General features: G+C 47.4%; 1 protein-coding gene across 1 annotated transcript; it reads left to right on the forward strand.

Annotated features, from left to right (window-relative positions):
• Positions 1–18,745: 18,745 nt before the first annotated feature.
• On the forward strand, positions 18,746–34,138 carry RPL7 (ribosomal protein L7). The gene is made up of 7 exons (XM_075353172.1): positions 18,746–18,798; positions 21,713–21,815; positions 21,898–22,064; positions 22,769–22,906; positions 23,240–23,349; positions 24,353–24,562; positions 34,083–34,138. Exons 1-6 carry the CDS (start codon positions 18,785–18,787, stop codon positions 24,559–24,561), a joined length of 741 nt encoding a protein of 246 aa, XP_075209287.1. The 5' UTR covers positions 18,746–18,784; the 3' UTR covers position 24,562; positions 34,083–34,138.
• The last annotated feature ends 37,951 nt before the right edge of the window (positions 34,139–72,089 follow it).

Genomic DNA, 72,089 nt, shown 5'->3' on the forward strand with positions numbered 1-72,089 from the left:
ATATAAGAGCCCGGGCCGGGTGTATAAAAAACACTTTATAATACTCCCCTAACGGTCGCACGGTGGGCCTAATGGGCGTCTCCTTTGTCCCGTTCCCGGCGCCGCATTTTTTAACTCCTTCTGTAGCCGCGGTGCATGACGTGTCCGACGTCATACACACTCACTGGAATTCAGGTCCTGAGCAGGGCAGATCAAAGTATTGTGGTGCACCTGCACGGGACCGGCGAGTGTGTATGACAGACGCGTCATGCACACAGGCTTCAGAAACAGGACGAAGATGGCCGAAAGGGGAGGCGCCCATACCGGAGAACGGAGACGCCCATTAGGCCCACCGTGCGACCGTTAGGTAAGTATTATAAAGTGTTTTTTATGTTATACCCCCGGCCTGGGCTCTTATATACAGCATGTTAGAATGCTGCATATAAGAGCCCGGTGGTGGTGGCCACAGCTTATAGGGCAAAAAAGTGGTGACAGGTTCCCTTTAAGGGTTCACAAGACAATGAGGACCCTGCAGGATGGAGCCAGGCACTTTAGTGTTGGCTGATCTAATTGGCGTCTGTCCTATGGGGTGCACTTATATACTGCTGAGCTGACCGCCTGATCAAATAGTATGAGGGTCATCAATAGGCTGTAACTCGCACACTGTGCACTACACGCACCTGTGTAACTGGCGCCCCATGCATGTCTCCATGAATGGTAGGTTGTGAGTGGTTGCTTCATCAGTATTTTGCACCTGCGTTGTATTTTTTTACTTTGGTGCTCATGTTGCTTCTTCTACCAATTGTAGGTGTAGTGTGCGAGGAAATACCTCTCTGCTTCCTACTCCTGACTGATTACATTTATCCCACTATTTTTCTATATTTCAACTTTCTACATAAGATATTTGGTGTTTATTGTTAGGAATTCCGGACCCAGTCCAACCCTTTCTAGGTGAAGCCCAGAATACTTAGCAGACGTTTAGCTTTTACTTTAGGTGTAAAGTTCTCTTCTACAAAACCGAGTAGAAAGTCATGTACATTGCCACTATGCAGCACATATTCAGTAATATTATTTTAGAGAACCCATTACATGGAATCCAAAGCCCCAATCACCAAAACTCCACTGGGCTATCATCTCAACTAAAGATGCATTTACATAAGCCCTTTCGCCGATAGGCTATGGAATGACTAGCCAATAGGCAAACATGTAGCTGACCAGAAGTTGTTTTTGGACGCAGGTCATTTAATAGTGCAGTCATTTTTGCAGTTTTCTGGGCCATATCTCCAGACTGTAACTGCAGGGCATGACTAAAGCTGGGTTCACACACAACGACAGCGACGTCGCTGTTACGTCACCATTTCCTGTGACGTAACAGCGACCTTACATGATCGCTAGTTAGCTGTCAAACATGTAATTTTAAGCAGCGACGGAGGAGCGATCATAGCGACCTCAACGGTCGTAGGGACGTGTCACACGCGTCGCCGTGTGACGACTCAGACCTTGATAGAGGTGTGGTGTTTACCCCTAGACATGTTTTGCGTTGCCTCTTTTCACGCCCCTCTGTTCCAAATGGTGATCACTACAGCGGCGCCTGATTGGGTGACCGTGCCAAACAAAGGAAGACAGAAAGAACGACACACTAGCGACACCAGACAGAGACTCTACTACGTGGAACAAAGAATGGAACTTAAAGAATGAAATCACTGTAACGCCTTCGGCAAGTTACCCAATCGGAACGCTGTTGTAACTTACCAATCGGAGTCGTGGGGGCATTGTAAAATGCATCGCAAAAACACGCCCTTGTCCTGCCTTCAGTCCCATGTCACTGCCTTCAGCGTCGTCGCGACAGTCGCTGCTGCGGTGTCAAACACAAGGATGCATGTGGCGCAGTGGGATAGCAGTGATCAAAAAATGACCTGGAATATTCAAGAGCGAGCAGCGATCTCGCAGCAGGGGTCTGATCGTTGTTATGTGTCACACACAGCGACGTCGCTGTTGAGGTCGTTGCTACGTCACAGAAAATGGCGACTTAGCAGCGATGTCGTTGTCGCTGTGTGTGACACCACCTTTAGGTCTCTTATCCCATGTAAATGCAGCTATAGTTGTAATCAATAGAATGTATAATCAAGCCTCCATTAAAGGCCAGTACAGTCAGCTCCATGCTTGTCAATGTGATTTAGACCTTAGTGATACTGTAATATAGGGTCATATTAGGTTTCCATATATTAGTTACCATTAATGCATATTTTCAGTGGGGCTACATAAGAATCACAAAGGCTGCTGTCAGGGTCAGGCCACATGGCACAATAACCGCCCCCCCCCCAAAGTTTATTTGCATTTTCTGCATAAACATACATGCTTTGTCGTGTGCTGTTATCCTTAACCGGTGTTCCACATTGATTAAAGGGTTATTCGGGGCTTAATATAAGGATTATATCGTAAAAAAAAAAAAAAAGCACTTTTGCAATTTACAATTTAATAACTTTTTTCAGCTGTTTTTGAGATAGTAAGTTTTCTTTTGTTTACAGTTTATTGCCTAGGTGACCGACCACCATTACTGCCTAGCTTGCAAGCGCTGCACCAAAGCTGGCCAGGATTAAGAGCTCAAGTAATGCTGGTCAGCTTCGCAGCCGTGCTTACAAGCTCAATAGAAAAGACTTTGTAAGCACTGTGCATGTTTGGCCACCTCTACTAAACAGAAGCGGTGGTCGATCTTCTAGACAACAGCTTTTTATTAAACTTTAAATTGCAAAAGTGCCTGTTTTAACAATACAATACCCACCTATGGAGAACAGAATACCCTTTTAAATTGACCTTATTTAGTTTGGGTCTTGCAGTCAAAAGCTGCACACCGTTACCTTTTTTCTGCATCACATACACAGTCTGGCGTCACCCTGACTATTGTTATTTCCTTTTCTAATTGCCTGTAGTATTTTGAACATTATACCATTTGACGTAATAGTACTACTGGTACTTTTCCATTAATTGTAGTGTGCCGGTAACAAGTTTACAGCTGACGTCTGTGAGACGCACGTCACTTTTGTTGGCGTATTCTGTATGACATGCAGAGGACGATTAGCAGCGGTTGTGAAATACATGGTGGTGGCATGCTAGTACAGGCACTGTGGGATTTGTCTCTGTAAGGCTACAGCAGCTGGACTACAATAGGCTCACTGGAGAGGTCTCATCACATCGGAGACAGTGAAGAGCTAGATAATACCCAAAAATCAGTTTCTTTTCCTATTTGAATATAATGATACATTTCACTTCCAAATCCTATGAAGTTTGATATAAAATGTTACCAATAAAAAACTATTCTGACTACCATAATAATATGTAATGCATAGTGTACCTACACATGAAAGGCAATGGGATCTGCTGAAGATCTGATGCGCTTTGAGTATTCATGACAGCCGATGAAGAAACGAGAATATTGGATTTCAGCATGCCGGCTGCTTTGTTCTGCTGGGGGATAAGCTGCCGTCATAACTAGTGGCTGATCTACCTCTCCTCCTGCACATTGGCTGAGCGTAGAGGTTTATGGGGAAATTGGGACGATAGCGGTCAGACAAAGAAGTATTGTGCTGCCACCTATCCTATGTTGATGGCCAGCCTAAACAGCCAGTGCAGTAGACTAAAGGGTGCTTTACACGCTGTGACATCGCTAGCAATTGCTAGCGATGTCGCGAGCGTTAGCACCCGCCCCCGTCGTCGGTGCGATATGTGGTGATTGCTGCCGTAGCGAACATTATCGCTCCGGCAGCGTGACACGCACATACCTGCTGTGCGACGTCGCTGGAGACACCGAATAATCCCTCCTTCAAGGGGGAGGTGCGTTTGGCGTCATAGCGACGTCACTAAGCGGCCGCCCAATAGCAAAGGAGGGGCGGAGATGAGCGGGACGAACATCCCACCCACCTTTTTCCTTCCTCATTGCGGCCGGCCGCAGGTACAAGGTTGTTCCTTGTTCCTGCGGTGTCACACATAGCGATGTGTGCTGCCGCAGGAATGACAAACAACCTCGCTACTGACCAGACAACGATTTTTGGTAAGTGAACGACCTCTCACACACCAACGATTTTTGCCTCTTTTGCGATCGTTTAAGGTCGCTCATAGGTGTCACAGGTTGCGATGTCGCTAACTGCGCCGGATGTGCATCACAAACACCGTGACCCCGACGATATATCGTTAGCGATGTCGCAGCGTATAAATGGCCCTTTAGGCTTACCTGATGTCCAAAGTAATAACAGAATTATAAAAGTTCTTCATCTTCCCAAAACATTTGTAGCCCCCAAATGCCACTCTACAGGCTGCCAACTCGGTGTCAATCTCCTGTCTGAGTCACTCTCCTAACTTGCCATCCACTGGGGATATTTGGATCCTGCTCTCCTGTCTGTCAAACTACATACAGGCTGTGATGTCTGCCTGGGACCACAGACTCAGGATAGCTGTCACGGAGAGACTAGAGGCTATCCGCCTACTCAGCAGGATCCCAAGAGCACTGTACAGGGATCTGGAATTAAAACACGGTCCAGGAGATTGCTGCCTATGGAAGGCTAAAATCCAGGAAAGCGTAGTCGTCAGGCAGAATCCAAATCAGGAATTACAAGAAGAAACAAAATAGCAGGCAAGAGGGTGGTCAGAAAATAGACTAAGGTCAAACCGGAGATGGCAGCGAAGTACAAAACACAGAACAGGCAGAGGTCAAAACATGGGAAACAGAAGTTCAGGAGCAGGGTGTGAACCAGAGGCACAGCAGTAACAACAGAAGAGTATATCTGGTGGTGACTAGCAGACAGGAGGGGGAATAAGAAGGATGGGGTGCATTCCCATTGCCTGTAGCTGAAAGGTGGTAACTTCAGCTGGAAGACACACGCCACCACAGTCAGCCAGTGGTACTGCAGGTCCCAGCGAAACCCAGCTTAGTGGATGGGTGGAGCCTGTGCCCACCAGGGCAGCTGGTACTGACTCCTCCCCAATCACCAGCATTGCCCACGGCGGGAATACGACGGCGCCTGGTGACTGAAGCAGAAGTCGCAGGAGCGGACTCTGGCAGAGACATGACACAGGCATGACAAAGAATCAGGCCTTCGTTGTTAAGGCAGGTAAAGCTTCAGTGAATGGCAGGAGTGATACATGCTGGGAAGTAAAGAAATTCCAGCACCTGTAGTTCTGAAACAATCCTAAGGAAGAGGAAACACATACACTCAAAAAGAGTGATGGCCCGTTACAAAGTACGAGAATTGGGACAGTTCCTGGACATAGACTGGTTTGTGCATCAACAGCAGTTTTAGACTGTTGTGAAGGCAGAAAGATCACACTTTTATTTATGAAAAGCAAAGTACCCTTTAAATGAAAAAAGTAGGAAAATCTCTGTCATACATAAAATTACTGATGAATAAAAGCAGATAGATTACACATTGAGTTTACATTATGTACACACTTCACTTGCATTTTACACACATACACACAAATATACAGTACATAAGGCGTTAAAATAAAATATATTAACACAAAGACCCCCTAAAAAAGGATAAGCAGCTGTTGTTGCTGCACCGGAGTTGACCAGAAGTTGGATTGACTTGTTCATCTTCCCACCTTTACGTCCATGAAGTAATCATTACTACACGAGATCATGTTTTTCTGCAGGAGGAGCTGTAGTTTTTTAGATACAGTTTTGCCACACAAATATATAAGCATTATATCTCTACTAAATTTTATTATGGGTTAAAAGCAGGAAAAAAAAGCTAAATTTTTATTTATGCCATTTTCCAATCAGCATAAGTTAAAGGAGTAGTCTCAGGATCCTATCTTCAGGAGCTCACTGCTCCCCGGTTTCCCGCCTGATTTGGGATGGTGCCCTCCTGATGACTGACAGTTTGGTGAAGGCCCTGACCAAAATGATGCGCTCTCCGCTAGTGATCTGTCCAGCTTTGGAGCAACTCTTGTATAGTAAATAGTTTGCAAGTACGCGCTACTTGGACCTCTGATGTGGTCGGTAACCTTGGCAATAAGCTGTAAACTATTTAGATAAAAATTCCTATTTTTGGGAACTGAGAGTATTTTTAATAAGAAGTAAATTGTAGAGTTGCTCCATTTAATAAGATGAGACAACCCCTCTGTGGTTACTGTATTGTACAGTGGTTAAGACTACAGGGGTACCACATATGTCTAGGATATCTACGGTTTGTGTCATTTCTTTAAGCAGTACATTTAAAAATGTGAGGAGTGTAATTGTTTTTGCATCAATTTTTTTTTAGTAACTGTGGGGGGGGGAAATCAGCTTTATATACAGATTTTATATCTAATATATAAAGCTGAATGTGTGTATGTGTGTGTGTATATGTATGTATGTATGTATGTCCGGGATTGGCATCCGCACTGTCGCAGCTACAGCCACAAAATTTTGCACACTCACACGTCTGGACCCAGAGAGCGTCATAGGCTATGTTTCGAGGTGAAATTTTAACCCCGTGCTTTACAGTTATTCGCCAAAAAACCTGCCTCCATTAAAGCGAATGGAGCTGGGAGCCACAGTGCAGCCAGAACTTCAGAAGAATGCGCAGCCACGCCCTTATATGGAATGTTGGCGTGTCACAATGCAGCCAGGGAAAGAGACAGACACAGAAAGGGAAAGAGGCAGACACAGACAAAGACAGACACAGGGAAACAGACAGGGAAAGAGAGGGAAAGAGACAGACAGGGAAAGAGAGGGAAAGAGAGACAGGTTAAGAGACAGCCACAGACAAAGAGACAGACTGACAGGGAAAGAGACAGACAGGGAAAGCGAGGGAAAGAGACAGACAGGGTTAGAGACAAAGACCGGTAAAGAGACAGATAAAGAGACAGACACAGGGAAAGAGACAGACACAGGGAAAGAGACAGACACAGGGAAAGAGACAGACAGGGAAAGAGAGGGAAAGAGACAGATAGGGAAAATGACAGAGACAGACAAAGAGATAGAGAGAGAGAGACAGAGAGATATATACAGAGGGGGAGACACAGAGAATGGAAGAGAAACAGAGAGAGAGTCACTATCCCGGGCAGCGCCGGGTGCTATGTTGTGAGGCGAAATTTTAACCCCGCGTGTTCCAATTTACCAATCAATTTTGCCCCTATCTACATAATGGGGGAAAAGTAAAACGAAAAGTGTTGGGGGCAAATTGACATCTGCCAGATGTGAACAAGGGGGCCTTAAAAAATGAGGCGATGGCGCCAAAGAGTATATACCGTATAGTTGCTAAGGTGGGGCCCCGACATGGGATACTCACCACACTCGGGGATATGAACACACACACAAAATGCGCCACACACTACCACGTGCTTGAACACATATACCACCCTCAGCACACATCTCACCACACATACACCAACCTCACCACATAATCGCCCTAAAACACACACAAGTCTGGGATTATCCTTCAAAACTAAAAATCTGATTAATAAGCAGCCAAACTACAAGAACAACAAATGTACCATATAGGAAATACGGCAGCTGTCAGTCACATGACCTGTCTATTTTGTGTATGTGTGAGCTAATATATACTGTCGGGGGGGGGGGGGGGGGGCTTTCTGTTGCCTGGAGATTTATCAGGCTGCCAATAGCAACCAATCACAGCTTAGCTTCTATTTTGCTACAGTTTAATTAATCTGAGCTCTGATTGGTTAATATAAGCAACAATTTAATAATTAGATTTCTATTTGTTTTGTGCTTTTTGTGTGGAGAATACATTTTTGTTAATACATTCTATTTTGTTAACAGCAGTTATTAACCCGGGCGAAGCCGGGTAGTACAGCTAAAATATATATATATATATATTATATATATATATATATATATATATATATATATATATATATATATATATATATATATATATAAAAAAAAAGCTGATATCTGGATATAAAGCCGATCCCCCCCCCAGTGTTACTAAAAAAAAATTGATGCAAAAACAATTACACTCCTTACATTTTTAAATGTACTGCTTAAAGAAATGACAAAACCGCTTATATATATATTTTACTTGCTTATATAGTCCCATAAATTTCCACAGCGCTTCACAGACATGATTGATGGATAACGCATTAGCACAGGATACCTATGACGGATGATAACCCTTAGATTGGAGGACATCATGGTATAGATAAGGAGAACCTGAGCAGGATGATATCGATCTGTTGGAAGAGTTTCAGTGTAACTTGTATTTTATTCCTTTAAAAATCCCTGGTGTTGGTATGACTAAAAGTCCAGTGGGCGGGGCTACTGCTAATTCTGCATGCAATCATACAGGGAAGACTATGAACCACTGACTAGCACCGCCCACTGGACTCACATCTACACACGCTGAATCAAATGCAAGTTGTACTGAAACTTTTCATCAATCTAATCCGCTCCTCCTGCTCCAAAACATTCTGCCTTCACATCAGACGCTATTTTCAACAAGATGGTTTCCCTTAAAATTGAAGCTACACATCTACATACTGTACATAAATCGCCAGTTTCTGTAACCCTATTCCAGCATGCACCGTGGCACTGTCACTTGCACAGTTCAAACTGCGCCTATGCAAGTGACATACACTTCACCGCAGCTTCCAGGCATGAACTGCGTGTGCGCAAGTAGCGGTAACGTCACCACTCTTCCGACACACGTGCAGTAGCAGCCGCGGATGTTTACTTTCCCCACACTCCTGATGCGATAGCATCGGGCCTATTTCTACTCAGATATAAACTTGGCCTATACATCCAATTTCCATCAGTACTGACTATGATTGCATGGCAATTTTCTGCTGAAAAGTTAGTCAGAATCTCTTATTAATTTGTCATATGCAATGATATATGATTATGTGAGTAGGCTGTAGGTACATATACGGTACTTTTTTTACCTCTTGCATGTTTAAGCATTTTTTTTTTTTTAGAGGGAACGATTCACGAAACTGGGTATAGCAGGCTCCATGCGCACAGTACGCGGACGCCTTTCTGCTGTCACCCATGGCTGCTGGGCGCCATCTAGTGGCAGAAGAACAATCATTTTGCAACCTAAGTCTAAATTTCTTTTCTCCTTGAGAAACTATTCACTTTCTTGCTCTTTTTAAATATTAGTATGGGCCACTTCTTTGTGTCCTTCTTTCTCTCCTTCACATTTTTTTAACGTCATAGTAATTTACTGTTTAGTTTTTCTTTCAAAACAGGCTAATGTATTATTGATTTCATCATGTTACTTATATGGCGGCATACTACTCTGTAGTGCAGTGCTGAGATTTCCATCAGTCTCTTTCCCCAATATGCTCACAATCTAGTGGAGGGGATTTCATGCTGTCCATGGTTATAGCGGCTGTGACTCAATGAGATGTGGAGTCGCACATCTGACTAGTACAATACCCCCAAATTCACACCTTAAAATGCGCATGCGGAAAACCTGAGAGGTCATTGCTAATTCCACCCCATCACCCCCTTTTGTCTTTATTCATTTACAAATTTCCGGTTTCTTAACTACAGAGATGTTTAGCTTTCTTAATGTCTTACATTGTGGCCGTCATCACACACCTTCACTGCACAGACTACACACTTCTGAGGCTATGTGCACACTACATGGAGTCTGCCCAACAAAGCGCAGAGAGAAAAAACATCAAAAAGACTGTACATAAGCACGGGAATGACAAATCCACTGACTGTGCACATGTTCTGTCTTTTCACCACTTCAGCCTTTGAAAGCCGTAGAGCGGGTAAAGAAGTGACCGGTTCATTCTTCTGGTGACTCCCGATTGGAAGACGCCATTTTATATGATATTGAAGAAAAAAGATGTCGGTGGCAAGATCACCACTAAAGAGAGCCAGGAAAACACCAGGTAAAACGCTGCTGCCGTCTTCCTACAGCAAAACGATGTGAATACACAGGCATCTAGAAGCTGTGTGCACATATCCTTAGGGGGCCAGTACATAATACATGAATGCTGGCCAAACATGACGACTTTGTATGTATGGGGGGATCCAAATATAGAGCAAAAGCCCATTTTGGGCTAAAGGCCCAGTCACACGGTTCGATTTATCGTGCGATCGCACCCGCCCCCGTCGTTTGTGTGTCACGGGCAATTCATTGCCCGTGGCGCACAAAGTCGTTTACCCCCGTCACACGTACTTACCTCCTTAACGACGTCTGTGTGCGCGGCGAAAATCCTCTTCCTGAAGGGGGAGGGACGTTCAACGTCACGGCGACGTCACACAGCGGCCGCCCAATAGAAGCGGAGGGGCGGAGATTAGTGGGACGTAACATCCCGCCCACCTCCTTCCTTCCGCATTGCCGGCGGGACGCAGGTAAGCTGTTTGTCGTTCCCGGAGTGTCACACGTAGCGATGTGTGCTGCCTCAGAAACGACGAACTACCGGCGCGCAGAAGGAGGAACGACATTATGAAAATGAACGACGTGTCAATGAGCAATGATAAGGTGAGTATTTTTGCTCGTTCACACGCTACGACATCTCTCACAATGCCGGATGTGCGTCACGAATTCCGTGAACCCCAACAACATATTGGTAGATATATCGTAGCGTGTGACGGGGCTTTAAGGGCAGTAGATCTTTAACATGTCCAATACTTTTGTTCTCACAGGAGATAAGTCACCACCGTAGACCTCTAGCAGTGACTTTTTCCTCTCTCCCCATAAAGAACATACACATGGGGAGGTGGGAGAAATATCGTCAGCCGAACAAACATTCTAAATAATATAACAACCTTAAAGAGGTGGTCCCATATTAAGGTTATGTGCGCACGCTGCAGTTTTAACTAGAACCAAAACTGCACCTTGTCACAGAAAGCCTGGAAATGTAAAGAATAAATGCTTGTAATGATGGTGCATTTTTGGTGCTTTTTTGTCTCGTTTTTCTCAATTCTGATTTTATATGTTTGTCAGTATAGAAAGTGTGACAAAAAGGCGACAAAAAAGCAAAAAGAATGAACATGCTGCATCATTTTTTTGACAGGTTTGTGACAAATAAACTGCAGATAAAAAAACTGCAACGTGCGCAAAGCACATCTGAATTCTCAGACTTTGCTGGGAAGTCAAAAGTCAGAACTTTCAGACAACAAAACTGCACCTAAAAATGCGACAAAAAAGCAACAAAAACTGCAGTGTGCGCATATAGCCTTAGTGTGCTGCGTTACCTGAAATGCGTATATGCTAAATGCCAACATAAAATTTTAGATGAAAGGTGAAGGGAAAAAGCGCAATAGGGTCTTATCCAATGGACATACAGTATAAGAGTAATAAGGGAATGTGCTCATCTTATGGAGTTGTGTGTCACACAACCAGAATTAAAGCATGTAGTCAGCTGCTAGAGACCACATGCTAAAAAAGCCGAAGCACATCAGGAACAAAGTAGATGTGGAACTGTTACTGTGCTGCTGAAGATATGACATAAATCCAGGAGAGGTGAATGAAGGTGGATTTATTCATTGCGTTTCGAAGTGTCACCCCACTTCTTCATTAGGAAATCCACCAATATATCAGTTATATAGGTGGATTTCCTGATAAAGTGGGGTGACACTTTGAAATGCGTTGAATAAAACCACCTTCATTCAATCTGTCCTGGATTTATGTCATATCTTCAGCAGCACAGTAACAGGTCCACATCTACTTTGTTCCTGATCTGCTTCAACAAGAAATTTTAATCTTATGTCCCATGGGTTATATACATCCAAATAAAAAAAAGTCTGCAAGTTTGTGGATTTCTTCTCTTACTTCACCAAGGTCTGAACAAACCACATCTCCTGGGTGGGGGAGGGAACAAAAGAGTATACAATAAGGACAGCGTGGGATCGCAGCGAATTCTGTGAGGTAAAACATTCCCCTGCTTGTTTCTAAAGAATGTTTTACTTCACGGAAAGAATCAGTTGTGATCCCCTGCTGTAATATCTGTAAACTCTTTTGTGTTTTCCCCGGCCCAGGAAATGTGGTATGATCAGACCATGTCCCTGTACAGTCAGACACGGCCATTACACAGTACAAAGCAGGGACACATATATAAGACTATAATGAGCACAGGAACATTATTTTGTAGCACATTCAATTGTGGAAATTATTATTTTAAGATCTATTCATTAAAATGAACTCTGTTAGTGGTAAAAATCCTTAACGGACACTTTAGGGCCATGTGCACACTGAGTATTTGGTGAGTTTTTTACCTCAGTATTTGTAGCCAAAGCCAAGAGTAGAACAATCAGAGGAAAGGTATAGTAGAAATACGGGCACCACTGCTGTATTTATCACCCACTCCTGGTTTAAGTTACAAATACTGAGGTAAAAAAACTCACCAAAAACTGAAGTTGCCCAAGTCACACAGATGAATTATCTGACAGGATTGCTCATTATACAAGGAACAATTACTGGTAAATCGGGTTATTATAATTGGGATAATAGAATGAATACAGAAAGTTAAAGAGATGTTTTCCCACCTTGGACATTTATAGCATTTCAACAGGATATAAATGTCTGATAAATGCAGTTCCCACCTCTGGGAACCGGACTCATATCTAAAATGGAGTGGTGGTCTTGAAGATCAGCAGTTTTAGAAGCTCCATTGGAAGCAACCACCTTTCTATTCCTGGCGCATGACTAGGGGTCCCGTTCACCAGACATTTATAACATACCCAGTGAATGTGGCAATAATGGCTGAGATGGAAATACACTTTTTATGATTACAGGGTTATTCCTCCGTCTCACCTACACTCTCCACCTGATCTATTACAATAAATAACATCACGCTCTCCCCAGCACCCAAAGTTCGGTGCCTCGGAGTGACCTTTGACTCTGCCTTGTCCTTCATACCACACATCCAATCCCTCACCACCTCCTGTCGTCTTCAACTCAAAAATATTTCCAGAATCCGTCCCTTCATCAATTCTCAATCTACAAAAATGCTAGTGCATGCTCTCAATCTCCCGCCTCGACTACTACAACATCCTCCTCTGTGGTCTCCCTGCTAACACGCTCGCCCCTCTCCAGTCCATCCTTAACTCTGCTGCCCGACTGATCCACCTCTCTCCTCAATACCACCCCGCTTCTCCTCTCTGCATGTCCCTCCACTGGCTCCCAATCTTCCATCGTATCCAATTCAAACTACTAACACTGACTTACAAAGCCATCCACAAATTGTCTCCTCCATATATCTCTGAACTAATCTCTCGCTACACTCCAAAACGTAATCTCCGGTCCTCCCAAGATCTCCTTCTCTCCTCCTCTCTCATTCGCTCCTCATGCAACCGCCTCCAAGACTTCTCCCGAACATCCCCAGTCTTCTGGAACTCGCTGCCTCAACACATCAGATTATCTACTACACTTGCAAACTTCAAATGGAACCTAAAGACTCATCTGTTCAGAAATGCCTATAATCTACAATGACCTCACTGCTTCACCACCGTGCGGAGCTGCCGCCCCACCACCGTGCGGAGCTGCCGCCCAACCTACACCCCACCTACTGTCTCCTCCCCATAATCCTATAGAATGTAAGCCCGCAAGGGTAGGGCCCTCTTCCCTCTGTACTAGTCTGTCTACTGTAACTTGTATATGTATTTTGTATGTAACCACCTTCTCATGTACAGCACCATGGAATTAATGGTGCTCTATAAATAATAATAATAATTCACACCTTACATCTTCAGGAACATGCTATGGTCCATCCATGGAACACAACCATTTAAACATGTTGGATGGAAAAATATTTTATAAACTGGCTCAAAGTGTCATTCCGGAACAAAATGAGGCTCACTTACGGCTGGGTGAGAGGATATTCACACATGTGGATTTCCAGCAGCGCTAAAATTACGATTGAGCAGAATTACACGCAGCCTGTTGGTTGGCCCACCCTCCATTCCTCTGTGACAGTCCCAGGTCCTGGCGTGGCCCCTTGGGAATATTAATTAGCCACTATTGAATTGGAAGGTGCTGGTGTAGTAATAGTGATGTGTGGGAATGTACTTACCACTCAGTGAACTAAATAAATTAATTGCCCAATTCCTGTGCTGTGATGAATTACACTGTGAAAAGCAATTTACAGGTTTTAACCAACGCTACCTCTCTCAGACACAAAATACTGTGGATCAATGTCACCAAGGAATTCCCTGCAGCTTATACTTAGGGATAAAGAAGTAAGACAATTAGCAACTACTTGTGAAAAACCCTCATCTATAGAACCACAGGATTACATTCAGGGAACGTCAACAGTGAGGGAAAAAACACTTTTGTGTATAGATACAACAGTTATGGTGGCGGATATGAGGCCAAGGGTGTGATAACCACTGAGTGAGAAAATGGTCTCTGACCACTAATATTGGGGGCCTTGATATATAAATGTATTTCTTCATACACACGAGTCCAATCATTAAGGATTCATCATTTACAGGAGATTCATTAAGTGTCTTACACAGTGTTGGAGTGGAGAGCCTTAGGCCCACCGGTAAATTCTGTGGAGAATGGTTCAAACTACATTTATTTATTTTACTTACTTTTATAGCCCATCATATTTCACAGCACTTTATAGACATCATGGCTGTCCCCATTGGGGCTCACAATCTAAAATTCCTATCAGTATGTCTCTGGAGTGTGGGAGGAAACCGGAGAACCCAGAAGAACATACAAACGCCTTGCAGATGTCCTTGGTGGGTTTTGAACCCAGAAAATCCAATGTGCTAACCACTGAGCCACCGTACGTAGAAATATTACCTGTTCACAGGAGATCAGCATTTCTGCTGAGCGAGGCTGATGCACTGCTCTGTGCAGCACAAGCGATTGGAGAGTGCATGTTTCAAGTCCCCTAGGGGAATCAGTAAAAACATTAAAAATTAGAAAAAAAAAACTTTTAAAAATATGAAAAAAGCACAAAAGTTACTCCATTGAAAACAAAATAAAATTTAAAATACACATATTTGTTATCACTGTGTTCAGAAAAGCCTGATCGATCAAAATATAAAATCTATTACTTTGATCAGTAAAGGGTGTAAACAAAATATCAAACCACCAGAATTACATTTTTTTGGTTGCGATCAAAACATTGCATCTACCCAAAAATGGTATAATTAAAAACAGCAGCTCAGGACGCCAAAATAAGCCCCAGATTCTAATAAATGAGAACGTTACTTGTCTCGGAAAATGGCGACAAAAATCGCAATTCCTTTTTTTGACAAATTTCTCAATTATTTTCACCATTTAACCCTCAACTGGTGAGGTGGGGTTTGCAACACCCCAGGGAAAATTTGTTCAGCTGGCATTCATTGGAACATGCTGGTATGAATCATCAATGTATTACATTTCCCGATACTTGTGGGCGCCAAAAATTTGGTATTCTCATGTGTAATCAATCGCCAGTAAGAAAACGATTAACACAAACGTGATCTTAGCATTTTCTGTAAAAATTAGAGATTTCTAAACACTGGGGTATAAGAAGCCCCCACATCACCAGTTGTGTGTCAAAAATCCCACCTCACCAGTTGTGTTCTTGGTTCTTACCTGGCTTGTCAAAAACGGCTCATTTTCCACCTCAAGACAAAACAATCGCTGATCTCGGGGAAATCAGCCAGAAAACACTGCCGGCAGCCAGCGAGGGCGCTCAACACAGTGAAATCCTAGGTGCATTGCCCCCTGGGCAGTATGCAAATCAAAAAGGTCCATGGAGCCTCTGTTAAATGCCGGCAGTGTTTTCTCTGGCTGGTCTCCCTGAGATCAGTGATTGTTTTGTCTTGTTGGTCTACTAGGCATTGCTCCCACCTGGCCAGAATCCTACTCTACACTGATGAGGGGCAATACCCCGAAACAGCTGTCTGTGGATGGATACCTGGCCTCGGTATTTCCCTTGTCATATCTTTAAACTCGTCAAGAGCTGGATATTGACTAAAAGGGCCACTTAATATGGGGGTTATGGTGGTCTCCTAAAAAGAGCCACTCCTTAGCTTGGTCCTTCCCGGATGGATATCTGGCTATTTTTTGTGTCAAGACTCCTAACAGAGGCTCCACGGACCTTTTTCATTTTCTACCTCGTCGCTCCACTATTCTAACCTGTAGAAGTGTCGCTAAACACTAAAACGGCCGTAGCCTGCTGCTGTTTGCCTGTACTCTCCTACTATCCCCGCCTGATTTTCACTGCTAAGAGATAATGAAGAGGATTTTTCCATGATGTGGTGAGTTCTATCATCTTCACTTATACTACTTGGGACTTTCAATGACTTTTTGTATAAGGTTATGTGCGCACGTTGCATCTTTGTGGTGACCACAAAGATGCACGTTTTTGTTCCCAATAACCACTCCCTCGGCATGCATTTCTTGCTGCGTTTTACTGTATTTCTTTTTACAGCATTTTTGCCCAGTGCGTTTTTTTTTTAAATCAAATCTGTTGACTGGAAGGGCTCAATAACGCTGGCAAAAAGAATTGACATGCTGCATCTTTGGGGTCACCACAAAGACGCAGTAAAAAAAAAAAAAAAAAGCTGCAACGTGCGAACAGCAAAAATGAAATCTGAGACTTAGCTGGGGAAGGAAATGCATGCTGTTTTGGGACCAAAACTGCACCAAAAAAACGCAGCATGCGCACAAGGCCTAATACAGCACCACAGATTATTATGGCAGCTATCTGTGTGCATGGACTGTACCCGTGTACACCAGCATGCATTTATGGGAGGAAGACAGTAGTGCCAAGCGGTTTCCTTTATGCCTGTTTAGCCCCATAGACTTCAGTGGACTGCTAAGAAAATGCTGCAGCAACAACCAGCACAGCACTGGTAAGAAAGCAGCGAGCACTGTCTGCTGTATACTGTGACCTTCTTTATTTATATAGCATCACTGGAATCAGGTTTTCAGTCTCTACATTATGCTGCTCTCAGATGGGGGAGCGAAAATCTGATAAGATTGCCCCAATGTGCTCAAATGGAGACCATAATCTAGTTGTGAGCACTCTCATGAATAAACTAGCGGTTTGTATATCATTTCGGCAACTAAAATAGGGACTGCCTGGACCATGTCAGGGTCTCTACATTACGCTGCTCTCAGATGGGGGAAAAAAACCTCGTGACAGATTCCCTTTAAGGCCTCCGGTATGTGTGACATCCGCTTTCACATGTACCAGAGACATACATAATGTACATGTACATTAAAATCAATGGGTCTGCGCTCATGTCTGTGTTTTGACATGGACTGTGTGTCCATGTGGAGCACACGCGTGTCCATGTGCTCCACATGGCGACATGTCAGCACGGGTGTTACACAGAGCGCACACTGGTGACATCAGTGTGACACGTTCCGGAGAAAACACAGGCGACATAAAAATAAAGAATTTTTATCCTTACCGGTCTCCGGTGCTGCTTTCTATGCTGTTGCTTCCAGGCCCGCTCATTAAGCTCACTGCATATTCACTGCACTGACCGCGGACCCAGAATCAACAGCAGCGCAGGAGACAGGTAAGTATAAGAGCTCATGCTGTCCGTGTGCTATCTGGATGTCACACGGAGAGCACAGGGACAGCACAGATAAAACACACACATACCCACCTTCACCACGGACCGTGCAAAACGTTAGTGTAGGCCTGGACATGTAAAGGAGGGCTAAATGGGAATTCTTTTTGCCGACCGTAATAGCAGATCTCTAGGATCAGTGTGGGACCAATGTCAGAAGTTCAGCCAGTTCCTACAGCACAGTGGGGTTTTTCTTTTTTTTTATTCCTCCGCTGGAGTGATGCTTTAAACCAAAGTCCCCGCCCCTTGTCTTATACTCACCATCTGGCATCTTCTTCTGTTTATAGTGTCACTTTGTGGCCTACCGGCAGGTCCAGTATTTTATGGAGGTACAGGAGGTCACTTTCATACAAGTCTATGAGAGCCTCATTCTGGCTCTCACAGACTTTTAGTGGAAGCTAGTGAAGTAACTTCTGACATCCGACCAGTCAGAAGCTTTGGGCACAAGATGGTGCAGAGGGACAGGATTGGAGCCGGAAAAGCAAGAAAACGTAAAATACCAGGGGCAGGGGACTTAGAAGTAAAGCGCCATTCCAGAGGGAATTAACAACAAAAATTCTGGAGTGGCGCTTTAAGAGTAAGGCCACAGTCCACACATTGTGCATCTGCTGCACATTTTCCTCAGATTTGTGCAGTAAATCCACAGGATAACACAGAAATCCTATGTACAATTTATGGAAAATGTCTGCACAGAAAATCACAGTGAATCAATTCTTTATGTGGCATGCATTGTGGGTTACATCCTATATAAAACCAATCTGAGGCAAATTGCCTATATGTGATCCCACCAAAAAGGGGATAAAGGGTTTGCATTTTTTTAACCCCATCAGGCTCATTGGTGATGGCAATTTAATTGGCTCAAGAGCAGTGATTGACTGCAGCGGTCCAAGTGCACTGTAGTCACAAAGAGTGAAAGCAGCAGAGAGGCATCACTGGAGGGGGGAGTACAGAGGATTTTACTTTTATCCTTATTGATGAGGTTGCTCACCTCCCCTCACCCCCCGTCTCTGAAGCCCCAGCACTGTACGGCCTGTTATACACAAACACACGTATCTGAAGCCTGCGGAGAATAACGGGCTGCAGCGGTGCTGGGACCTGTGACCGGGGCAGACGCCGCTCCCGGGGCCGGTCACCCCGGCTCCATCACCGCGCTCCTCCTTCCCTCCATACACACGCGCTAGAAGCCCCACACACTCACGTCTACTGCACACGTCATCCCAGTGCGCACCCTGTCGCGCAAGGAAATGACGTCACGTCGCAGCGTGGTTAAGTTTCCGCCGCGCATGCGTGTTACCCTCTTTTCCGGTGGTGAAGATGGCGGGGACAGAGTGAGTAAATCATGGTCTCGGTTTCATCCGCTGTAATCCTGCCGTTATATGGCGGGATCGTGCAGCCTGCGCCGCTTCATAGATGGCAGACACGAGGGGATCGTATTGTGCCCGCTATTGGTCGAGTTCAGAGGGTTCAGGCTCAGGATTTCTCTCTGATGTCTGAAGCCGGCTTGTGCCGCGGCCTGGTGCAGGCTGAGCCTGCTGTGTCCTACGGGGGCTCTGCCGCTGAGTGTCCGACAGTGAGGCCAGTGACTCGGGTGGGAGTCCGGGGAGACAGGGAGTAGTCAGGCCCGGTGTGCGCCCCCGGGTGTGGCTATAGGCCATGTATATCTGCTGCTCCCCGTATACAGCCCCTCTGTGTCCTCACTGTATACAGCCCCCCTGTGTCCTCGCTGTATACAGCCCCCCTGTGTCCTCGCTGTGTACAGCCCCCCTGTGTCCTCGCTGTGTACAGCCCCCCTGTGTCCTCGCTGTATACAGCTCCCCTGTGTCCTCGCTGTATACAGCCCCCCTGTGTCCTCGCTGTATACAGCCCCCCTGTGTCCTCGCTGTATACAGCCCCCCTGTGTCCTCGCTGTATACAGCCCCCCTGTGTCCTCGCTGTATACAGCCCCCCTGTGTCCTCGCTGTATACAGCCCCCCTGTGTCCTCGCTGTATACAGCCCCCCTGTGTCCTCGCTGTATACAGCCCCCCTGTGTCCTCGCTGTATACAGCCCCCCTGTGTCCTCGCTGTATACAGCCCCCCTGTGTCCTCGCTGTATACATATTGGAGGTCAATGGGGGGCACATTTTTACGCAAGATCTTTCGGAAAATGACTCCCTTTCCCATTGACTTCCATTACACTCGGTACAGGAGGGGTCGAGACCATCCGAGCGCCCTGGTTACGTGTCCTGATCATCCGACAATGGTACAGCCCTCTTATCACTAGTTTAGGTTTGCAGTTTCAGCATTAAAGGGTTATTCCCATTTTAGTAAGGCCTCGGCTGTGCCAGGAGTGAGGGTCCATCCTCTGGGACCACCACCAACCATGAAAATGAAGAGGGTGGAGGGCTGCGCTATGCCCCTTTAATTTTCCCTGTACGATGACTCTTCCCTGAGCTGTACTCCTCATTCACTTGATTGATGCCATGGGCGCCTAGGGGATGTCTGTGCATATGACTGTGGGCTCTCTAGGCTCCGGACTAGTGGGCTAGTCCTCCAGTGATCACCTGGGTGGTATATTCTGGCCATATTCCATCACTTACCTATATATATATACCCCTTTATCTCTACACATTGGAGTTGAGCAAAAAACTTTGCAGAACGCTGAGCAGACACATCTGTAGTCTGTGGCCGCTGGAGCAGAGCACTTGCAAACCTCCGTCCTAGGATCCCTGGCGCTGTCTCGTAGATGAGGCTCACTGTCCTGTATGTCACACTACAGTCATGGTGACATGCTGAGACTATGTATTAGAAGCCACACCGGGGATCCCAGCAGTTAGGGGGTTACAGGGCTCTGATCCAGGGACCATGAGCATACAAAGTCCAAACCCATTTGGTTGCACCCGCCTAACTAAACTTCCATGTATTCACTCATCTCTACTACAGATGCCTGCTCAGGGTTCTATAACGCTTTTTGCTCCTCTCCACTATACATCCTTTGTTTGCAGCTGCACAAGACCTGTCATTACAGGGGAGCTACACGTTATGTAGTACTGTGTAAAATGTGGGGGGCCGAAAACCGCACTGGTTGCTCAAATCAAATAGTCTAAGCCTATTCTTGAACGCAGCAGTAAAGGCATGCAATAGTGAGTCTACTTGCAGTCTGATGTAGGTCAATGTATTTTATCTTCTTTATGGCGCCATTAACAGCACAGTGCCAAAAGGTCCAGTCACACTAAGCAACTTACCAGCGATCCCAACAACGATAGGGATCGCTGGTAAGTTGCTAGGAGGTCGCTGGTGAGAGGTCACACTGCGACGCTCCAGCGATCCCACCAGCAACCTGACCTGGCAGGGATCGCTGGAGCGTGGCTACACGAGTTGCTGGTGAGCTCACCAGCAACCAGTGACCAGCCCCCAGTGCCGCGTGGAAGATGCTGCGCTTGGTAACTAAGGTAAATATCGGGTAACCAACCCGATATTTACCTTGGTTACCAACGCACGGAGCTACACGAGCAGGGAGCAGCGCACACTGAGCGCTGGCTCCCTGCTCTCCTAGTTACAGCACACATCGGGTTAATTACCCGATGTGTGCTGCAGCTAAATGTGCACAGAGCAGGGAGCAGCGCACACCGCTTAGCGCTGGCTCCCTGCTCTCCTAGCTACAGCACACATTGGGTTAATTAACCCGATGTGTCCTGCAGCTACATGTGCACAGAGCAGGAGCCGGCACTGACAGTGAGAGCGGCGGAGGCTGGTAACAAAGGTAAATATCGGGTAACCAGGGACAGGGCTTCTTGGTTACCCGATGTTTACCGTGGTTACCAGCCTCCGCAGAAGCCGGCTCCTGCTGCCTGCACATTTAGTTGTTGCTGTCTCGCTGTCACACACAGCGATGTGTGCTTCACAGCGGGAGAGCAACAACTAAAAAATGGCCCAGGACATTCAGCAACAACCAGCGACCTCACAGCAGGGGCCAGGTTGTTGCTGGATGTCACACACAGCAACATCGCTAGCAACGTCACAAAAGCTGTGCGTTAGCAGTGATGTTGCTAGCGATGTTGCTGTGTGTGACGGGGCCTTTACAGACATACTGTAGATTGTAAGCTCGAATGGCCAAAAACTAACAAGTTGCACATCTTAGAACAGGTGGTTAAGATTCTTAGCACCCACCGGTTGAGAGCTCATGAGAAGTAAAGTGTTGGTTACTATATTTTTATATTTATTTATTTTTTTATTAAAGTAACAAACCTAATCTTCTGTTGCAGAGGAAAAAAGTTGCCATCCGTTCCAGAAAGCCTTGTGAAAAAACGCAAGGCCTTTGCGGTCGCCAAGGCCAAAAGGATCAAGAAGGTCCTGAAGGATAAAAAGGTGAGGCTGTTGGGGGGATGAGCTTGCCTAGATGGAGCTGCGGTCTGTGTATGTGCTTTACTGTATATTCTGTGATTGACAGGTCCGTAAGCAAAAAAGGAAGCTCATCTACAAGAGGGCAGAGAACTACTACAAGGAGTACCGGCAGATGTACAGGCGGGAGCTGCGTATGGCAAGAATGGCCCGGAAAGCTGGAAACTACTATGTCCCTGCCGAGCCCAAATTGGCTTTTGTCATCAGAATTCGCGGGTAAGAATCTTACTGTCGTGTAGATGTGTCTGCATTTTCTAAGTACAATTCACACCTTATTCACTGTGGATTTTGCTGTGGTTTGCAGATGATCTGCTGTGGGTTTCATTCTATGCACTGCAGTGGGTTTAATATCTACATTACAGATTAATATCTGCAGCAAGTGGCTGAGATGTGGGAGTATTTAATCTGTTTTGCTTTTCCTGTAATGTACTCTGGATACTCCACAAATATACTTGGAAAGTGTGCAACGCATCTCCCCTGAGTGATCATACCACTCTGCCTTTCCTGGTGTACTCAACTAAGTGTCCCCTACACGATGGTGCAGTGAGCGAGTCTTCATTCACCTAAATGGCCCCGACACTGAGCCTGATCTGTGGTTTATAGTCACTTACGTTACTTCCGACACCCTCCCAGGCAATGAATGGCACTTCATTGGTGATGCAAGATAATTCACAGAACAGCAGGTCCAGCTATAGAGGTCCAGTGAGCTCGTCATCCTGCTGTCACACTGGATATTTATGCTGGTGGGATCTTTGCATTATGGTATCGGGGTCTTGGCAAATGTAGGGGAAAAAAAGTGATATTCATGTAACGTTCATGTTGCACTGTCATTATTTGCACTGCTCTGGTAATCCAGATCATTATGTAAAAGTTCCACATGTCAGAATTTAACAAAACACCCATTTTTTTCCCCCCTCCAGTATCAATGGTGTCAGCCCAAAGGTCCGTAAAGTATTGCAACTCCTCCGCCTGCGTCAGATCTTCAACGGCACCTTTGTGAAGCTCAACAAGACTTCTATCAATATGCTCCGATTGGTAGAGCCCTATATTGCTTGGGGGTGAGTAATGTGCAGCTGGATTTGGCAAAAAAGCTCTTCCCATTCCTCAAGCATTGTCCTTTCAGCATGAAATAATGAAAGCTGATTTGCGACCTGGACATGCAATGGCAGCTCATGTCAGGGACTGGTTTCTGACATATGATGGTGTTGAGTTATTAGAAGCTACCGGACAACACAGCGGACTCTGAATCTAGGAACGCTGCCTTCTCCGGTGACAGACGGCTGCGGTCAATCAATGTGCAGTAGTAGATGTTTGTTGTTAGTTTGGAAAAAGGTACAATACACTGGGGGATTTGTGTTTTAGGTTTGTCATGTGACCTTGTTGTGTTGTAGTTATCCTAATCTGAAGTCTGTGAAGACGTTGATCTACAAGCGAGGTTACCTGAAGATTAAGAAGCAGCGTATCCCTCTGACTCAGAACTCCTATATTGAGCGACACCTTGGTATGTTGGGCATCTGATGAATTTAGATTAATATAACTGGATACCAGGTAGGGTGGATTATATATTTAGGGCAAAAGCTGGGGTCTAGTAATCCGTCCTGATCTAAAGGCAAATGCACAAGGTGCTGGCTTTGTGCAGCTCTGTGTGTAAAATCTATACAGTACCAGCTAAGGAGATGAGTGTTTATTTTGCTGCAGATTCACCACTTTGTAGTGCAAAGCGTTAAATTCACAGCAAAATATTCAGGAAGAAATGCTATGGAAAATCTGCATCAAGCTTCAATTTTAGGCTTTGTGCACATGTTGACTACTTGGTTGCAGAAATTTCTGCATCTCTTGTGCTTTTTTTTTTTTTTTTTTTAATTTTCTTCTCCATGTGGTTTTCATTGCTTTCAATGGTGAAAAATGCAGAAAGAATGCTGCAGATTATTTTCTGCACCAAATCTGCAAGGAAAACAACTCCATATGTGCACAAAGCTTCAGGTTTCTCACTGACTTTGCTGACATAAGGATTTGCATGCAATTTTCTTGTGACACAATCACTAAAATTTGCATCAAGAAACTCATTAAAAATGCACTGTGTGCAATACAAACTCGCTGTACACATGCCCTGACTGTCTGCTCACGGGCTCATAATGGCTCTAATTTGGGGAGACCTGACTAAGGCTTTGTTCGCATACTGCGTTTTTTTGCCGCATATTTTGTGCAGTTTGTTATCCAAAACTGCATATCTCCTTCCAGCAAAGTCTGAGAATTCAGAAATGCTGTGCCACGTTGCTGCTTTTTTTTTTTTTTCTCGCAGTTTTGGGCGCAGAAAAGAGCAGCATGTCTATGCTTTGTGCGTTTTTGTTCTGCGTTTTTTTTAGCCTTTCCTACCATTGAATACACATAAAAGAAATGAATTTTTCGGCCACAAGGTGCAGTTTTTAGATGCAGACATTTTTTTGTAGCAAGTGCCAAATACCCTTACCATGTCAGTCTGACAATTCATTTTTGCTTCTTAGGCAAGCATGGCATCATTTGTGTTGAAGATCTGATCCATGAGATTTACACAGTTGGCAAAAACTTCAAATCCGCAAACAACTTCCTCTGGCCCTTCAAGCTGTCATCCCCCAGGGGGGGTATGAAGAAGAAAACCACACACTTTGTGGAAGGTGGTGATGCAGGAAACAGGGAAGACCAGATCAACAGACTGATAAAGAGGATGAACTAAGGTAAGTAAGCTGGTATGATAATACAGGTATTAGGCTATGTGCGCACGTTGCGTATTTGCATGCAGTTACGCTGCGATCTGCACCGCAGCGTAACTGCATGCGTCCTGCGTCCCCAGCATAATCTATGAAGATTATGCAGGAGCCGTGCGCACGTTGCGTATTAGAGCGCAGCGCTTCGGCTGCTACCTGAAGCGCGCGTTCTGAGAAGTGACATGTCACTTCTTTCCTGCCTCTGCATGCAGTCCCCGCTCTGTCTATGGGAGGGGCTGCAGTCAGAGCGCATAAAATCGGCTTTTTTTTTTTTCCCATTACGGACTCTTTCTGCAGCGATTTGAAGCGCACGTGTGCTGTTCAAATCGCTGCAGAAATTTCTGCAGTGACAGTACGCAACGTGCGCACATAGCCTTACAGCGCCCCATGTCAGTGGAGCAGCTTCTGAGTGCCAGTATTGGAGTGCTGCCCCCATGTGATGGCTGTGTAATGCCATAATGGTTGAGAATGCGGAAGCTGCACACACACATGATGGACTGTGCTCCTGTCTCTGTATAGGGGCTGTAAAAGGTTTCCAGATAGCTATCAAGTGTGTGTCAGTGACTGGATCAGTCAGGCCCGATGCTGTACTACAACCACTTGCATTATAGGCTGCTGCATAGCCCTTCACATGGACTATAGTTCTGTGTTCCAGCGTGTATTGGTTCTTATTCACAATGCTTTGATGATGCAAATGGTGGAGGGCTGCATGCACATGGCCATCGGCAAAGATTTGTGTTAAGTCTTTATATTGGTATCCGCATACACTGCCATTATTAGAAGCTGCACAGTTCACATCGTGCTGAACGTCTCTGGCTTGTCTGGAAGAAACTTTGGAGACGTGTCTGCTGAGACGAGCAGAGGGTCCCCGGGGTCCAGACGCTGCACATGGGGCTCGGTGCTGTTCTTTATTGAATCCACTGGAATGAAATTCCTCAGAGCCCTTTTCAGAATGGTGCTGCAGCCATACTCCCCCGGCAGCGGCTGCGCTCAGTTGTGACCCCACCTATGTGATGCATGGGAAGAGTTGGTTTACCACTTGGATTTCTAAGGCCACGTACACATGTTGAGTATTTCAGAGGTTTTTTACCTGTGTTTTTAAGCCAAAAGCAGGAGTGAAACAATCAAGAAAAAAGTATTTCTATCCACTTCTGGTTTTGGCTTACCAATACTGAGGGGCAAAACTCTCCAAATAGTGTGCACGTGGCCTACAAGAGAACTTTAACCCCTAGGTGACATGTGCCACATCGTTTGTGCTCTGCAATGTAGGGCTTGTGTGGGCACAATCGTGGCAGTATGAAACAGTGGACACTTGCAAATATCATTCACACACGTCTTGAGGGATCGTCAGCGTTCTGATTTGACTTGTATCTGTTTTGAAGTGCCTTGGATAGAGGTCAAGGGCTTTGACCAATTGCTGTTTTTCAGAAAGCTAATTTACCTGACAAGCCGCTCAGCCTGTGTCGCGGAGCTGCCATTAGCATATCATAAAGGATCTTTAGAAATACTTTTACTAAAGATCTCTTTATCTATGCTACTAGACACAGGGACAGTAAGGCAGGGATTAGCAATATGCACCCAGAACTGCTCGTGGTCTGGGTGCATACTGCACCTGACAGGTTGCCTTTAAAGGGAACCAATCACCAGGATTTTCATATATAACCTAAAGCCAGTGCTATACTGGCACTATCAGGCTGATTCTATACATGCCTTTAGTGGTCAGCTCGGATGTTTAGGTTTTGAAGCCCAAGAAAGTAAAGTTTATAAAATCGTCAGCTTCTCAAGTGACAGCAGCTGAGGATCAGATACTATCTGGGGGGGGGGGGTATTCATAGTTATGCGAATTCTAACAGGGGGAGGGGATAAGTATTATACCATCAATTCACTTTTATTTGCAGGACCTGTGGTGAGGTCATGCCCATGTGACCAGCTGGTATCCGCTTTGTTGTCTGAGGCCCCGCCCCTTCTGGTCACATGGGTATGAACTCTCCACAGGTCCTGCAAGTAATAAAAGTAAACGGACATTCATTTATTTGTTATCAGGATTGAAAAAAAGTGAAAATAACAAATTAAGCTCCGTGTATCCTGGAAAAAAAAAAGATGCAAATATTACTTGAATAACCAAAAATGAAAAAAAATAAATACAGCCCTTAAAATGGCATGTATGCCAAAAGTAAAACTTGCCAGGAATGGTGTTAACGGTCCTGGTGTTGGGCTCACTAAGAGGCCGTTCTGCAAGATAGGCTGAGTGTCTGCGAATGGGGAGGACTCCTATAAGGCCTAAGCCACACGGCGAGAAAATCGGTGCGAGTGCAGTGCGATAAAACATCGCATTCCCCTCGGACCAATATTAGCCTATGTGCCAGCACCCATGAGCGATTATTTTCTCAGCCCTAATCGGACCGAGAAAACAATCGCAGCATGCTGCGAGTGTAAGGCGAGTTCCTTTTTGTCTCGCACCCATTCAAGTAAATGGGGCGAGAGAAAAATCGCACTGCACTCGCGGTACACCGATGTACCGCGCGTGCAGAGCGAGAATCACAATAGCCGGCTACGGAGGAGAGAAGGAGATAAATCCCTCCCTCCCCTCCTCTGTGCCGGCCCACCCCTCTGCAGTGCTGGTCCGCCCCTCCGCATCGCCGGCCCGCCCCCCGCAGCTGAGGTCCACTCCCAGGGTCGGACCTCAGACGCAGGCAGGCTCGCATGACACTCTGCTCCTGCTGTGCTGCCAGCGCGATCCGAGTCTCATGCGAGCATTGCAGTAGTGCCCTGTGTGGCCCCAGCCTAAGGCTTTCAGTGTATTTGCTGCACATTATAGTAGTAACATTATTTATGCTATTTTAAAAGTACATCTATAATATTTATGCGCATCTGGTGTTGGCAAACTTTTGCATTTGGTTTTATTCATAATGTTGCACTATGTGCCTTCTGTACCCGCTGTGTTGCTCGGTCTATTGAATTTTCTGGGAAACAGATCTTATAAAAGCCGGACAATTTACACTGTAGATTTCACTTTCAAACCAGAATAAAAACACCGGCAACATTACCAGACTGGAAATGCAGGAATTTCCAGGGTTACACTCTGCTCCTGGTTAGACTTTAAAAATGAGGCAACACCACCTGATTATTGTGATGTGACCGAAATACCGGTGGCATCATTCACCTTCTAACACAGTTGTAATAAATCTGCGTAGAACACTTTATTTCTTTTTCGCTCCTAATTGGGAGACCCAGACAATTGGGTGTATAGCTACTGCCTCCGGAGGCCGCACAAAGTACTACACTTAAAAGTGTAAGGCCCCTCCCCTTCTGGCTATACACCCCCCGTGGGAGCACGGGTCCCTCAGTTTTTGCTTTGTGCGAAGGAGGTCAGACACGCACGCAAAGCTCCACTATTTAGTCAGCAGCAGCTGCTGACTATGTCGGATGGAAGAAAAGAGGGCCCATACAGGGCCCCCAGCATGCTCCCTTCTCACCCCACTTTCTGTCGGTGGTGCTTGTTAAGGTTGAGGTACCCATTGCGGGTACGGAGGCTGGAGCCCACATGCTGATTCCTTCCCCATCCCCATTAGGGCTCTGGGCGAAGTGGGATTTTACCGGTCTCCAGGCACTGAGACCGTGCTCCATCCACAGCCCTGGAGAAGCCGCTGGATATGGAGCTGAGTATCGTCAGGGACATGGCCCTGCTCCGTCAAGGTACTCTGTGTCCCCGTGCATACGCGCGCACACCGCAGCATTACTGGGTGTGTTAGTGCGCCGGGGACAACAGCGCTGCTGCGCTTGTGCCATTTCCTCACTTCAGCTTAGCTGAGGGGGTAGACTCAGGGAGAACGGTCGCGCCGGCCGCTGGGACTGCGACGCGGCTGGGACTTGTGGTGCGCCGGGGACTTCCGCGCTGACCGTGCATATATCACGGCCGCGCTTATTACTACAGTCCCCGGCTTTTGCGGCCTAGTTCGTTCGTTCCCGCCTCCGCACCTGCCAGTCAGGAGGAGGGCGGGACGCTGTACAGAGCATCAGCGCTGAGGGCTGGAGTCTTTTTTACATACTCCAGCCCTCACACCAGGCACAGTAGGACGCAGTTTCCCGCACTTTGTTTGTGGCACGCCCACGGTCCGCCCCTCTTCACTGAACGCCGGCAGCCATTCCTGCCTGCACGCTGAGCTGCAGAGGGGAGACGGGGAGACCCAGACACGGGATTCTACGGCCTCATACCCGCTGTTCAGCGGGCGGTAAGCAGCCCTCAAGGGCTCACCCCCACTTGTGCCGTTTGTATACTGAGTATTTTGTGTTTGCAAATACTTTGTACTGTACGGTCGCTGGTGATTCTCGGCTATATACCCTCCTAGATTACAAGGAGGCAACAGCATGTCGTCCGCAAAACGCAAGGGTGCCAAGGCACAGACATTATATGCTGCCTGTACCGCATGTGGGGCTGCTCTACCGGCAGGTTCCACTGACCCCCATTGTGTGCAGTGCTCGGCCCCTGTGCAACTTGCACAGCCGGGGCCTCTGCTGGACGTGACCCAGAGTGTACCACCTGTGAATGCTGTCCAGGTGACAGGAACGGAGTTTGCAGCTTTTGCTGACAGATTGTCTATGACCATGTCAAAGATTCTTGAAACATTGCAGTCTAGACCAGTAACTCAGACCATGGACACTGTGGCATCATTGCTCCCTGGTCCCCCTCAGCTGGAACACTTCCAAGCTCCGGGGGTGTCACATGCACCCCAGGGTGACGATTCTGACTCAGACAACAGTCCCAGACAACCTAAGCGGCCTCGTTATGAGGGGCCCTCAACTTCGTCTCACTGGTCAGGATCCCAGCGGGACGAATCTATGGGTGATGAGGCGGATGTAACTGATCAAGATTCTGATCCTGGGACCGCTCTCAATCTGGATACACCGGATGGTGACGCCATAGTGAATGATCTTATAGCGTCCATCAATAGGATGTTAGATATTTCCCCGCCAGCTCTTCCTGCGGAGGAGGCAGCTTCACAGCAGGAGAAATTCCATTTCAGATATCCCAAGCGTAAATTAAGCACTTTTCTGGACCACTCTGACTTTAGAGATGCAATCCAGAAACACCACGCTTATCCTGAGAAGCGGTTTTCTAAACGGCTTAAAGATACACGCTATCCTTTTCCCCCTGACGTGGTCAAGGGTTGGACCCAGTGTCCCAAGGTGGACCCTCCAATCTCCAGGCTTGCAGCTAGATCTTTAGTTGCAGTAGAAGATGGAGCGGCACTTAAAGATGCCACTGACAGGCAGATGGAGCTCTGGCTGAAATCCATCTATGAAGCTATTGGAGCGTCGTTGGCGCCAGCTTTTGCAGCCGTATGGGCACTCCAAGCCATTTCAGCTGGGCTTATACAAGTCGACTCGGTCACACGTACATCTGCCCCGCAGGTGGCACCATTGACCTCTCAAATGTCTGCATTCGCGTCTTACGCGATTAATGCTGTCCTGGACTCTACGAGCCGTACGGCGGTGGCGTCAGCCAACTCCGTGGTTTTGCGCAGAGCCCTGTGGTTGAGAGAATGGAAGGCAGATTCTGCTTCCAAGAAGTGCTTAACCAGTTTGCCTTTTTCTCGCGACCGATTGTTTGGGGAGCGTTTGGATGAAATCATTAAACACTCCAAGGGTAAGGACTCATCCTTACCTCAACACAGACAAAACAAGCCCCAACAAAGGAGGGGTCAGTCTGGTTTTCGGTCCTTTCGAGGCTCAGGCAGGTCCCAATTCTCCTCGTCCAAAAGGACTCAAAAGGATCAGAGAGGCTCAGATTCTTGGCGGACTCAGTCACGCCCAAAAAAGACAGCAGGAAGAACCGTTACCAAGACGGCTTCCTCATGACTTTCAGCCTCCTCTCTCCGCATCCTCGGTCGGTGGCAGGCTCTCCCGCTTTGGCGACATTTGGCTGTCACAGGTCAAAGACCGTTGGGTGAAGGACATTCTGTCTCACGGGTACAGGATAGAGTTCAGCTCTCGTCCTCCAACTCGTTTCTTCAGAACTTCTCCACCGCCCGACCGAGCCGATGCTCTGCTGCAGGCGGTGGCCGCTCTAAAGGCGGAAGGAGTGGTGACTTCCGTTCCTCTTCAGGAACAAGGTCACGGTTTTTACTCCAATCTGTTTGTGGTGCCAAAGAAGGACGGGTCCTTTCGGCCCGTCCTGGATCTAAAGTTGCTCAACAAACACGTAAAAACCAGGAGGTTCCGGATGGAATCTCTACGCTCCGTCATAGCCTCAATGTCTCAAGGAGATTTCTTAGCATCAATAGACATCAAAGATGCTTATCTTCACGTGCCGATTGCGCCAGAGCATCAGCGTTTTCTACGCTTCGTTATAGAAAGCGAACACCTGCAGTTCGTAGCGTTACCTTTCGGGCTGGCAACAGCCCCTCGGGTCTTCACCAAGGTCATGGCAGCAGTAGTAGCTGTCCTGCACTCGCAGGGTCACTCCGTGATCCCGTATTTGGACGATCTACTTATAAAGGCACCCTCTCAAGAGGCATGCCAACACAGTCTGGACGTGGCACTGAAGACTCTCCAGAGTTTCGGGTGGATTATCAACTTTTCAAAGTCAAATCTAACCCCGACCCAATCACTAACATATCTTGGCATGGAGTTTCATACTCTCTCAGCGATAGTGAAGCTTCCACTGGACAAGCAGTGCTCTCTGCAGACAGGGGTGCAATCTCTCCTGCAGAACCAGTCCCACTCCTTGAGGCGCCTCATGCATTTCCTAGGGAAGATGGTGGCAGCAATGGAAGCAGTCCCTTTCGCGCAGTTTCATCTGCGCCCTCTACAATGGGACATTCTCCGCCAATGGGACGGGAAGTCGACGTCCCTCGCCAGGGATGTCTCCCTCTCTCAGGCAGCCAAGGACTCTCTCCGATGGTGGCTTCTTCCCACCTCATTGTCAAAAGGAAAGTCGTTCCTACCCCCATCCTGGGCGGTGGTCACGACAGATGCGAGCCTATCAGGGTGGGGAGCAGTGTTTCTTCACCACAGGGCTCAGGGTACGTGGACTCAGAGAGAGTCCACCCTTCAGATCAATGTTCTGGAAATCAGAGCAGTCTATCTTGCTCTGCGAGCCTTCCAACAGTGGCTGGAGGGCAAGCAGATCCGGATTCAGTCGGACAATTCCACAGCGGTGGCGTACATCAACCACCAAGGGGGAACACGCAGTCGGCAAGCCTTTCAAGAAGTCCGGCGGATTCTGACGTGGGTGGAAAACACAGCATCCACCATATCCGCAGTTCACATCCCAGGCGTGGAAAACTGGGAAGCAGACTTTCTCAGTCGCCAGGGCATGGACGCAGGGGAATGGTCCCTTCACCCGGACGTGTTTCAGGAGATCTGTCGCCACTGGGGGATGCCGGACGTCGACCTGATGGCGTCACGGCACAACAACAAGGTCCCGGTTTTCATGGCACGGTCTCACGATCACCGAGCTCTGGCGGCAGACGCCTTAGTTCAGGATTGGTCGCAGTTCCGACTACCTTATGTGTTTCCACCTCTGGCATTGTTGCCCAGAGTGCTCCGCAAAATCAGGTCCGACTGCCGTTGCGCCATTCTCGTCGCTCCAGACTGGCCAAGGAGGTCGTGGTATCCGGATCTGTGGCATCTTACGGTAGGACAACCGTGGGCGCTACCAGGCCGTCCAGACTTGCTGTCTCAAGGGCCGTTTTTCCATCTGAATTCTGCGGCCCTGAACCTGACTGTGTGGCCATTGAGTCCTGGATCCTAGGGACCTCAGGTTTATCTCATGATGTTGTTGCCACCATGAGACAGGCTAGGAAACCATCCTCCGCCAAGATCTACCACAGAACGTGGAAGATATTCTTATCTTGGTTCTCCACTCAGGGAGTTTCTCCCTGGCCATTTGCATTGCCTATTTTTCTTTCCTTCCTGCAGTCTGGGTTGGAAAAAGGTTTGTCGCTTAGCTCCCTTAAAGGACAAGTCTCTGCGCTATCCGTACTCTTTCAGAAGCGCCTGGCGCGACTTCCTAAGGTACGCACGTTCCTGCAAGGGGTTTGTCATATCGTTCCCCCTTACAAGCGGCCATTGGAACCCTGGGATCTGAACAAGGTTCTAATTGCTCTCCAGAAGCCGCCTTTCGAGCCTATGAAGGAGATTTCCTTTTCTCGGCTTTCACAGAAAGTGGCTTTTCTGGTGGCGGTCACGTCTCTTCGGAGAGTGTCAGAGCTGGCGGCGTTATCTTGCAAATCTCCCTTCCTGGTGTTTCACCAAGACAAGGTAGTACTGCGTCCAATTCCAGAGTTTCTTCCCAAGGTGGTATCTTCCTTTCATCTCAATCAGGATATCACTTTACCATCTTTGTGTCCGCATCCAGTTCACCAATTTGAAAAGGGTTTGCATCTGTTGGACCTGGTGAGAGCACTCAGGATCTACATTTCCCGCACGGCGCCTCTGCGCCGTTCGGATGCACTCTTTATCCTGGTCGCTGGTCAGCATAAAGGGTCGCAAGCTTCCAAATCCACCCTTGCGCGGTGGATCAAGGAACCAATTCTTCACGCCTACCGTTCTGCTGGGCTTCCGACTCCTTCTGGACTGAAGGCCCATTCTACCAGAGCCGTGGGTGCGTCCTGGGCATTACGGCATCAGGCTACGGCTCAGCAGGTGTGCCAGGCGGCTACCTGGTCGAGTCTGCACACTTTTACCAAGCATTATCAGGTGCATACCTACGCTTCGGCGGATGCCAGCCTAGGTAGACAAGTCCTGCAGGCGGCGGTGGCCCACCTGTAAGAAAGGGCTGCCTGACAGCCCGATCACGAGGTATTCTTTTACCCACCCAGGGACTGCTTTTGGACGTCCCAATTGTCTGGGTCTCCCAATTAGGAGCGAAAAAGAAGGGAATTTTGTTTACTTACCGTAAATTCCTTTTCTTCTAGCTCCAATTGGGAGACCCAGCACCCGCCCTGTTTTTTCTTAGGGTATTTGTTTTTCGGGTGCACATGTTGTTCATGTTGATAAGGCACGTTCTCCGATATTGTTTATCGGATTGAATTTGTTTTTGAAACAGTTATTGGCTTTCCTCCTTCTTGCTTTTGCACTAAAACTGAGGGACCCGTGCTCCCACGGGGGGGTGTATAGCCAGAAGGGGAGGGGCCTTACATTTTTAAGTGTAGTACTTTGTGCGGCCTCCGGAGGCAGTAGCTATACACCCAATTGTCTGGGTCTCCCAATTGGAGCTAGAAGAAAAGGAATTTACGGTAAGTAAACAAAATTCCCTTCGCCCCTGATTACAGGGTTATTCCCAACACCAGTTTATGTCGGAGCCTGGAATAACGATGACCCGGCGGTGGTCACAGCAGGCGGTGCAGCTCCAGAGATCGCTCAGCATCACTGCTTTGACATTGCATGTAACTACATGTTACTGTCGGCAGATTTTCAGTGTAGATGTGATGTCCTTGTGCTTTTTTTTTTTTTTTAACTAACTTTATTTCTTTTGTCTTTTTAGGTTTCCCATGGAGCCATCCCACTCTGGTCAATTAATAATAAAATCCATTTACAAAAGCTCGTATGGTCTGTCATATTTTTATCTTCAGCACTGCTGGTTGTTCAATTAAAGGGACGTTGAAAATCTCATTTTGACTGTAAAATTCTCCTTTTACACTTCTTAATATTTTGGATTGAAATATCTCATTGGCATTAAGCAAAGTATGTGCGTAGAGATATGTATCTTCCAACCAATGACATAATTGTACATCTAGATTGCAGATGATTTTCAGCAGTAAGGTATAGTTATGTCTTGGGCACAGACGTTGTGCCGTCCACATCAGGAGGCGGTTGTTACAGAGCTGGGCTCACTGCAAGGGCTGAGACCAGTCATAATGCCGATCCCTGCGCTTCAACCCCTCATATGTCTTTGTCCGTAGTTATGGCAGCATATGAGTAATGTGACAAACTGAGATCACCCCCTTTGTCCGCACCCCTACAGTGCAATTGTGGGGTATACAGTGGTTGCTATGATAACAGGCCTAACCATGGATTTCCTGTCTGACATATCTCTCAGCCAATCAGGTCCTGCCAGATCAAGAGTAGCTGTCAGTCAAAGGCTAACCATGGAGAGATGTTCTCCAGTGCACTCAGTGCTACCCAGGATAATCAGTATCCGTCAAATCGAACAAGCTCGTATACAAGTTCTCTTGTTGGTCCAGGAAGTACTGTGAAAAAATATTATCTATCTAGATATCCATCCATGGCTTGAAAAAGTTCTCTGGAACTAAAACGTTGCCACTGGTCTTATTAAAGCCTTTTTCTCACTAAAACGCTGGAGTGCTGCTTTTTATTTTTTTTTTTTCTCCTATTTTTTTTTTTTGATAACCATCTCTCTATCCTCCTCCTAAAATGTCATTTAAAAAAAAAAAAAAAGCTTTAAACCCCACAAACTTAGCGTGCAGAAATACTAAATATATCTTATTGTGCCTGAGAATGCCATGGAACCATAAAAAAAACTGCTAGAATTGCTGTTTGTTAAGTTTTTGTTGACAATCTTGCCTCAAAAAAAATAAAAATGTGTTTATAAAGTAGTAGAATAAAATTTACAGCTCATTCTAAAAAACAAGCCCTCCTACCACTCTGTACTGAAAGTTAGGGCTCTTAAAAAAAACTTTTGTAGTCTTATTTTTTTTTTGTTTTTTTTTTTTTTGTGTGTGAAACATCAGTGATTCAAAAAAGTGAATTGGCCATCATTGTAGTTGTACTGACAACATGAAGGTAACATGTCAATTATGGTGCAAAGTGAAATCTATAAAATATAATTGTTTTTGTTTCTACCTCCTGCCAAAATAATCAATATGTACCAAAAAGGTGAACGTAAATATAACTTGTCCCAAAAACAGCCCCCTTACCCAGAACTTCAGTAGGTGAAGTTGTTTATTAAAATGTGTGTATGTCAAAACCTAGATGTGTTTATGTACACTTTGTATTGGTATGAGCATATAGACTAAGGCTATGTGCACACAGTGCGTTTTTCGCGGCGGTTTTGCACGTTTTTCGGGTGCGTGTTTTGCCTCAAAACTGCATGACTTTGCTTCCCCAGCAAAGTCTGAGTTTTCATTTTTGCTGTCCGCACACAACTTTTTTTTTTTTTTTTTTTTTTTTTAAGCTGCGTTTTTTGAGCTTAAAAAAAAAAAGGGCATGTCAATTCTTTCCTGCATTCTTTTACATCCCCCCCCCCCCCCGAAACGCATTGGAAAAACGCAGACAAACACCAAATCGCGGTAAAAACGCATGCGTTTTTTGCCGCAGGTGCATTTTTGGCGGCCAAAAACACAGCGTCAAAAAAACGCAGCGTGTGCACATAGCCTAAAGGGGAACCTGTCAGGTCCAATATGTACCCAGAACCACGAGCAGTTCTGGGTGCATATTAGTGATTCCTGCCTAACTGTCCCTGTATACACTAGCATGGATAAAGATATCTTTAGAAAAAGTATTTCTAAAGATCTTTTACTGTATGCTAATGAGCGAGGGCCCTAGTCCCCTGGTCGTTGGTACCCCTTGCCAGTTGCCCCTCATTAGAATGTTAACACACCACTGTGGGTGTGCTATCATGCTAAAGAATACGCAGCGTCATAGGATGTTCTCACTCACCTCTCCGGTGCCATCGCTGTCAGACAGTGTATTTCAGCTCTGCGCATGACCTCGGACTTTCGGTCATACGCAATACTTCAGTTTGAAGCTAAGATGCGTACACCCGGCTTCATAGTGCACATGACCAAAACTCCGGGGTCATGCGCACTGAGCTGAAATCCAGCGTCTGGCAACGAAGAGGTAAGTGAGATCATCGCGTGATGCTGCATATTCATTAGCATGATAGCACACCCACAAGGGCGTACTAACATGCTAATGGGTTCCACTAGGAAGGGAAGCAATGCCTAGGGGACTAGCCCCCTCGCTCAGCATACGATTAAAGATCTTAGAGATATTTAGAAAAAGGATTTCTAATCTATGCTAGTGTATACAGGGACAGTTAGGCAGGGATTAGCAATATGCACCCAGAACTGCTCGTGGTTCTGGGTGCATATTGGATCTGACAGGTTCCTTTTAAAGAAGTACATAACTGTTTTGTATATTAAAAAAAATTCTGAATCTTTAAATTTGTTCTCTATAAAGTGTAACAAATGGTGGTCAAAATGTCCATATGCAATGATCCTGTTGGTACCTGCATCCACATCCCCTGCAAAACTAGATTCAGATATATGCCCATTGATCATAATGGTGCAAAGAGTCACTGTGCTCAGTCCTGCATAATTTTTTGGTAGACACCCTGATGTAGTAGACTGTCTGGGTCTGCATCTCCAGTTGGTGTATATGCCTGAAAATGATGCATGACAGAAAACGCAGGGCCTCCGTGTGTACCATTATGGTCGATAGCCCCATTGACCCATACGTCTGAATCCAATTTTGCAGGGGATAAGGATATAGGCCCCACCAGGACCACTGAACGTGGGGAAGAATGCAGTGAGGAATGGCCCTAACCTTGACCAAAAAAAGTCATGGCTCCTGGAATTTATGGATTAGGGGATTGTACCCAAGACACAGTCACAGCTAAAGCCAATCCAAGGAAGATATGATATACAATGGACACCTAAATATACTGGTGGGTGCAATGTTGTATTTGGCATAATCTTGTACATTTTTGGTGTTCACAATGCATTTACCAGTATACAGTTTCTGCAAAGGTTATTAACTTGGTTGATCATGGTTCCTACACGGCTACAATGAAGGGGTCGTGCACTGGCCATAATCCTGCCTGGGTCATGACCGAGGACGAGCTGTTGTGTGTCACTTGCCTGGCTATCCCATTCAGCTCTAGCAATGGTGATTCCCTGCCCTAAACAGTTTTGATTCATATTTAGTAACATTACAAAACAAAAAAAAACAACAACCAGGCAGTAAATTAGTTGCAAAGAAAATATCAGAATGCAGCAATCCACATGTCTGTACGATCAATACTAAACAGACATAAACCAATGCTCTGCATTACAAATCTATCTTGTATATACCACTGATAAGAAACATAAAGATAGCAGATGACAACTTCTCAAAAGAGAAGCCAAGAAGAAAAAGTTAGAATTACCTGAAAAGAAAAGAGATGATAAAGCAGGGGGAAAAAAAGTGGGATGTTTTCCATTTACCGGGCACCTGAAAGGGTACAGACTTACAGCCTCTCCTCCTAACTAGGTAAGGACAACCTCTCGAACGCTGTGGATTACCGAAACATAATCTATTCTTGCCGCATTACATGATAGGAGTCTATATTTGCTTTATTAGATGTGTCCATCCTACACAGAAAATCCATTTCTTTCACCCAGTCTAGTATTGGTGGTGTTGACTTAGAGCACCAATACCTAGGGATGATCAAGTGCATTGCCATCATAAAATGCCTCAGAATCCCCTTTTTGATGCATTTGAATGAGCATGACAGCAATGCAAGGAGACCTATTTGTGGTGTTTTTTAACATAGCATGTTGTGATACATGTGTATAGATATAACAAATTTTATCCCACGGTTGATTTGTGGACTGTCCCACCAAATGTGATATGTTGTACACCTTGCCTCACATTTTCAGCACAGCGGGGAGACCGAGGGATATACCCTCTGTAGGTCCGCCAGGCATCTATAGCATCTTAAAAAAAAAAAAAATCCTGGGCCTTACAGGCCATTGGTAATCTGTGTGCAGAAGAGTGCTCGATCCCATTGATCATCCATAAACGATTGTCCCGTATCCTTCACCCATTCTACTACAAACCATGGTCTGGGCTCTTGGTATTGCACTATAAGAATAGAGTACAGTTGGGAAATAGAGTGCAGTGGCGGTGAGTTCTGTAGCAGCAAATAGTCTGGAGGGGTCAATTCTAGTCTGAGACCTAAGGGTGACTTGAGGTTCATGACAAAGAATCGCAACTGTGGGTAGGAGAGCAACGAACGATGTTTCCCTGCATTAGGGTCCCTCAGCTCATTTAATGATGGTAAAGATCCCTCAGCGGACAAGATATTGCGCAAGCTGAGATTGGGATTTAAATTCCATACCATAAAGGCATTCAACCCCACACCTGGACGAAAGTATGGGTTGTTAATGATCGGAGTCATTGGGACGGCTATTGAGGAGATATTATGTGTCCGATTGAGGCGATCCCATAACTGCAATAAGTGGCACGTCAAAAAGGAAAGTACGCTCATTCCACTACAAGACCACCTGGAAATACAGGGCAAAGAGGTTAAAGATAGTTGTGACAGCCGATTCTATCGCAACCCACCGCTTTCCAATGACTCCATGAAACCAGTCCACCATCCTAACCAATATGGCTACATAACAATAGGTCCTGAAATCGGGCAAACTCATTCCCCCTTTAGCTTTAGGTTGATATAGCAGCTTACGAACTAGGTGCAACTTGGCGGAGCCCCAAATAAATTTGCTACATCTGCACAATGCGCAATGCACATCTGGACAGCATACTGTATCTTGCTGTACGTTGTGCGATATGGTAGGTGACACGTTGCACAAGCATCTGTGGTGATATGTCGTCGTAGGTCCTGCAATGTTGGTGGAGGGGTCGCATACACCTGCTGTTTGATGTGACCTCATAGAAAGATGTCCAATGGGGTCAGGTTAGGTTAGCGTGGAGGCCACTCCACGCAGCCACCATACCCAATGACTTGTAGGAAGGTCTCCATGAGGTATCGCTTCACGTCCGCAGCCTTGTGAGTTTTACACGTTCTAATCATAGCATTTCTGTTTGCAAGGTGTCGATTTGTATTGAATTGATGATGCCCTACAACTTTGTAATTCACTTTTTTTCTCTCTCGTTTCGTTTTCGAGATAAAAATGCTAACTCCGTTGTTTTCCACCAGGTGGCGCTATAGGTGGTTTCATTGCATAGCGCATGGCTACTTTACTATAGCTAGACACCACTTCTATGCCTATAGCTACCGCCGTTCTCAGGTTAATGGCAGTGGACAGGATATGGGTGGACACACTGTATATAGTATTCTAGAATGCTGTATATAAGTGCCCAGGCTGCTCTAAATAACATGAAAAACACCTTTTATTATACTCACCTGCAGGCCGGTCATGTCCAATGGGCATCACTGGTCTCAGTCCGACGCTTCCTTCCTTCCATCGCCATTCTCTTTCACTGCTTCGTGTGGATGATGCGTCCTACGTCATCCATACAGAGGCCTCTATTACACTCCTGCGCACGTGCACTTTGCTCTTCCCTGCTAAGGGCAATGCAAAGTATTGTAGTGCGCATGTGCAGCTGTTTTTTGACTTTTCTCTGCATCTGTGCATTACAGTACTTTGTTCTGCCTGCAGTAGGGCAGAGAAATATGCACAAGAGTGCAATGGCGGACACTGTGTAGATGACGTAGGACGCGTCATCCATGCGGAGCTGGGAAGGAAAATGCTGATGGAAGGAAGACAGGAGGCACCGGACTGAGACCAGCGACACCCATTGGACCGCATCGCCCTGCAGGTGAGTATAATAAAAAGATGTTTTCTACGTTATACAGAGAGGCCTGGGGTCTTATATACAACATTCTAGAATACTGTATATAAGGGCTCGCTGGTGGTGGCCACAGATTATAGGGGACAAATCCGGTGATCGGTTCCCTTTAAAACAACCGAGAAAAAGCTGAATCTTCATAATTGCATTTTTCCATATACACAATGACACTGAGCATTGCACATTCAATTCCAAATGAAAACATGAACAAAATATATATTTTTCCAGCACCCATGACAGCACCACGAGAGAGGGGATCCGCCCTTCAAGGACAGGAAACCTCCAGGATTAAAAAGGGGCGGCACCTCTCCCCACATCAGTTGGTTTCCTGTCCTTGAACAGGGAGCCTCCAGGAAGGATTCAGGATGGTCCTGGTGGGCCGAAGATAAAGATTCCAGCCCTGGCCGGCTGGCTCTGGCAGGGCACGGGTCCTGCTGCGGCCGGCCAAGGTGCTGTGGAGACGCCGCAGCAGACCCACGGGGGTCCGACCTGCGAGCGGAACACCCTCCTCCAGTGCCGCCGTGGCAGGCCCAGGGGGGCTGATATCGGGCGGCGAGGTACGGAAGTGGTGTGGAGCCTACGGGGACCAGGTAAGGGCCGGTCGGCCGCAGTGCTGTGGCTCCGCAGCAGACCAACGGGGGTCCTGTCTGAGCGCGGGTAGCCCCCCCCCCCCTCCCTAGTAAAGTCGGCCTGGGAACGGGCGGCGAGGAGCAGGTAAGCTGCAATTACTTGCGGCAGCGTCCTCGCGGCCGCAGACTGTGAAAAGCATCCCAGCCCTGACCAGTCGATACTGGTAGCTGCACGAGTCCTGCCACGGCTGGTTGAGCTGCTGAGGGAATAGCCACAGCAGACCCATGGGGGCCGTGCATGTGAGCGTCGCTATCCTCCTGCTTCAGGACTCCCCACGGGAGGAGGATTGGTGGTGGTCCTGCCGGATATCCGGGATTAGGACACACCACAACAGCCCACGGGGGTTTTGTCTGTGGTTAGTGCTGCCGAAACGCGACAGCAGTGTGTGGCAACCACCATCTTACCCGGTAAGTCCGTTGGGCATGGGGTAACGGATACGATCCAGCGTGACTGTCAGGATCTGTATTTTCGCGGTGGTGGCATGTAGTGTGGCGCCATCTTGTGAATGGACGGCCGCCACACAGGTGATCATCTGCACATGCGCAAGAAGGATGACGCACTTCTGACATTTCCCGGAAGTGCCGGGACTATGGGTGCCCGGAGAGTGTTTTCACCACAGCAACCATGGAGCAGATCGGTATGCTCCTGCTTAGCCCTCCAGCAGAATAGATGAGGAGCAGCAGCAGCCTCCGCTGTTACCACCACAGCCATAGGCTGTCACTCAGAAGAGGCAGTGTTCTGACTCAGGTGAGATACGCTTGGGAAGGAGGGACACCCGGTCCAGCCAGCAGAGTCTGAAATTCAATAGACCAGACTTCTGGAAAGCCTTCAGAGGGACTTGTCTGATTACATCACTCCTCCTTCCAACCCTGTTCCACCTCTTTTTTTTTTTTTTTTTCTTGCATCTGAGGGTTAAGTGCTCTTCGTGAAAGTTCCCTTTGTACAGAGGTCCTTTTATCTGGTTCCTTCAGGTTCAGGACAGACCCAGAAATGCACCTATAAATACTAGAGACAGGGAATGCGCTCTCTGTAAACGGGAGCTGTCTAGTACCTGGTCTAAAGAGCTTGGCCAGAGCTGTATTCAACAGACTCAGATTAAGCCCGAAGTTTACCTCGGTCCTGAGGTCCATGATTAGGGGATTCACTAGGATCCCTATCAACTTGAGTCATAGCCTTACGAAATGCAGACCTGTTTCCGGTTTCTGGGGACTCAAACGGTTCCCAGGGGGGAGGACAGATCTTCAGAATCCGTTTCCCTTCTAGGTCACAGCAACTTAGGGGGTCATCAATGCTTCCGATCGAAAATTCGGGGCAGCCAGTAAAAACAGTCAGGTCAACTATGGACCCTCATGCTGAAAAAGGCCCCCCCCCCCCCAAAAGAAAAAAAAAAAAAAAAGTCTAGAAACCTTCAGCTAGGGTTCTATGATCAGCCATTGCAGCTACCTGCACAACAAGGCCCCTGGTGGTATAGTCTGACCAACTTAGGGATCAGCTTAAAGAAGAAGAGATTATTGTATCTTCATCTCCTTTTCTTACGTGGGGTAGCAGCGTTCCTTACAGACACATCTGCAGTCTCACCCAGGCTGTCGGCTAAATCCGCAGCCTTATCTGGCGCAGCCAGAAGGGTCCTCTGGCTGAAGTGCTGGCTGGGGGATATCCAGACAAGATCAAGACTTTGCAGTGGCTACTGTGGCTGCGTTGCTACTGCTGGTATTAATAACAGGTGCCTGGGTGGCGCAACAATGAAATGGTGTGTTCACCCCTGTGATTTTTTCCTATCCACTGACCAGGGGAATTTCTGTTCGGCCCAGTCCTGGATGATATTTTAGGTGCAGCAGGCGACAGAAAGAAGGGTTCTGTACACGTCAAGTCCAGCCTTCAGTAGACCTTTGGGAAAGAATTTTTGGCTGAAAAACCTAAAGATCAGCCTTGTTGGTCTGACTGAAGGAAATCAAGGGAAGCGCCACATTTATGTTTAAGAGACCCTTTAAGGATACGCAGAGGGTCCCCCCAGTGACTCTTCCCCCTGGGTCCGGGGAGGAAACTTTCTCATTTTTTTCTTCTGTCCTAAGTGAGGATATCCTCAAACCAATGGACCCGAACCCTTTTTGTACTCTAGCCTCAGATTCCGTTCCAAAGGTTCGCACAATAATAAACCTGAAAACCCTCAATACTTAGAGAGCTTCAAATGGAGTCAGTGATATCCACAGTGAAATATTGAATTCCTGGTGTCACATGGCAGTGGTAGATCTGAAGAATGTAGTTTCTCATGTCCTGATATGCGTCAGGGTTCAGAAATTCCCCAGGGTAGCCCTGTATATGGAAGGGAAGATTAGACATTTCCAGTATCCAGCTCTTGCGTTGGTCTGGGGATGGTCTTTACAAGAATATCTGAAGTGACAGCTCTTCTAAGGAGAGGAAAGGGTTCTAAGATCCCGTATCTAGATGGTTATCGGCAGCTCTGCCCGACATTGTACTGAACTTCGGCAGGAGGATGTTTAGATTCAAAAGCTCAAGACTGCCGACTTCTAGAGTCTGAACTAGAGAATCTCCAGGTGCAAATGGCACAGGCAACAAAAGTCCCGAGAACTCCTCAGAGACACAATGTCCCTTCTTAGGCTCCTTTACATTCAGCATCTTGGTGGTGCTTTTGGTCCAGGTACAAGCCAGAGTCCTTCAGTTGAACATTCTGAAGTATCAGGCGAATCTCGGAGGTCATCCGGACAAGTGTGTTACTCTCCGGCCCAACACAGTGGATCCCTGCATTGTTGGCTGCATCCAGAGGACTTATGAAGGGCATGCCTTGAATAACCCAAGTATCGAAGGTGCTTGCCACCAAAGCATGGTTGAAGGACCCATTTTCAAGGTCATTTTGTCCAGGGAGTGTGGTCTGGAAGAGATACCGATGTTTCCCCAAACACCAGGGAATTCCTTACAGTAGAAACAGCAGTGGATCAATTCCTGCATTCCCTTAAGGCCCCTTTACACACTGAGACTTTCAGCGATCCCACCAGCGATCCCAACCTGGCCGGGATCACTACAACGTCTCTGGTGAGTCGCTGGTGAGATGTCCAACAGGCAGACCTGGCCAACGACGCAACAGCGATTCGGACCTGCAGAACGACCTAGCTAGTCATTGGGGACGTTGTAAAGCAGCTTTTTGAAAGGGAAGTCGCTAACACAGTCGCTGTAAAGTCCCCTTTCCACACTGAAACTTTCTAGCGATCATGCTGCACAGTGGGAAACAAAGGACCAAAGAATGGTCCTGAACGATTTGTAGCGATCAGCAACTTCACGGCACGGGCCAGGTCGCTGATGTGTTTCGCAGACTGCGATGTCGCGGGGAGGTCGCTGTTGCGTCACAAAACCGGTGACGTTGCGGCGATATCGTTTGCGATGTTGCAGTGTGTAGAGCCACCTTAACTGGTCATTGTACGTAATCCTCTAACATTCAAGCGATAGTAGCATATCTCTATCACGGGGTTCTCTGTCCTGATCACTGATGGCAATAGTAAGCAGAGCATTATTTATAATCCGAAGAGAACTGTACGGCAGTGGACGCCCTGCTAATCAAATGGAACTTCCACCTTGCTTGTGCTTTTCCTCCCATAGTCCTCATTCCAGCAGTTCTGATGATAATACGGGAGGAGAGGGCAGAAGCGATCCTGGGCGGCATATAACAGCGTGGCTTCACATGGTCACTTCTAAGTAACGGAGAGTTTGCTCCTGGCCTGATCACTACTCTTAGGCAATGCAAGAAACCAAAAATTAAGGCTAAACTCTACAGCAGAACTGAGATAAACTTCTTGTCATTCGTAGGGGCAAATCTAGATGACCCAGCGCAAATTGCGTTAGTCTTGGAGTTCTTCCAGAAGAGGTCTAAACTGAGTCTTATCGATTAACCCGCTAACTGTTCGCATGTGGGCCCTAGCTGCCCTGCATAATTATGACCTAGCGGGAGATCACTGGATTCCCGATTCACTCCAGTGATAGTCCTGAGTGTGGTCTGTCCTTTCCATCATGGGATCTTATTCTCATCCTCAGCATTGACCAAGCCATATTTGAACCCTTAGAGTCCATATATCTTAAGGATCTATTCTCTGAAGTTTAACAGCAGCACGTAGGGTTAGTGACATCCAAGCCCTATCTTTAGTTCCTTCCTTTACTCAGGTTCTTGAGAATAGAGTGGTCCTGGGACTACCTAACCCAGCTTCCATCCCGATGGTAGTTTCAAGCTTCATAGGTCTCAAGAGATTATTCTTCCGACCTGTATGGTAATCTGAAAGATCGGGGCAGGAAGGGTGGCATTGCCTCAATGTTAGACGTGGCCTTCTAGCATATCTCTCAGTCACCAGTACCTGGAGAAGGGACTAGTCCCTGTTGTTCTGTTTGGGGTAATAGGAAGGGGCTCTAAGCCTCCAGATCTACCTTGGCTGGGTGGATCATAGAAGCTATTTCTGTCGCCTACACCAGTGGCAGGGAGATGTCTGAAATCTCACTTCCCAATAGCAATGACATCTTCCTAGGCGGAAAGATCAGAAGTTAACATCGTGCAGTTCTGTGGTGACCACGTGGTCTTCACTTTCCACTTCTATAAGCACTATAGATGGATTTATAATTTACTGGCCTCACCTTTGGGAGAAGGGTTCTGCAAGCTTTGGTCCCTCCCTAGGTTTCCTGTCTATGTAATTCTCTCGTGGTGCTGTCATGGGTGCTGGAAAAATAAGTAATTACTTACCGGTAATGTGTTTTTTCTGAACCCATGACAGCACCCTTACATTCCCTCCCTGCGCGTGGATGTGTTAGTAGTTCTTGGGTTTTTCACTTCTCTCCGCATGGCTGTATGTTGGTGGTAGTTTTGTGTTATAACAATGTTCCTTTTCCGGAGGTCTTTTCATGCTCTGTAACCAACTGATGTGGGGAGAGGTGCCGCCCCTTTTTAATCCTGGAGGTTTCCTGTCCTTGAAGGGCGGATCCCCTCTCTCGTGGTGCTGTCATGGGTTCAGAAAAAACACATTACCGGTAAGTAATTACGTATTTTTAACTTGAAAATGAAGAAAAAGGAATAATAGACTGTTAAAAAGAAATAAGTGTCTGCATTTTCATTTACAAACTCAACTGTTTTAAATACCAATTTGTACCTCAAGCAAATCTCAGTGTAAATATTTCCTTTACTTTTCTGTTAATCACGGAACTAATATTTAGTGGTATACCCCTTATTTCTGATAACTGCTTTACATCTGTGCGGCATAGAGTCAACTAACATCTGAACCGATATTCCAGCCCAAGCTGACTGGACTACATTCCACAGTTCTTTTGTATTCTTAGCATTTTTGATGTCATGTCGCAAATTCTCAGTTGGGTTCTGGTCTGGGGAGTGAGCCATCCGCTTCATAACATCAATCTTGTTGGTCTGGAATGGGGATTTTTCTACTTGCTGATGTGTTAGGTGTTTCAGCAGGACAAGGACCCCCAATGTCAAGGGAGTTTCTTCTTCAGCATAAGGCAATTTGACCTCTTCCAGCATTTATGTATAGTCAAACTGGTCCATGTGCCCATTTATCACATACCAGGCACCAGCTCCAGAGTATGAGAACCATGCACAAACCATTTTGCATGCACCTCCATCTTTTACAGCCTTCACAGTGTACTGTGGCTCAAATTTATAGTTAATGGTTCATCTCACAAACTGTCGGTGGCCTTTAGACCAATCTTGCTCTAATCTATGTCTATCAATGTTGCACCACCTCTCTTTAGGCCAGTCAGTGTGTTCTTTGGCAACCTGTAACCTTTTCAACAAGCATCTTTTTTTTTTTTTTTTTTTTTTAAGCCATGGTACTTTACAAGGGTTTTTGCAAATAGTTCAGCTTCACGTAGGTGTCTCCTGATGGTTGCAAGACTCTCAGGTAGCTGAAGATCTTCTTTGATCTCACTGATCATTGGATGCTTCTTTGCCTTTTTTGTTATTCTATGATCTATACGGATGATATTCATCTTCCTACCATGTGATTCATTGAGGGAACCATGAATTGATAGTGGAGGTTGTCTCTTTTTGGTATGTCATGTTTTATATAAAGCTGCTTTGTTATTAATACTTCCTGGTATTTGGCTTTTCCAAAACTGTATTGATAATCATGCACGGATCCATGCATTTCTACCTGCAATTTTTTGCATCTAATGAAAATGTATAATTTGTTGTGGATTTAATAAACAGTGTGTGAGTTTACTCAGCGTAAAAAATAAAAAACGAAGCAAAGTGAGCATAAAAATTTTATAAATCCCATCCATTTTGCTGGAATGTTAAGATGCTGTGTTTTTTTTGTTTTTTTTTACAATGGAGATACGCAACCTCCAAAACTTCGAAACACTTTATTGTGGAAATTTAATCCTTTCACCGCCAGCGTTTTTTTTCTTTGTTTTTTTCCTCCCCTTCTTCCAACAGCCATAATTTATTTTTTTTCCCCCGTCATTATGACCATACACTGTGTGTAGAATTATTAGGCAAGTTGTATTTTAGAGGATTTTTTTTTTACTATTGATCAACAACTGTTGTCAATCAACCCAAAAGACTCATAAATATCAAAGCTTGATATTTTTGGACGTTGGAGTGGGGTTTTTTTTTAGATTTGGCTTAGGAGGATATCTGTTTGTGCAGGTAACTATTACTGTGTAGAATTATTAGGCAACTTAATAAAACCAAATATATTCCCATCTCACTTGTTTATTTTCACCAGGTAAACCAATATAACTGCACAAAATTTAGAAATAAAAACTTCTGACCTGCAAAAACAAAACCCCAAAAAATTAGTGCCCAATATAGCTCCCTTTCTTTATGATGACACTCAACAGCCTACCATCCATAGATTCTGTCAGTTGCTTGATCTGTTTACGATCAACATTGCGTGCAGCAGCCACCACAGCCTCCCAGACACTATTCTGAGAGGTGCACTGTTTTCCCTCCCTGTAGATCTCACATTTTATGAGGGACCATAGGTTCTCTATGGGGTTCAGATCAGGTGAACAAGGGGGCCATGTCATTATTATTCATCTTTTAGACCTTTATTGGCCGGCCATGCTGAGGAGTAGCTGGAAGCATGTGATGGAGCATTGTCCGGCATGAAAATCATGTTTTTCTTAAACTATACTGACTTCTTCCTGTACCACTGCTTGAAGAAGTTGTCTTCCAGAAACTGGCAGTAGGTCTGGGAGTTGAGCTTCACTCCATCCTCAACCCGAAAAGGTCCCACAAGTTCATATTTGATGATACCAGCCCATACCAGTGCCCACCTCCACCTTACTGGCGTCTGAGTCGGAGTGGAGCTCTCTGCCCTTTACTGATCCAGCCTCTGGCCCATCCATCTGGCCCATCAAGAGTCACTCTCATTTCATCAGTCCATAAAACCTTTGAAAAATCAGTGTTAAGATATTTCTTGGCCAATTGGCAATTTCAAGACTACTGCATCCCTCTGCAAGACATCTCCCAATTTTTGACTTTTCAGAGCCTGTCAAATCTCTCTTCTGACCCATTTGGCCAAAGGAAAGGAAGTTGCCTAATAATTAAGCACACTTTATATAGTGTGTTGATGTCATTACACCACACCCCTCCTCATTACAGAGATGCACATCACCTGATTTACTTAATTGGTTGTTGGCTCTCTATCCTATACAGCTTGGAGTAGGACAACATGTATAAAAATTATCATGTGATCAAAATACTCATTTGCCTAATAATTCTGCACACAGCGTATGAGGGCTCGTTTTTTGCGGGACGAGTTGTACTTTTGAATGAAACCGTTAGTTTTACCATATAGTATACTTTAAAATGAGGAAAAAAATTCCAAGTGTAGTGAAATTGCAAAAAAAAGTGCAATTGCACGATTGTTTTTTGGGGTTTCTTATTTACCACGTTTACTATATGGTTAAATTGATGTCAGTATGATGCCTCATGCCGGTACGAGTTCGTAGAGTTATGAGTTCCAGGCCACCGTACTTGGGTGACCCTGTGGCCATTATGAGGTCCAGGGTCACCAAGGAACCAAGGAAACCATCGACACAACTTGATCGCAATCACGTTGTGCTGATTGGAACAGAGAAGGAGCGCCCTCCATCTACAGGCAGATCGATTTCTATGTTGCTATTGATAGTGGCATCACAGGGGTTAAAGATCATGCTAACACTGATCATGAGCATTACAGTAGGGTGTCAGCAAAGTTACATAGTTGAGACCACCAATGATTTTGCTGCTTCATGTAAAGCGAATGTTGTGAAGAGGTTAATATTTAAATGTGTATTATTAATTTATTTAATTACATTTCCCAGAGAACCCCCTGTAGCCTTAAACTGCGATTCCAGAGAGAAAATTCCCCTGCATATCTAATATATAAAGCTGTGTGTATGTGTATGTATGTCCGTCCGTATGTCCACTAAAGGAATCTGCACCGTCGCATTTACAATCACAAAATTTTGCAGACACCTCATGGGACTCAGGGAACGTCATAGACTATGTTTTGAGGGGAAAATTTAACCCTGCGCTTTACAGTTACTCTCCAAAAAACCTGCCTCCATTAAAGTCAATTGAGCTGGGATCTACAGGTCATTAATAGGAGCTGTGATTGGTTGCTATAGGAACAAAGGACATTCTTAGTATATAAAGCTTGTGTGAGGTAATATGATTTCGGTGGGGAGACGGATAGAGAGAGACAGAGACAGACTGAGAGACAGAGAATGACAGAGGGAAAGAGACAGACAGACAGAAAGTGAAAGAGACAGGCAGACAGGGAAAGAGACATACAAAGGCAGACAAGCACAGACAGACAGGGAAAGAGACAGACAGAAGCAGACAGGCACAGGCAGACAGGGAAATAGACAGAGACAGGGAAAGAGAGGGAACGAGACCGAGACGGGGAACGAGACCGAGACGGGGAACGAGACCGAGACGGGGAACGAGACCGAGACGGGGAACGAGACCGAGACGGGGAACGAGACCGAGACGGGGAACGAGACCGAGACGGGGAACGAGACCGAGACGGGGAACGAGACCGAGACGGGGAACGAGACCGAGACGGGGAACGAGACAGACAGACACAGAGAGAGAGAGAGAGACAGAAAGACACAGTGACCCCACTGCTTCACCACCACCAGAGCTGCAGCCTCACCGCCCAACCTACACCCCACCTACTGTCTCCTCCCCAAAATCCTATAGAATGTAATCCCACAAGAGCAGGGTCCTCTTCCCTCTGTACTAGTCTGTCTATTGTAACTTGTATATGTATTCTGTATGTAACCCCCTTCTCAAGTACAGCACCATGGAATCAATGGTGCTCTATAAATAAATAATAATAATAATAATTAATAATAGAGAGAGACAGACATACACAGAGATAGACAGAGACAAAGATAGAGAGAGAGACAGAGACTGATACAGAGACAGACATGGATAGAGACAGATAATGGTATAATGCCTCAAGCATATGGACAAATATTGGAATATACAATGAAAAATGCTACTTGCTAATTTGAACATGTGAATAATGAATTGCATACCTGCCATGAATATTAGGAAAAAGGAGATATTTAGCAATCGCATTGATCAATGTAACTGAGCCCCAAGGCCTCGTCAAGGCATATCTCTATATTGGGGTCCCTAGCTCTGTGACCCTAACTGTGTGTCATCTCATTGCAATTAAAAACTGCTATGGGTGGAGAGGGGTAACTAAGGACTTTCTTATATAGGAGATGGAAAAAACATGGCCGAAAGGGGCGGAGCTGTGTTCACATTCAGAAAAAAAAAAAAAAACTACATATAACTGAATAGGATAACTGAAGTGAGCACTAATATATATATTATGAGTGCAAGCCAAAAATTACATACTATATACGGATAAGGCTGCACATCAAACTTAGATAATGGTATAATGCCTCAAGCATATGGACAAATATTGGAATATACAATGAAAAATGCTACTTGCTAATTTGAACATGTGAATAATGAATTGCATACCTGCCATGAATATTAGGAAAAAGGAGATATTTAGCAATCGCATTGATCAATGTAACTGAGCCCCAAGGCCTCGTCAAGGCATATCTCTATATTGGGGTCCCTAGCTCTGTGACCCTAACTGTGTGTCATCTCATTGCAATTAAAAACTGCTATGGGTGGAGAGGGGTAACTAAGGACTTTCTTATATAGGAGATGGAAAAAACATGGCCGAAAGGGGCGGAGCTGTGTTCACATTCAGAAAAAAAAAAAAAAAAACAAAAAACTACATATAACTGAATAGGATAACTGAAGTGAGCACTAATATATATATTATGAGTGCAAGCCAAAAATTACATACTATATACAGATAAGGCTGCACATCAAACTTAGATAATGGTATAATGCCTCAAGCATATGGACAAATATTGGAATATACAATGAAAAATGCTACTTGCTAATTTGAACATGTGAATAATGAATTGCATACCTGCCATGAATATTAGGAAAAAGGAGATATTTAGCAATCGCATTGATCAATGTAACTGAGCCCCAAGGCCTCGTCAAGGCATATCTCTATATTGGGGTCCCTAGCTCTGTGACCCTAACTGTGTGTCATCTCATTGCAATTAAAAACTGCTATGGGTGGAGAGGGGTAACTAAGGACTTTCTTATATAGGAGATGGAAAAAACATGGCCGAAAGGGGCGGAGCTGTGTTCACATTCAGAAAAAAAAAAAAAAAAAAAAACTACATTTTTTTCTGAATGTGAACACAGCTCCGCCCCTTTCGGCCATGTTTTTGTCCATCTCCTATATAAGAAAGTCCTTAGTTACCCCTCTCCACCCATAGCAGTTTTTAATTGCAATGAGATGACACACAGTTAGGGTCACAGAGCTAGGGACCCCAATATAGAGATATGCCTTGACGAGGCCTTGGGGCTCAGTTACATTGATCAATGCGATTGCTAAATATCTCCTTTTTCCTAATATTCATGGCAGGTATGCAATTCATTATTCACATGTTCAAATTAGCAAGTAGCATTTTTCATTGTATATTCCAATATTTGTCCATATGCTTGAGGCATTATACCATTATCTAAGTTTGATGTGCAGCCTTATCCGTATATAGTATGTAATTTTTGGCTTGCACTCATAATATATATATTAGTGCTCACTTCAGTTATCCTATTCAGTTATATGGATAGAGACAGAGACAGATGAAAATAGACAGATAAAGACAGACACACAGACAGACAGAGATGGAAAGAGACAGACACACACAGAGACAGACAGACAAACTGAGAGTAGGAGAGAGACGTAGAGACAGTTACTATCCCTGGCAATGCCGGGTACTGCAGCTAGTATATATATATACATATAGATTTATAACTCTATTTACTGAACACATATATTTTTCTTAATATTTTGTAGTCTTTCCAGGTTACACATATTCAGAGACTTTCAGCAATTGCCTCCTTTCAAATTGAGATGGTTCGTCAAGAAAATCTGAGAAAACAAATCAAGGTAACAATAAGGCTATGTACGTACGTTGCGTATTTAAATCTGCACCACAGCGTAACTGCATGCGTCCTGCGTCCCCAGCATAATCTATGAAGATTATGCAGGAGACATGCGCACGTGGCGTCTTAGAGCGCAGCACTTCGGCTGCTGCCCGACGCGCGCGTTCTAAGAAGTGACATGTCACTTCTTTCCTGCGCTCTGCCTGCGGTCCCCGCTCTGTCTATGGGAGGGGCTGCAGTCAGAGCGTATGGAATCGGCTTTTTTTTTCATTACGGACTTTTTCTGCAGCGATTTGAAGCTCACGTGTGCTGTCCAAATCGCTGCAGAAATTTCTGCAGTGACCGTACGCAACGTGCGCACATAGCTTAAGAATGATTAGGAAACAAACCGCATTGTGCCGATTTCTCTATTTTTGGATTTCTCAGATTTGGACTATTCCGTACCTGCAGATCTCTGATATATGGACAATGTTATTTTTGTTGTTTTCTATTTACCGTAGCTTAAAACAGAATAAAAAAAAAGAAAAAGTCAAGTTACGTAATGAAAACCAAGAATAAGCTGCTGTTTTTAAAAATCATGTATATTAGTAATAAAACGTGTGACATTACTAATAATAGTTATAAGCCAAAAATATCTAAACACTGACTCGGGGATATACATTCTTTTTTTAAGCAAGTTTACAAAACAGTTTAGTAATATTTACTACGAGGAAGTTGCAGTAATACGTATGACCAGCAGATGGCAGACAAGCCTCACAGTATTGGCTATGGTGTAGATCAGGGGTCTCAAACTCGGCTGGGTGTATGGGCCGCACACAGGAAAAAAATAATTTGAGGGGCCGCATTCCTTTCAGGACAAAGTGATATTGGTAGTGGTACCATTTTTTTCTTTCTATACACCCTTGAATCACTGCTTTTGAACATTTTTCATTTGTCCATTATAACAAATGTGTAGTGTGTGTGTATATATATATATATATATATATATATATATATATATATATATATATATCTCCACATACATACACACTTTTTTTTTTACATTTTTTCCCCTTTTTGTAAGTAATACAGTTTTACAGTAACCACCGCATAGTAATTTTGGCCAACATCTTGTAGTAATGTGCCCCATTTTGTTTCCCATTCTGTAAAAATGTGCGCATCCTTGTCCCCTTGTAGCAATGTGCCCCAGCCTCAGCTAACACACACACACACACACACACACACACACACACACACACACACACACCCCACCCTGTGCAGCCTCAGCTAACACACACACACACACACACCCCACCCTGTGCAGCCTCAGCTAACACACACACACACACACACCCCACCCTGTGCAGCCTCAGCTAACACACACACACACACACACACACCCCACCCTGTGCAGCCTCAGCTAACACACACACACACACACACACACCCCCACCCTGTGCAGCCTCAGCTCACACACACCCCCCCACCCTGTGCAGCCTCAGCTCACCCCCCCCCACCCTGTGCAGCCTCAGCTCACACACACACACACACCCCACCCTGTGCAGCCTCAGCTCACACACACCCCCCCCACCCTGTGCAGCCTCAGCTCACCCCCCCCACCCTGTGCAGCCTCAGCTCACACACACACACACACCCCACCCTGTGCAGCCTCAGCTCACACACACCCCCCCACCCTGTGCAGCCTCAGCTCACCCCCCCACCCTGTGCAGCCTCAGCTCACCCCCCCCACCCTGTGCAGCCTCAGCTCACACCCCCCCCCCCACCCTGTGCAGCCTCAGCTCACACACCCCCACCCTGTGCAGCCTCAGCTCACACACACACCCCCCCCACCCTGTGCAGCCTCAGCTCACACCCCCCCCACCCTGTGCAGCCTCAGCTCACACACACACACACCCCCCCACCCTGTGCAGCCTCAGCTCACACACACACACCCCCCCCACCCTGTGCAGCCTCAGCTCACACACCCCCCCACCCCCCCACCCTGTGTAGCCTCAGCTCACACACACACACACACCCCCACCCTGTGCAGCCTCAGCTCACACCACCATTCCCCCACCCTGTGCAGCCTCAGCTCACACCACCACCCCCCCACCCTGTGCAGCCTCAGCTCACACCACCCCCCCCCCACCCTGTGCAGCCTCAGCTCGCTCACACACACACACACACACACACACACGAAAACATTCTTCTCACCTGCTGTCAGCGGCATGCAGGCACGTGGACTCGGTGAAGCCTCAGCTACCACACACACACACACAGACACTGCAGCCTCAGCCAGCAACAGAACCACACACACACAAAAACATTCTTCTCACCTGCTGTCAGCAGCACGCAGGCACGTGGACCCGGTAATGATCACAGCTGCTGTCATCGCTGAACTTTCGGCCGGCGCGTGCAGAGCAGTTCTCACGGCACAACAGCCACTGGCCAATCACAGGCAATCATCTGAGGTCATATGCAGCAGGTGCTTGCCTCTGATTGGCAGGCGGCTGTTATTGCGTTCTGCAGTGAGAACTTCACTGTGCGCGGCAAAGACAAAACTGTAGGCTGAAATAAATAACTGGCAGCTGCGGCCCCTGCACCGGTCGCCATCTTTACCAGGTCCACGGGCCTGCGGGCCGCAAGAAGCCACCTGAAGGGCCGCATGCGGCCCGCGGGCCGCGTGTTTGAGACCCCTGGTGTAGATTGAGTCTGCTACTGCTGAAAATCACTTTCCCCTATTTAAAAAAAATAAGGGTAAGTTAAAGAAAAATAATTAAAAAAATATTGCAGTTAATTTAAAATGGTAAAACACCACTAGGTATTAAAGGGAATCTGTCATCAGGTTTTTGCTCCCCAATCTGAGAGCAGCATTATGTAGAGACAGAGATCCTGATTCCAGCGATGTCACTTACTGAGCTGTTTGCTGTCATTTTGATAACATCACTGTTTTCTCTGCTGCAGATCTAGCAGTTATACAAAGCTCATGAATATGCTGGACTACCTGCAGCATGCCAAGTAGTCCTGTAATGATAATCTACTGCTGATTAAACAGATTTTATGAACACTGCACTAAGCAGCCCAGTAAGTGACACATCGCTGGACTCAAGATCTCTGCCCCTTCGTTATGCTGCCCTCAGATTAGGTGGCAAAAACCTGGTGACAGATTCCCTTTAAATGGCACAGGCTTTAGTGAGAGGTAGTGAGTTTTCCTTCAATGAAAGTCTTCAAACAGAGGCTGGACAGGCTTCTCTCTGAAATAATATAGTGAATCCTGCAGTGAGCAGTGGGTTAAACCCGATGGCCCTAGCGGTCCCTTCCAACTCGAACATTCTATTATTTTATGAAGTATAAATATGCCTAAAATCTGGTAGTTTCTAGAAAGATTTGTGGAAGTTACCCTTTATCAGTAAGAGGGGATAACTTGCTGATCACTAAAGATATGACTATTGAGACCACAGTGATCCTGAGGAAGGACCCAGGATTAGTGGGGTTGACAGTAGTTGGACCCAGGATTAGTGGGGTTGACAGTAGTTGGACCCAGGATTAGTGGGGTTGGCAGTAGTTGGACCCCAGAAATTGGGAAGTTATCGCCTATTTTATTGATAGAGAGTATCTTCGAAATTAGCACAATCCCCCCTTTAATTCGCTGTCTAAAGTTGGCTATAAATGTAAAACTTACCTAAGATTTCAAAAGTTTTAAAAAAAATTGGGGTAATTATAGCCAATGGTATATTTAAAGATAATAAGTCACTTGTACGGCCACATCTAGAATATGGGATCCAGTTTTGGGCTCCACATCTGCAAAAAGGATATTCGGAAGTTAGAGTCAGTTCGAAGGCAGGTAACTAGATAATTGCAAGGAACGGAGACCTCACATATGAGAAAGGTTGGAAAAAGTTAGTTATGTTTAGCTTAGAAAAAAGACGTCTCAGAGGAGATCTCATTTCTATGTATAAATACATGTGTGGTCAATATAAAGGACTGGCACATGACTTATTCCTTCCAAAGACAATACTAAGGACCAGGGGGCACTCACTGCGAGTGGAAGAAAAGCGATTCCAACAGCTAAATAGGAAAGGGTTCTTTACAGTTAGAGCAGTCAGACTGTGGAATGCCGACCACAAGAGGTACTAATGGCAGATACTATAACAGCTTTTATAGAAGGGCTGGATGATTTCCTCACTACACACAACATTGTTGGTTGTAAATGATTTAAAGGGAAGGTGTCGTAAAAAAAAAAGAATTTTTTCAAGAACTGAAAAAATGTAAAGTATTAATGTTTTAATGTTTTCTTGAAATATTACTATTTGTTTTTCATTGAGCAAAATATAAAAATAATTATTTTAAAAGTATGACATTTTCCATTCTTAAACACTAGGGGGAGCAGCTGCTGAAATCCTAGTGTACAACTAGCTCACATTACAACTGTAGCAAAAGTGGGCAGAATCTGCTCTCCTGTGTGTGATGTCACCTCCCCTCCCCTCCCAATCTCGGTGTTTCCAAAAGGATAAGGAAGACGAAGTTTAGGGACACAGTGCGGACCCATTTTGTTGGTGACCACAAAGGGATCCTAATATGTCTAAAGTGTCACCAATAACAGCTGCCATAGTGCTCCACTGTATGCTATGCCCCATATACTCTGCCACCATATTACTGTGCCCCAATATACTGTACCCCCATATTTCTGTGCTCTGAGCACTGAGAGGAGAAACTGCAGAGACACTAGGCTGATGAGAAGCTGCCGGCTGGGATCGGAGGTCCAAGGTTACATGCGGCGAGGATGGGCGATCTGCAGCCTGAGCCCAGCACTGCACTACAGATGTCACGCTGCGATCACCGCTTCCAGCCACATGCACTCACCTCCGACCTCTGCCCCTGACAGCCTCTCCTGTCAGCCTGATGTCTCGGCTGTTCCTCCTGTCAGCCTGATGTCTTGGCTGTTCCTTCTGTCAGCAATCACAGCACAGAGCAGTGTGGAGCTGCCAGGAGTGGAAGCAGGGGGAAGGGGTGATTGCAGTGAGACTTCCACATACAGCACACCAGGATCAGGTCGGGGGGAGTGGTGTGTTCACAGCGCGACTTCCACAGCACACCAGGATCAGGTGTGGGGAGCGGTGTGATTGCAGTGTGACTTTCACAGGATTAGGTGGGGGGAGGGGTGATCGTAGCATGACTTCTAAGGCACACCAGGATCAGGTAGGGGGGAATGATCGCAGCACGACTTTCACAGCACCCCAGGATCAGGTAGGGGGAGGGGTGATCGTAGTGTGCCGCCCCCCGTGGAAGCAGCCAAGCTGCTCGGATCCGGGTTCTCAATGGCTCGAGGGTCTCCGGACCCGGGGGTCGTGCGGCCTCTCAAATGAAGGGGGTTATTTACAAGGGTTTATAGAGTTTGTGATGCCACCCGTGGTGCGCGGTAACTGGGGTGAATACTGCCACTGCCGTTGGGGAGTACCCGGGGTGATGACAGGGGTCAGGTAGGGGGAAATGCCCCGGGATTCGGTGTGGGGGTAAGGCCGTGGGATGCAGGGGTCACTCAGGTACTCACTCAGTCCATTAAGCAGACACTGACAACTGGGTAAACCAAGTCTCTGGACACCGCTGCGGGAAGCTAGTTCGGGTCCCGTCCCCAATGGTGCTGCCTGGTGATCTGTGGCCTGCCTCCGGGCACTAAGTTTAGTTCTCTGGTGGTCCCGGTAGTGTGAAACTTGCTGGGTCCTGCTCCCCACTATTGCTAAGTGTGGGAGCTTGCTCTTAGGGCTCACGCTTGAGATTTTCTGGATCGTTTTGAATGGAAAGTCCTATCCCCCTCATTGCACTAATGCCCCAATTCTGAAGCGGTTGGGAATGAATCTTGAAGGCTCCATTCTCCATGGGTAAATTATCGGGTTGCCTGCAGCTTCTCCCCGACCTAGGCTCCACGTACCCCGTCGGTCCCAGCCAGGTGATGGTGCAAGGCCACTGGCTGTCCTGCTCGACAGATCCAAGCCCCTCGCCACGATCCCCTGTGACCGGGGGTCCGATTCCTCTAGGCCCAGACCACCGTCTCCAACCTAGACAGCTTTCGTACGGGAATCCCCACTCTTGACCGCCTCAGAGCTCCTCACAGCTCGAGGGCTACCTGCTCACTCCACTGCTACACTCTTACTGATTACACTCCTCACCTCCCCTTCCTGCCCCCCTAGGTGGGCGACTCTATTCCACTCAAGCCGTCCACTGGTGTGTTGTCTTTTGGGTGTGGTGCAGGGTGTATCTAGGATTTGATTTGCTGTTGGAGGCAACACCATTTGGTTAGGGACCCATAACCAAGAGGGAGTTGGATACTGCATGGGAGGGTAGATTGTGGAATACCCATGACGACCTGATAGTTCAGGGGTGTCACAGTAGCGCGACTTCCACAGCACACCAGGATCAGGTGGGGGAGGGGTCATCGCAGCACGACTTCCACACACAGCACACCAGGGTCAGATAGGGTGGGATCCCCGCTGCCCGCCACCTGTACTCACCCCATCCCTCTCTCAACAGCTACTCTAGTCAGCCCAGTGATTGTCAACTCCTCCTGTCACAGCTTGATTAGCGCTGAGCACAGAGTGTGTGACAGGAGGAAAGTGAGCACACAGTATACGCTGTGGGTTCCACAGAGATGGCGGTGGTATCCTTCCAGAGCTGTGATCTGGACAACCACAGGGGGCGTGTGTCCAGATCACAGCAGGGAATAGTCACAATGTACAACATAGGGTTGGACGCCGATTATTAGACCTTATGCACGGGGAGTTGCCGTATTTGTGGAGTGTAACTGTCATTACACACCGCAAAGCCAAGATGGCAGCCCCCAGTGTTTCAGAAAAAAATAGAATTAAATAAAAACTAAATAACCAATTTAATTTTGTATTAAAAATAATTGATTTTATAATCACTATTATTAATACAAAAAAAAAAACACGACACCTTTCATTTAATGAAAAAATGTATAATTGGTGGAGGATGGTTGAACTAGATGGACCTAGGTCTTTTTTCAACCTATGTAACTATTTATGTATCAAATAAGAAATCAAGGCCTATTACTCACCTCCATTAAATAAGGACCATCCTTGGGTCGGAAGAACCATCCCGACTGTGGTATTCCCGACCTGTGCTAACTGCTTCCAAGGCATATATGTGTGACGCCCTGGGCAAGCCAGGGGTCACAGGTCATCACACCACCACACCCTACACCCCAGTTAGGAACACCAAAGCTACCAAAATCCTTGTTGCCTTCCTCCAGGGGCTGATGTTCACACCAGGGGGTGGGCCAGGCGGTTGGCTCCGCCCACCGAGGAGTTCACAGCCCTGGAGGCAGGAGAAACCAGGCAGTGAAGTGAGGGAAGTGAAAGTGAGAGGAAGCAAGTTAGAGTTTGGAGGGAGAAGTGGAAAGAACAGAGATTAGCTCAGGGGGAGCTTGAGTGAGGAAGTTAAGTGAGAGAAGTGAAGTAGTAGAGGAGCAGAAGAAAGGAGAAAAAGTGTCAGTAAGAAAGCCTGAAGTTGGTCCGGCTGTGTGCCCGGACAGTGTCAGCAAGGTCAGCAAACGGCGGTGACAGTCTGGAGGGGGACTGCTCAGAGGTTGCTGGAAGGACCGCGGACGGGTAGTGGCCCGGCGGTCTGGAGCAGTATACGAAGAACAGTCAGCACCAGGGCAGGGGCCTCTCCGACCCCGGCAAGGCTAGGAGTCGCCGTAAATTTTCCAAATCCGTCAGTGAAGGGGGACGTCTGTCTCCAAACAACCAAGTCCCGATTGAAGGCAACAGTCCAACCATTGAGGAGAGACACCGCCACCGCCAGGGCACCAGTTTCCCAGGGCCAGCGCCTGTGGGCAAAGTAGGGCTCCTCCGGCCCATATCCAAGCCGGGGAGTGGGTTACCGGTGGGAACCCATCGCAACCATTATCAACATAGGTGCAGGACAGAGGGACCGTCACCGTCACCTACTGGGGAAAGCAAGTGCAGCCGTCCGTGGGAACCGTCTTTCCAGCCGTGTGTTTTACCGAGAACTGTGTCATCGTCTCAGGCTGAGTGAGTACCACAGTGCCGCAAGGCACAGCGCTGCCCACGCGTCCCTGCACCCACCAAGCCCTGCATCTCCCAACTCATCACTGGGCCCCGGGATCACCAACCCCTACCCACGGAGGGGCAACACAACAACTGGCTGCTCCATACCATCCTTCCCGGGATCCCCATACAGAGCAGCGGTGGTGCCAACAAATCACCACAACCGTGGATGGCGTCACGGACAATAAACAATCCCCACACCCAAAACAACCCCTTTCACTCACGGGCGAGGAGCGCCGCTCGAGTCCCCGGGATCCGGCCCATCGCTCGAGCCACCGAGCAGCGGCAGCAGCAAGCCGCGGCAGCCGGACCCGAGCAGAAGGGAGAGCGCGGCGTCCCCTCCTCCGCCCGCGACAACTTGGCGTCACGAACAGGATCTTACCGCTCTGCCGTTGGGTAGAGGTGCGCCTTGTGACCGCCGGAGGTATCCGGCTGAAAAATTTCGGAAGTCGCCATCTTTGGCGCGAAAAGTTCCCGCTCAAGCGTCTTCTCGAGTAGCAGAGGCGCGAAGGCCAAAACTCCGCCCCAATAGAGGAGGGGCCAGAAAGAAGCTAAGGGGGACGGAAACAAGATGTCTGCGCCCGACGGAGCCGCTGGAGGAGCGGCGGTCGCAGCCGCAGTGGCACCCGCGGATGGGAATGGGCCTGCCCAGGTCCCGGCCGCGCTGGCGGGAGGTGCCGCGGCCCCCGCGCTCGCTCAGGTGATGCCGTTCTCCTTGTCCTATGCGCCCGGAGCTGCCTGGCTACCGCAGTATGACGGGAAACCTGATGCTTTACAGGTCTTCCGGAAAAAGCTTAACCCGTTGCTAGAGCTGTATCCCCTGACCGATAAGCAACGTGCAGCGGTAGTGCTAGGCTAGTTAACCGGTGCGGCTGAGCAGGAGGCGGAGACCTGGGCCGAGGGGGACCGGCTCTCTGTAGCCACCATCTTTGAGAAGCTACAGACTGCCTTTGAGACCCGGACTGAAGCTGAGCTGAGGATGCAGTTTTACCAGTGCCGGCAACGGGCTGTGGATAGCATTCGGGACTATGCTTTACGTCTGCAAACCACCCTCCGCACGCTAAAGCGGGTGAATCCTATCAATGAGGCGGACAGCAACAAGATGTTAGTAGAGCAATTTGTGCAGGGGATGAGATCCCCTGAGGATCGCAAACAACTCCGGCTGTGGGCCCTGGAACACCCTGATGTGGACTTTGCTGTGTTAAAGGAACGGGCCATTAAAGCACTACAGCCCCCAGCCTCAGAAGTCCTGGAGCCAGCCCCGTGGCCCATTGAAACAGCCCCCATGGTGGTGGCCCCTGCCCTACCAACCTCTCCCACACCTGCAGCCCCAAGCAGCACTATGGAGGAACTGGCAGCCCAGGTCCGTCGCATAGACGGAGACCTCGCCAAGATTCTTGCTGCACTCCAACCTTTGACCAGATCTCAGCCTTCAGCACAGATACAGCTTGCCGACAGCCCTGAGGATGTCCCTTGGATGCAGCGGAGAAGTAATAGCAACCCGCGGAGCAGACCTCCCACCTGCTACAAGTGCCGTAAGCCTGGGCATTACATCCGAGAGTGCCCGTTAAACGAGCAACCCCTGGGGCCCCGGGCCAATCCTCAGGAGTAGAACCCCGTGGCCCCTCGGACTGGCGGGACCGGTATATCGGGGCCCGGCCCATCATCCCCATGGCTGTGGACGGCATACCGGTGATGGCTCTCTTGGACACTGGATCACAGGTAACCACCATACCATACACATTGTACCAGCAGTATTGGGGGATAGACGAGCTGGCACCCCCAGGTACTAGTATAACGCTAATTGCTGCCAATGGACTCCCATTGACCCAAGTGGGGTATAAACAGGTGGCTATGACAGTAGGGCAAGCTGAACTGCAACACCAGGGTATGATTGTGATCATGAATGAACCCAGTGATCATAACCCGAAGATAGTGCTAGGAACCAATGTGATGGAGCACTGTATGGGTGATGTGTTGGCCCTACTGCAACAGCTGGCCGCCACGGTGGCGGGGAGCCGACAGAGAGCTGTGCAGCGTGAGATCCGAGCCTTGATGTACCGCCAGCATGTAAACTCAACAGGAGGAGAGATTGGTGGAGTGAGAGTGATGGATGTGGCTCCGTTGATTGTGCCCCCTAGGAGTGAGATGATGATTTGGTGTAGGGCAGCAGTAGGGCCTCAGGGGCGTGACTACCCTGCCATGATGGAGCCCATACCCTCCGAGCACTGGCCCACTGTAATGGCCGCCCGAGGGGTGGTAGACGTGAAGAAGGGGAGAGTGCCCGTGAGGGTGCTGAACTGTGGGGAGGAAGAAGTCAGGCTTCCCCGGTATGCCACCATTGCCAAGCTGCTCACCCTGGATCCCCACACCATCCACGAAGCCAGTCCCTCAGTCTCTCCACCTACTACCAGCACTTCCCCACCCCAAGGGGAGGTAAATGAGTGGCACCAACAGCTACACGTGGGCACTGATGATACCCCTACACATCATAAAGCAGGGGTATACAGGGTGGTGCGGGAGTATGAACAGGTTTTCAGTAAACACCCATTAGACTTTGGGCAGATCAAAGGGGTCCAACACCATATCCCCACCGGTGAACACCCCCCTATCAAAGAGAGGTACAGGCCTATTCCCCCTGCACATTACCAGTGTGCCAAAGATATGTTGAGGAATATGAAGGAGGCAGGGGTTATTTGGGACAGCTGTAGTCCCTGGGCCGCTCCGTTGGTACTGGTCAAGAAGAAGGATGGTACCATGCGGATGTGTGTGGACTACCGGAAGATTAATCAGATAACCCATAAAGATGCCTACCCACTGCCCCGTATTGAAGAGTCTTTGGCCGCACTGAGAACTGCAAATTACTTCTCTACACTTGACCTCACCAGTGGGTACTGGCAAGTGGCCGTGGACCCAGAGGACCGGGAGAAAACCGCCTTCACCACCCCGATGGGGCTCTGTGAATTCAATAGTATGCCGTTCGGGCTGTGCAATGCCCCAGGAACCTTCCAACGGCTGATGGAGTGCTGTCTGGGACACCTAAACTTCGAGACCGTCCTATTATACTTGGATGATGTGATTGTTTACTCCCAGACGTATGAAGCCCATCTGGAGCACCTGGCTGAGGTGTTCGCGTCCCTTGCCAAATACGGGATGAAGTTGAAGACCTCTAAGTGTCACCTGCTGAAACCCAGAGTGCAGTACCTGGGGCACGTGGTGAGTGCAGAAGGTGTCGCCCCCGACCCTGAGAAGATCACTTCCATCCAGGGCTGGCCGAGACCAACCACCGTGAGGGAAGTAAGGCAGTTTCTGGGTCTGGTGGGGTACTACCGGCGCCTTATCAAGGGGTACACGAAGATGGCTGCCCCCATGCAAGATCTCCTCGTGGGACAGACCAAAGGTGGTAGACCTATTGGGGCCCCACTGGTGTGGGAAGAAAAGCATGAGGAGTCCTTCTGCCAGCTGAAAGCGGCCTTGACCGGAGAAGAGGTCCTAGCATATCCTGACTATGGCTGCCCGTTCATCCTCTACACAGACGCCAGCAATGTGGGGCTAGGAGCAGTCCTGTCCCAGGTCCAGGATGGGAAGGAAAAAGTGATTGCTTATGCTAGCCGGAAGCTTCGCCCAACTGAAAGGAACCCTGAGAACTACAGCTCCTTCAAGCTCGAGCTCCTGGCATTGGTATGGGCTATCACAGAGAGGTTCCGCCACTACTTGGCTGCAGCAAAATTCACCGCTTTCACGGACAACAATCCGTTGACTCACCTGGACACGGCCAAGTTGGGCGCGTTGGAGCAGCGGTGGGTGGCCCGGCTAGCCAACTATGACTTCACCATCAAGTACCGTGCTGGTCGTGTCAACATTAATGCTGATGCACTCTCCCGAATGCCCCATTTGTCAGAGGAAGGGTGCGAGGATGACGACCTCGAGGAGATCGAGTTGCCTGCATTTCACCAGCCACCAACTGAGAAGGTACAGGTACACCAACAACGGGTGGACTTGGACCCACGGCCCAGTCAAGAGTGGCAGGAAGCTCAAAACCAGGCGCCGGCTGTCCGCCTCGTCAAGACCCTGGTGGAACAAGGTGCTGTTGGAATGGACCCTGCCGCCCCAGCTGAAGCCCAGCGCTTGTGGAAGGAACGGAAACGGCTGTATCTGCATCAAGGGAAGCTGTACAGTGAGCTGATCAACCCGAAGACTCATGAGAAAATCTGCCAGTTGGTTATTCCCCAAGCTGATGTAGCTACTGTTTTGCGGGCATACCATGATGGTGCCGGGCACTTCGGGTGGAAAAAGCTGGAGATGCTGTTGAGAGAGCGGTTCTACTGGAGTGGGATGCGGGAGTCGGTAGAAGCCTGGTGTCGGGAGTGTGGTCCTTGTACGCTGAGGAGGAAGGATGAAACCAGCCAGAGGGTGCCCTTACACCCAATCATCACACATCAGCCGCTGGAATTGGTCGCCCTAGACCATGTCAAGCTCACCCCCAGCCGAAGTGGGTACGCCTACGCGTTGACCATCGTCGACCACTATTCAAGATTCATGGTGGTTGTCCCCGTCAAGGACCTAACTGGTCGAACTGCCGCTAGAGCGTTCCAGGCTTATTTCTGCCGACCACATGGATATCCAGAAAAGGTGCTTACGGACCAAGGCCCGGCTTTTGAAGCGGAGGTGTTCCACGAGTTCTGCCAATTGTACGGCTGTAACAAGATCCGGACCACTCCTTACCATGCCCAGACCAACGGCATGTGTGAGAAGATGAACCACTTGGTCCTGGGACTCCTCAAGACGTTACCGCTGGAAGAGCGGAACCTGTGGCCGGAAAAGCTACCCGACTTGGTCGATATGTACAACAATATCCCGTCCAGCTCAACAAAGTGCACCCCAGCATATCTGATGAGGGCTCGCCCCGGCCGCCTGCCGGTGGACCTGAAAATGGGGTTGGAAGCCCCAGAAGCACTCCCTTCGACAGCTGAATGGGAAACTCGGCGTAGAGCACAATACCGGCAGATTCAAGAATATGTTGAGAAGAACTTAAGCCGGAGTCAGGAACTGCAGAAGCAGCGCTTTAATCAAAAGGCGCCTGCTGGCCCTTTTCAGCCCGGAGATGTCGTACTGAAACGGAAGAGGACAACCCACAAGCTGGATGATCAATGGGAACAGAACCCGTACGTCATACAGCCCACAGGATGGGAAGATGGGAAGATGGGAAGGCCTACCAAATCAGTCGTGACCAAGGAGGCACTTTGGCCACAGTTTCCCGGGACCATCTGAAAAGGTGCCCACCAGCATTAAGGGCGATGGCAGAAGTACCAGCCCCTCCACCAGCAGAGAAGGCAGAAGAGGTGATCCACACTGTGATGGGTGACTTCCCAGCAGACTGGCCTACACAGAACGGCACGGTGATTCTTCCAGTGATACTGTTCCCACAACCTGTGGATGAAGAAGTGGTGGAAGCGGTCAACCGTGAGCCAGAACCAGTGCCAGTGCCCAGGGATGAATCTGTGCCCAGCTCCCCTATGCCTCCGCCTGCCCCACACGATAGCCGGGAGGAGGAACCGATTGTTCCCTCTGCCCCACTGCCTAGCCACACTGACACCAGACCCCGGAGGTCCACCCGTCCCAACCTAGGTAGACCCCCACTTGGGTACAGGGAGACCGTCCTTTAAAAGGGGGGGGGGGAGGTGTTTGTCTGTGTTTGAGTTGTGTTTGAAAGTTTGAAAATGATAAGCCAAAATGATTACCGGAGCTTTACCTGATTTACCGTGATTGAGAAAACCGGCCGTTGCCGGCACCGTTGTCCCCGTGGGGACCATTTAAAAAAAAGTTGGCATGGAGGACTTTCCATGGACAAGCCCGTGAACTTGCAGGGCAACCACAAACGTTAGTGGCTTGTAAATAAGTTGTTTTACCGTTACCGTTACCGCAGTTGCCGCCTCCGGAGAGGCAGGTTGGAGGGAGGGCCCTCAGCAGAGCAGGCTGGGGCCCAGCCACCACAGGAACCGGTGGCTACCCTCTGGAGGGGAAGGACAGATCCCGCTCGGGTAGCTTGTGCTGGACTTGGGTCAAGGGGTGCTGCCTGGGTTTTAGGGGCAGCATCAGGGCCAGGTTGCTTGGGTGGGAGAGAGGGGAGACCGTAACCGTAAACCGTTAGCAACGTTTAAGAAATATGCCTCCCGTTGTGGGATGTTGTCATAAGTTGTCATGTTACCGTTTATCTTTTTACCTTTTTCAGAAAATAAAACCGGTGTTGGACGGGCAGCCCGCGGACGGTCTGCATTTTGCTAAGGGGGAATGTGACGCCCTGGGCAAGCCAGGGGTCACAGGTCATCACACCACCACACCCTACACCCCAGTTAGGAACACCAAAGGTACCAAAATCCTTGTTGCCTTCCTCCAGGGGCTGATGTTCACACCAGGGGGTGGGCCAGGCGGTTGGCTCCGCCCACCGAGGAGTTCACAGCCCTGGAGGCGGGAGAAACCAGGCAGTGAAGTGAGGGAAGTGAAAGTGAGAGGAAGCAAGTTAGAGTTTGGAGGGAGAAGTGGAAAGAACAGAGATTAGCTCAGGGGGAGCTTGAGTGAGGAAGTTAAGTGAGAGAAGTGAAGTAGTAGAGGAGCAGAAGAAAGGAGAAAAAGTGTCAGTAAGAAAGCCTGAAGTTGGTCCGGCTGTGTGCCCGGACAGTGTCAGCAAGGTCAGCAAACGGCGGTGACAGTCTGGAGGGGGACTGCTCGGAGGTTGCTGGAAGGACCGTGGACGGGTAGTGGCCCGGCGGTCTGGAGCAGTATACGAAGAACAGTCAGCACCAGGGCAGGGGCCTCTCGGACCCCGGCAAGGCTAGGAGTCGCCGTAAATTTTCCAAATCCGTCAGTGAAGGGGACGTCTGTCTCCAAACAACCAAGTCCCGATTGAAGGCAACAGTCCAACCATTGAGGAGAGACACCGCCACCGCCAGGGCACCAGTTTCCCAGGGCCAGCGCCTGTGGGCAAAGTAGGGCTCCTCCGGCCCATATCCAAGCCGGGGAGTGGGTTACCGGTGGGAACCCATCGCAACCATTATCAACATAGGTGCAGGACAGAGGGACCGCCACCGTCACCTACTGGGGAAAGCAAGTGCAGCCGTCCGTGGGAACCGTCTTTCCAGCCGTGTATTTTACCGAGAACTGTGTCATCGTCTCAGGCTGAGTGAGTACCACAGTGCCGCAAGGCACAGCGCTGCCCCCGCGTCCCTGCGCCCACCAAGCCCTGCATCTCCCAACTCATCACTGGGCCCCGGGATCACCAACCCCTACCCACAGAGGGGCAACACAACAACTGGCTGCTCCATACCATCCTTCCCGGGATCCCCATACAGAGCAGCGGTGGTGCCAACAAATCACCACAACCGTGGGTGGCGTCACGGACAATAAACAATCCCCACACCCAAAACAACCCCTTTCACTCACGGGCGAGGAGCGCCGCTCGAGTCACCGGGATCTGACCCATCGCTTGAGCCACCGAGCAGCGGCACCAGCAAGCCGCGGCAGCCGGACCCGAGCAGAAGGGAGAGCGCAGTATCCCCTCCTCCACCCGCGACATATGAAGCAGCTCAATTAGGTGGAGCCGGCAGTCAGTCCGGTTTTTCTGATGTAGGCAGGGCCGTGTGAACCCAGTCTAAGCATTGCTAGCCACCAAAGCCATGGGCGTACCCAGCGAGGGGCAGGGGGGCAGCTGCCCCCCCCCTAGAAGCAGGGGCACGGTGTAGTGGGCCGGTGCCTGTAGCGGGCCGCTGTATCTGCAGCCACCGGCAGCGCGCTGTGTTGTGCCGGCCCTGCTGTGTGCTGTGTGCCCCGCATGCACACGGTGCAGAGGAGCGTGCCGGTGACTGCAGCTTCCTCCTTCTTCCTATTCAAATGTATTTGCGTCTTTCAGACGTAAATACATTTGAACAACGCGCTGGGTCGGGACCCCGCCCCCGATGTGCAGCAACGTGATGAGATCAGCACATTGCTGATGTCATCACAGTGCTGCGGGCGCCACACTGGATTCATCAGGCAGCGGTAAGCGCTCCATGGAGGAGCCGAAGAGACAGGTGTAATTAATGGAGATGTGTGGGGAGGGGATGAAGACAAATAACGGGGAACATTTGTGAAGGAGACACAGCTTTGTGACAGGCAGAGGAGGAGCACAGTATTCCGAGGGAGGGGGGAGGCAGGTATATGTAGTGATGGGGTAATGTAATTTGTGCCTGCAGGGGGTGATGGGGGGTGCAATGTATTATGTCTGGGGAGGGGGTATTGTAGTGTGTGTGTGTGTGTGTGTGTGTGTGTGTGTGTGTGTGAGAGGGTAATGGGGGTGCATTATAGTGTGTGTGTGTGTGTGTGTGTGTGTGTGTGGGTGGAGACGGGCGCGGAGTCATAAATCGAGCTATAATTACATTTAATTCTCTTAAAATTTTTGTTTCATTCACCTTTTCCGTTCTAATATTTTACAACCTGAACGACCATGGCTTGCCCCCCCCCCCAGTTTTTATACTGGGTACGCCCATGACCAAAGCTCCACCTTTCTGCTGTTTTCCACTGGCAAAGCTCGCACAACCTCTTTAAAGGGAATCTGTCACCAGATTTTTACCTATTAAACTAAAAGAATCACCTTCTGCAGCTCCTGGGCTGGTGACTCATCACTAATAATGTTTACTGGTTGTATATGTCGTTGGGGATACCATGGCACCAAATATGTATTGTTTATTTAAAGTTTCTTTTTTTTTTTTTTTTTTTACAGTAAAATCCAATTTTTAGTTTTTTTAATGTTTTTATGTGTCGTCATATTGAAAGAAACATAGCTTTTAGGTCTCATTTATACGTCATTACTTTTGCATCAGTGTTTCTATGCCAAAGCCTTGCGAGGAACTTAGAGGAAAATAAAAATGAAAAATTGACCCCTGCTTTATGTTTTGGAGACAGTTCTGATTTTGGCATCCAAATACTGATGAAATACTGATCAGATATACTGATGTGTGATTGAGGCCTACATGTGTCACATTAGGCCAACGCTTGTCAGAGCGCAGGGACGCTCCACACGGCTCCACAAAGACAGCTCTCTCTAGCGCGTTAGCGCAGATACATAATTACTTGCTATTTATCCATCAATAGGACCTCACCTTAGGTGGCTATACCTCATTTAGGCTATGTGCGCACGTTGCGTTTTTTCATGCGTTGCCGCAGCGTTTTGAGCTGCAGCTTTTAATGCAAAATTGCATGTGTTTTGATTTCCAGGCAAAGTCTATGGGAAAAGGGCTTTCTTGTGCGCACAATGCTGTTAAAAACGCAGCGTTTTTGGTGTCAAAAATGTATCAAAATCTCTGCGTTTGAAGAAGCAGCATGTCAATTGTTTTCGCCATTTTGGCAGCGTTTTGCTAACATTGAAGTCAATGAGAATTATCAAAACGCATCCTAAAACAAATTTCTAGCGTTTTACATGCATTTTTGATGCTAAACGCATGCTTTTTTGTCAAAATCAAAGCATGCGTTTTTGGCATTATAATGAGGTCAAGAGGTTTCCATGTGCCCTCACATCCAGTCCGACTCCAAAATAAGAGTCAAACAATAATTTTTCTTTATTTAGAACATTATTATTAATTCTCAATTATCATTTACGGAAAACTATCATTATAGTGTATGATTTAAAGGTTTCTTTTTCTTTTTTTTCTTCATTTTTTGCCTACTGTTTGAATGTTCAAACTTTATTTAGTAGTGTATTTGTATTGAAAACACATCCAATTTTAAGCACTGAAGCTGCATGTAAAACGCGGCAAAAACGCAAGAAAAACGCATGCATTTATGTGGTGAAAAACAAATTTGACATTGACAAATTCTGCCAGAGGATGCATTTATTTCTGCAAGTTACAGAACGCAACGTGCGCACATGGCCTTAAGCTTTTTTCACTCATAGAGCCGGTGCATCCTTTAGCGGCACTCTCTATGCCCTACACACACTTCAGGCTCAGTTCACACACTGCATCTTTTGCTGTGTTTTTGGTGCATCTTTTGCTGTGTTTTGGTGCATTTTTGAGGTCACAAAGATGCACCAAAATGCATGCATTTCTTTCCCCCAGCAAAGTCTATGAGATTTCTATGTTGCTGTCCACACTAGTCATCTTTTGTTGGCTGCATCTTGGCTGCGTTTTTCAAGATGCAGCATGTCAATTCTTTTTGCATTTTTACCGCATTTTGAGACCTCCAGTCAATAGATTTGACTTAAAAAACGCAATGGGTAAAATGCAGTTAAAATACATCAAAAATGTGGTAAAAACGCATTGCATTTTTGATGCATTTTTGCCGCAGTGCGTTTTTAGTGTATTTTAGATGCACTCAAGATGCACTGACAAAAAAGATGCCGTGTGTGGATATAGCCTAACAGAGTGACTGTATGAATAAGACCGCAAAAGGTCGAAACGTCACAGTTTAGTCGCTGTTTTGTGTTGCTGTCCTTAGCATTTGTGTGTGTAATAAAGAAATTGCATTTTCAACTGAGAGTGTGCAGCAATTACATTGATCTAATTCCTCGGACCCACAGCGATCTAGAGATCAAGGCTCCTCCATTCCATTTCCTGTCTATAGGACTGCTGAACGCACTACTTGGCTAGTCTCATAGACCAGTGTTCCTCAACTTCAAACCTCAAGAGCCACCAACCTATCATGCTTCAAGGATTTCTTCTATATTGCACAAATGATAATTCCATCACCCATGCAATACTAAGGAAATTCTGAACATACTGTAGGATCTCTTGGTAGGCCTTGAGGACTAGAGTTGGGGAGCACTGTCATAGATAAAGAATAGGGTGAAGATCGTGCATGCGCACCTCCACTTCATTTAGGATGGAGATACAGATCTTTAGGGCGCTTTTCCACTTGCGTACCGATTCTGATGCAGGAGCATCGGAAGCGATATGCTAATGAAGGTCTGCTGCTGTGTCAGCCAATGGTCATGCGACTGTGATGCGATTTTGCAATCGTATCACAGGAGCGGAGAAGATGGAGGCAGCATTATCTCCCATCTCTTCCGTTTTCTGTCTCTGCGTGCACCGCACAGCAGTCGCATAACATGCGAGTGCAGTGCGATTCTACACACTCGTGAGCTGAGACTCGGTGCAAATCGCAGCATGCTGCGATTACACCGAGAGCCCGATTCATGTGGAGAAAAAACAGAACAGAGAAAACTGTCTCATTGATTAACACTGGTGCGAGTGCAATCCGATTTTTTTTTATCGGATCTCACTCGCACCAGGAAATTGCAGATGGAAAAGCGCCCTTAAGGCCCAGTCACACACAACGACTTACCAGCGATCCCGAAAACGATGCGACCTGATAGGGATCGCTGGTAAGTCGCTGGGAGGTCGCAGGTGAGATGTCACACTGTCAGACCTTACCAACGATGCAGGAACAATACAGGTCGCAGTAGCAACCTGTATAACGATCTCAGTAGTCACTGTGACCCTGTCACACAGTGTCAAACACAGCGATGTGTCCTGCCCAGCAGAACATTGCCTTTGAAGAAAATGGCCTGGACCATTCTGCAACGACTAGAGATCTCACAGCAGGGACCTGATCGCTGGTAGATGTCACACATAACGAGATCGCTAACGGGATCGCTACTGCGTCACAGAGACTCAGCAGCGATCTCGTTATGTGTGACGGTACCTTTAGTCTCAGGATCACTTTCTGTTTCAGCAGTCGGACCTTCAGTGATCAGCAACTTATGCCCTAGCCAACAGATAGGGGGTATATA

This window comes from Anomaloglossus baeobatrachus, chromosome 6 (genome assembly GCF_048569485.1).
Source record: "Anomaloglossus baeobatrachus isolate aAnoBae1 chromosome 6, aAnoBae1.hap1, whole genome shotgun sequence".
Taxonomy (NCBI): Eukaryota; Metazoa; Chordata; class Amphibia; order Anura; family Aromobatidae; genus Anomaloglossus; species Anomaloglossus baeobatrachus.

What these genes read in the sequence shown, in the direction of transcription:
- RPL7 (XM_075353172.1), top strand. An exon ending in TTTGTCATCAGAATTCGCGG is followed by an intron (nt 22,065 to 22,768) that starts GTAAGAATCTTA and finishes TCCCCCCTCCAG; the next exon opens with TATCAATGGTGTCAGCCCAA. An exon ending in GAGCCCTATATTGCTTGGGG is followed by an intron (nt 22,907 to 23,239) that starts GTGAGTAATGTG and finishes GTTGTGTTGTAG; the next exon opens with TTATCCTAATCTGAAGTCTG.